Source organism: Lactuca sativa, chromosome 2 (genome assembly GCF_002870075.4).
Source record: "Lactuca sativa cultivar Salinas chromosome 2, Lsat_Salinas_v11, whole genome shotgun sequence".
In the NCBI taxonomy this organism is placed as follows: Eukaryota; Viridiplantae; Streptophyta; class Magnoliopsida; order Asterales; family Asteraceae; genus Lactuca; species Lactuca sativa.
In genome coordinates, this window is record NC_056624.2 from 211,059,876 (window position 1) to 211,131,964 (window position 72,089).

The 72,089-nt window shown below is 35.4% G+C and overlaps 4 protein-coding genes across 6 annotated transcripts; 1 reads left to right on the top strand and 3 right to left on the bottom strand.

Moving 5' to 3' along the window:
- The first annotated feature begins 27,059 nt into the window (after positions 1-27,059).
- On the top strand, positions 27,060-28,072 carry LOC111888262 (uncharacterized). The gene is made up of 3 exons (XM_023884401.3): positions 27,060-27,304; positions 27,446-27,788; positions 27,876-28,072. The coding sequence occupies exons 1-3, from the start codon at positions 27,159-27,161 to the stop codon at positions 27,942-27,944; spliced, it is 558 nt and encodes a 185-aa protein (XP_023740169.1). The 5' UTR covers positions 27,060-27,158; the 3' UTR covers positions 27,945-28,072.
- Positions 27,924-30,232, bottom strand: LOC111888261 (vacuolar protein sorting-associated protein 9A). The gene is made up of 2 exons (XM_023884400.3): positions 30,057-30,232; positions 27,924-29,275 (listed from the first exon to the last, which is right to left on the bottom strand). The coding sequence occupies exon 2, from the start codon at positions 29,218-29,220 to the stop codon at positions 28,066-28,068; it is 1,155 nt and encodes a 384-aa protein (XP_023740168.1). The 5' UTR covers positions 29,221-29,275; positions 30,057-30,232; the 3' UTR covers positions 27,924-28,065.
- Positions 30,233-39,531: 9,299 nt separating this feature from the next.
- On the bottom strand, positions 39,532-40,306 carry LOC111888294 (salt stress-induced hydrophobic peptide ESI3). The gene is made up of 2 exons (XM_023884444.3): positions 39,938-40,306; positions 39,532-39,679 (listed from the first exon to the last, which is right to left on the bottom strand). Exons 1-2 carry the CDS (start codon positions 40,016-40,018, stop codon positions 39,596-39,598), a joined length of 165 nt encoding a protein of 54 aa, XP_023740212.1. The 5' UTR covers positions 40,019-40,306; the 3' UTR covers positions 39,532-39,595.
- Positions 40,307-52,999: 12,693 nt separating this feature from the next.
- LOC111888299 (probable RNA-binding protein ARP1) lies at positions 53,000-55,200 on the bottom strand. 3 transcript variants are annotated; one of them, XM_023884456.3, is made up of 6 exons: positions 54,807-55,200; positions 54,540-54,708; positions 54,175-54,365; positions 53,744-53,978; positions 53,458-53,530; positions 53,000-53,250 (listed from the first exon to the last, which is right to left on the bottom strand). In XM_023884456.3, the coding sequence occupies exons 1-5, from the start codon at positions 54,996-54,998 to the stop codon at positions 53,496-53,498; spliced, it is 822 nt and encodes a 273-aa protein (XP_023740224.1). In that variant the 5' UTR covers positions 54,999-55,200; the 3' UTR covers positions 53,000-53,250; positions 53,458-53,495. The 3 variants fall into 3 exon arrangements, with proteins under 3 accessions (XP_023740224.1, XP_023740220.1, XP_023740225.1); XM_023884452.3 differs by lacking the exon at positions 53,458-53,530; XM_023884457.3 differs by lacking the exon at positions 53,458-53,530 and having other exon boundaries at positions 53,000-53,270; positions 54,807-55,199.
- Positions 55,201-72,089: the final 16,889 nt, after the last annotated feature.

The following is a 72,089-nucleotide window of genomic DNA, read 5'->3' on the forward strand; positions in this document are numbered from 1 at the left end:
TATGAAGCTTTTTATGAGGAGAATCTAAAGGAATAACATCAATTAGGTGTTGACGAAGACGTCTAACATGTCCCAAAGAAGATTGACTTTGTAACTTATAAGACTTAATCGCTTTGAAAGAACAAAATACCCCAGGGATGTTTGATGCGATGTGAATGGTTTGGTGATGATTGTGATAGAGTTGTTGTAGCATCAAATCCCAAAAACACAGACTTGGTATTTCGTTTGTCTTCCTTCCCTCGGTAAATTTCACAAAGTCTTGCCACAAGACTTTAGGTAGATCAACTACACTATTTAGGCCTGTAAAGATGCTATAAACAACATATAGACATTCTTTGCTCATAATGTTAGTACCACCACACTTTCTGGATAAACCTCGAACAATCATATGCATCAAAATCGTCCATATACCAAGAATATCAGACTTCTTGAATTCCTTAGCCTTGAAATCACCTTTGTAACTGATGTGACTGAGAAACTCTTGAAATTCTCCAGCAGTGGGTTTGACAACCTTAAAGTCGATAGGGTTTGGAGAACCCCTAATAGCACACAGAAAAATCTCTTTGGAGATCGAAACAAATTGATCATCAGAGATTTTGCAATAAAGAACACCTTCATTGATCTTCATAATCTCAAGGGCTTCAAAAAGTAACCGAAGTGGGAAACTGGGGTTAGGGATTTTGGTGAGAGGGGTGATGATGGGATGATGAGAGATGAACTCAACCATAACTCGAACAAATTCATCATAATCAGAAGGATCAAATGAAAAAAGTTGTGTATATTCTCTGAGAATGGGTTCAGTGGATGAAGATGAAGTTGATCCTTTGGAAGATTTGATCTTTTATGAAGTTTAAGAAATCTTGGAAGCCATTGATAAATGCTTGAAGAACACCAAGAATGGAGTACAGAGAAAAAATTTCTAAGGAAGAAGACAAAGAGAAGCGTAAAGGGGGAAAAGTATGGTTCAACACCCTTATATGGGATGGTGTTCCAAGTCGGGTCGAAGAGTGCAATGATCACACACAACACGGAAATGGGTTTGCATTAAATGCATAGGCTATGAAGAGCCTTCCTATATGTCATCTAGAAATCCGAGACAAGATGTTTGATAGCATAAAAAGGAAACTGTCGATATATATCTTGAACAACACTCAATGCTTTACTGAAATTTATGCCAAATTGGATTAAGGAAAAAGTAACTGTTGGATGACTATATTGATGTTTCGGAAAATAGTTAGTCAAAACCTTAAAAACACATTTATTGTTTTTACTGAAAAGAGACCTCAGAACAAAGAAAATTTTTTAGATGATTTTCTTTTTGTGGAAGGAGTCTTGGAATAAGAAAAACTCTAAGATAACATGACATAAGATACTTCTTTAAGAATTTAAAAAACATCCACTAATGTTTGATATTGATTCAAGAAGTGGCATAACTTCAAGAATCAAAGACAAAAGTTTGCATGGGAGATTTTACTCAAGTTAAAAAAGAGTTGGAAAATTCAGAGATCTAAAGGATTAGAACTTAGAAAGCAAAAGAAATGAATTGAATTCTAAGAAAATGAATTCTCTTGATAGATTGCAATGCATGAGGTAACTTGAAGTCGAATGGAATCTTGAAAACACTTGTGATGACCAGATTCACTTATGATTGAGTGAACATTCTCCAACTGGTTGTGAATCATCAGAGTTGAACAATAACTTTTGGAGCACTTGAGGTGGATCGCAACGAGTTGCAATAATATTGAGACAAAATGCAGAGTTATGATAGACTGCGAACAATCACAACAGATTGCACTCAGTCGCAATGAGAAGCAACTAATTTGGGAACTGGAGGGATTACAACAAGTTGCGAACGATAGCAATGGATTGCAACAAATTGCAATTAGTTCAAATTAACTAGAAGTAAACAGCAGTAATGCAATCAACTTCGACAGATCGCAATGGGTCTCATTTTCTTTTAAAGCACATTGACAACTTGTGATGAACTACGATCGATCGCAACGGATCGCACTCCATTTCATTTTTCTCTAATGTCAACTTTTCAACTTACGATGGCTTGTGATCGATCATAATGATCGCAACTGGGTGTTTTGACTTGAATGACTATGATGGCTTGCGATCGATCGCAACGGATCGCAATCAATCGCAACAAACTTTTAAGCAAAAAGGTAACCAATCAACCTAAAAACTCAAAAGAAAGGTTAGAAAAAAAAGACATTAAATTATATTTTATTTTCTGAGAAGAAAAAATTTCGATGTAAAAAAATTGTTCGGAATTTTTTTGACTTTCTAATGTTTCCATCAGAGAGTACAAACTTCTTGAAGAATTGAGGATCAGGCATCATCATTCCCATTTTTTGAGAAATCATTGAATTTGGTTTCGTTTAATGCCTTAGTAAAGACATCAGCAACTTCATCATCAGATGGAACAAAAATGAGTTCGATATTACCTTTGAGAACATGATATTTTACAAAATGGTATCGAATATCAATGTACTTGGTCAAGGAGTGTTGAATTGAATTGTGAGAAATCGCAATTGCAGTTTAAGAATCACAATAGATGGGAATTTGTTGAAAACGGTAACCAGAGTCCAAATGTTGAGACTCCATCCATAGAGCTTGATAGGTACAACTTGTAATAGCATTGTATTCTGCTTCCGCTATAGAGAGAGCTATGGATTTCTGTTTCTTGGATGACCAACTAACCAATCTTCCACCCAAAAATTGACAACCACCAGACGTGCTTATCCGATCATGTTGAATTCCACCATAATTAGAGTCTGAAAAAGATTGCAATAGGAAACTCTCATTTGTTGGGTACCAAATTCCGAGACTCTTAGTCCCTTTGATATATCTAAAGATTTGCTTTACAACTAAGAGAAGTGACACCTTAGGATTAACTTGGTATAGGGCACAAAGACATATTGTGAACATGATGTCAGGATGACTTGCTTTAAAGAAGAGTAGAGTTCCAGTCATTCCCTTATACTTCTTCTGATCAACAGCTTCACCAGATGGGTCCGAGAAGATCTTGAGTCTGAAACCCATTGGAACCTTTGCAGATGCACATGTATCCATTGAAAATTTCTTCAGAAGTTTTGAAATGTACTTTTCTTGATGAATAAAGTTACCTTTGTTGGTCTATTTAACTTGCAAACCTAGGAAGAATCTTAATTCATAATTCATACTCATTTGAAATTTACTAACCATCAATTTGGCAAAGTCAGCAACCATCATCGGATCGGTTGATCCAAAGATGATGTCATCGACATATATTTGCACTAACATGAGATGTTTTCCATTTTATATTTGCAATAACATTAGATCAATAATTCCCCTTTGAAACGTAAACGCTTGAGATAACAAGTGAGAGTGTCTTACCATGCATGTGGAGCTTGTTTGAGGCCATACACAACTTTCTAAAGTTTATAACAATAATTAAGATAGACGAGATTTACAAACCATGAGGTTGTTGGGGATAGACTTTACTATCAAGTTTACCATTAAGAAAGACACTCTTGATGCCCATTTGGTAAATTTTGAAGGCCTTGTGAGCAGCATAAGGGAGAAAATTTGGATAGCTTCAAGATAGGCAATAGGAGCAAATGTATCGTCATAGTTAAGACCCTAAATCTAAGTAAATCCTTTAGCCACCAATCTTGCCTAGTTGCGAATGATAACTCCAGCATCGTCTAGCTTGTTTCGGAAAACCCATTGAGTTAAAACTATAAGGTGATCCTGAGGAGGAGGGACAAGAGTCTACACTTGATTTAGTTTAAATTTTGATAACTCTTGTTGTATGGTTGTAATCCAATCTTAATGTTCTAAATCTTATTTGATGGATTTGGGTTCAACCATTTATATAAATGTCGAAAAGTGACACTCATTTTTAATGTTGGTAGTAGAGCGAGTTTGAACATCAACGTTGAGATGTCCAATAACTTGATTTAGAGGATTATCCTTAGTCCAAACATGAAATCTCGGAAGTTCTTGAGAAACAGATGATCTGACATCAACAATGGGGTTGTGTTTCTCCCCCTGGACTGTTTGAATTTGAGGATGATGCTCCCACTGTACTTATGAACTTGATATATCGGCATCGTCTTCGTTCGGAAATTCAAAAAAGTGGACATCGTCTTCAATGTTGTATATAATGGGATCAATTTCAACAAATTGATCTATTACATCTTGGAATCCATCAACATTTGATTCAAGGGTCGGATTGCTTTGTTTACCTTGGAAGCACATGTATTCTCCCCCTCAACCGGAGATAGGAATACTTCGAAATCAAATGGAGGAAATGTGGGGGTCTGACCAGAGATGTTTTGAGAAACATGAGTGGGAGTTGAAGATGGTCTTAATCGAGATTTTGAATCAATAGCAATTTCTATTGGTCCGAACAAGCTTTCAAAATCAGCTTCATAGATTAAGAGGTTTTAAGCATAACAAACAATCCTATGTGTGCATGCAACCCAAAATAAATTTGATGTATGTTTTCTCTAATTGAACATACAAAATGAACAACAAAGTAGAAACCCTAGAACACTAATATATAATCTAAATTACACAAATTAGGGTTAGGAATTTTTACCTTGATTGCTATTGTTGTAAATAACAATGAACACCATCTTTAGAACTCTTGGAAGCAAGCGCCACAAGTGTCGCGTCTCTAATGGTTCACAACCAAAACTAGCAAGCAAGGAAGACAATTGAGAGAGAGAGAGAGAGAGAAAAGACTCACAATTTTGGTTGGAACTTTTGAAGAAGAAGTGGCCGAAATTCATAAGGTTTATGCCCTATATATAGTGCAGTCAAGAAACCCTAGATAAGCCCAAATCCAAAATTAGCTTAAACCAGGCAGTTATCCACTTTCATGTTTATCTACCAAAGACTATTCTAGAATCTCTTACCTAAGAAGAAACTGTCCAACCCTTCATGGAGGATTCTATATTACCTCTTGCTCAACTGTTGAACAATTACAATTCAGTCCATACACTTTTGATTAATTCTTTTAATCACAAAATTAATGCCAAATAATTTCTAATTAAATATTAATATGATTCCTAATTAATATATTATTTTCATAGTACATTAAGAAATCATTTATTTCAATTTATTAATCACTTAATAAATTCAATCTCTCTCCCCAGAATATCATCATGTCCAATTGCTAGGTTTAAGGGCAACCCAAAAGGACTGCGCTACTATCAATTTAAGGATATACCAATTATAGTTATGGGCTTAGACACATAATCCAACAGTATCCCATTCAGATAAGTCTAATAAGTATAGTTGTCAGTATAGCTTCAAAAACTGATTATCAATTGTAGCTTCCAAAAGTTGTCATCGAACTCTGACCCAGTCAATTACGTGTCTTAAGAAAAGTGATCATATATTCCTCTGTTCTACAAGATATCATATGGACATGAGACATGGATTATAATCAATCTCTCTGTCCATGATTTGTTTCCCGATTTCTGATTTATGATGACTGAAATCAGACTACCAATTGAACACATCAATTCAGTCCAGTCTTGGCTAAGCACTTCAGATGCCATAATCAAATCATCGAGGGGCCTACAAATATCACTTTTCCCATTAGGAAAAATGAACGGATAAACTTCGACTTATATGCTTGCACCATTCACTCATCAAATCACACACAACAATATGTTTTATAACATCAATTTACTGATGTGTTTATGTATTATCAATGCACAACTGACTCGTAAACAACAACTCATATATCTCAGTTTCAAGAATATAAGATATTATCATCTCAAAATTACTTGTGATAAAATCCATGAAGTAATTCTATGAGTGTGGGTTAATCGAATACTCAAAATCCCTATTTTCCAAGTACTCATGAACATTGTAGCAAAACTATTGCTATGTCTAAAACTCTTCAGACAATCTACAATCTAGTTCATGACAGTCTTAATTCGCTACTTACTTCCAAAAGTACGAGCGACTGTGGATGTTTGAATAATCCAATTATTCGGGAAGTAAAACATGCAAAGTGAAACACAATAATAACCTAATTAACTATGTTCTCAAAACTATTGAATATAAATAAAAGTCTTATTATTTAATCACCATATTATTTACACTTTATTCATTGTATAATGTTTCGAGTAATCAACTAAACATTTGAATTAAACATCAGTCATGCCATGTTATAAACATTGCATACTATGTCTCTCTATGGTCTTTCCGTTATGAACAGGTCAATTGGACACTAATCCAATGATACTCATTTCATAATTTCAAATTCTCGTTACTACTAAATGTGTTAGAGTTCCAACTTTAAATGCATTGTCCTTCTTGATGTCAAAGCTTTAAAGTCATAAAGACTCAGCCAATGATATTACAGAATGTTCCATTGGAGCTTTGGTACCAAAAACAATTCCAAAGTAATGAAGTTTCAAATTCAAGATACACTCCTTGAACATATGATTCCTTGAATTAAAGTTTCTAACACATATGTAGATGCTAATAATCAACTCCTACTTATGGAAACATTTCCATATTCCCATATGACCATCAATTTTGATCAAGAATCATCCCAATCAAAAACATGTCACTAACTAATACTATACTTCCAACTATCCACAAGCAACCAATCTTTAGTAAACATCAAACTGTTCTTGACAGTTGTTTAACAACTTTAGTCACACAAATTTCTAGTCCTTTTTCCCTCTCAATGCCTAAAGCATTTGGAAAAATCAGAACAAGTGAATATTATGGCATACGAAAACGATTCTATATCTTAAACATATAGGACTCGATTCATTATCTCTTACACAAAGACTATAATATTTCTATATCTCAAATTTCCTATGTTCAACTATTTCAACACGACATTCATATACGTCCAAGACTAAATCTTCCAATCTAAACTTTTAGATCTGAAACGAAGTACAAGTGCCCTCTCCCCTAAATCTTTCTATTGCGAAACAATTTCCAAATTTAGCAACTTGCAAATTTATAAACTTTGTTTCCAACAAAGAGTATTGTCATCTTGCAACACAAAGCATAACATTTATCCTTCCACTAGCTTAACAATTATGCTCCCACTAGCTTTGACATGTATCCAGAAATCAACTGACTTCTAGTAATCAATACTTTTTTACTTCCTTACTAAAGTGTAGATTTTTGATATGTGATGCTTTGATAAGTCTTCATCTAGACTTCTCAAGCTTATACACCTTCATTAGATAGCATATATGTGCGTTTAAACCCTTTTAAAACTTATAGCTATAAGTCCCGAACGTTCAAATTGTTCCTTTCCATTTCTCACAATTCAAACTATGAAAAGGGATGTCGTAATCATATTGCGAATTTGAGAATGCAACTATCACAACCACTAACCATAATGATATTTATCAAATCTTTAAAATCTACTAGCGAGAGTATTTCCTTATTATCATTTTCATGAACTAGAGAAAACCCTTTTGCCACCTAGATTTCATGGTGTATGTGTTCTCATCCATGTGAGTCTATCATTACCAACCTACAATCATAAGGTAAGGTTTATGACAAATTCTAATTCTAATGGACTGAACTTTGATTGTTCTTAATTTCTTGCCTTCTGGTAGCACAAGGGCCTACTAGCACTTCCATGTTGTTTAAGCAGCTCACTTCCATTGACCAATGTACCATCACCGACCAACGCGCTCTACTTTTAGCAGTCAAATGAGAACCATAGAACTCATAAGTAGCCCTGTCGAAAATACCCGATACCCGAATTACCCGTCCGATTTTTTTGGATAGCGGGTAAATCGGGTATCGGGTAAATTTTTCTGGGTAATCGGGTTACCCGATTTTTTCGGGTCGGATAAAGGGTAAATTTTTTGGGTTTCGGGTATACCCGAATTACCCAAATTATTTTAAAAATTACTTTTTTTTGTAGCGCTTGTACTATATAGCAGATATTTGATCATGCTTAAACTAACTATCATTATTGTAAAACATAAATATATTTATTATGACAATACGACACTAACAATATTAAAAGTAATTTTTATATATCATCACGTTCTTTAAAACTTAACTGTTTTCTAGATTATAGTTTTTATTGCAACTAACAAACTCATTGTCTTGACGAAACTTCAGAACATGGCAAAACTTATGGTTACATTTATCTTAAACATTTTAAACTTTTAAATTAAGATCTTTAGGTATTTGTTTTTTTAACATCTTATTAGATTGGATTAAGTTGTTACAAAATTACTTGATATCTCATGTATTATTAACTAAAAAATCTCAATGTTCAAAACTTGAGTAACTTCGTTTATGTCTCGTTTGTTTATATAAACAAGACTAATAAAGCACAACGTATTTATTTCATTAAATTTATTTTCAGGTGAAGTTCAAAAAAAAAATTATATATTTCGGGTAATACCCGAATTACCCAAACCCGACCCGATACCCGAATTACCCAAACCCGAATTTAGTTTGGGTAGGGTAACGGGTAATTTTTCTAACATGAAAAACCCGAATTACCCGACCCGAATTACCCGAAACCCGAAAAAATTACCCGTTCAACACCCCTACTCATAAGCATTGCCAACTCAACTAGAAGATGCACATCAACAAGAATGTGTCAACTTAACACGATATGTAATCAACCTCAGGTCGTGTGCTAGTGATAACTAAATGGTTTATTCTTGATTAACTCCTGAACTCTTCAAGGTCAATAAGACTCCCACTGACTTCTTACCATATAATTTTTTCTTTCAAGGAACAATCCTTGATGAGAAAAAACAAATATTCAAAAGTTAGTGTGGATTCCTGACAAAAAACACTTCATGAATTAGTCTTAGTTTATCCTTTGTTTTGACCAAAACATCACAACTTCCAATTCCTAATATTCTATAGTAAGAAAACATTATTACTCCACATTTTATAAGGTGTCATAAACCTACTTAGTATGAAATAAGTTTTCAAAATACGACTCGAGGTTACTAGAGTCTAAAACTTAATTGGAAATGAAGTGTGCCTCATCCTTTTGATTTGAACCATTTCAACAATATTTGATTCCCCTTCTTAGTCAACCAATTGTACTAAGATGTTCTACGAGGATCAGTTGAGATATACTTCCAAAATCATTAAGATGATCATAAAACATGATACTAAAGTACTCTCCTTTCCTTTCAAATTGGAGAAACTTTTATCTTTCCGCCTAATAGATTCTTCATATTCGTTTTGCTACTCTTTGAACTTTTCAAAATATCAAAATTATGCTTAATCTCATAAAAACAACCATATTTACCGAAAGCATCAGTAAATCATGACGAATAAATTTATCATCCTTTGTGGCGGATCTAAATAGTCCACACCAATGTGTACTAGATCCATTAGTCCTTTACTTTGACTCACATAAACATGTGATCAACAAATCAATTATAATCTTCCAACGATCAAGATTCTCATGCATCACAGATCACACTATACAAATTGCATGACTCTAAGCTTCTATCCAATTGAAACTTGGGTGATGAGGATGATGGGTTTGAACCAAAAGAACATCATATGTGCTCATGCAAACCCTAATGCTTGGATCTAGGTTTCTCTATTGTACATGCAATTCATCAAAGACTTATAAATCCTAGATCTAGCATGCATATTTCGAAATTAACATATGAAAACAGATCTAGATGATTACCTCTTCTTCAATGGCTTGAATCTTCTTGTCTTAGAGCTTAGAGTCACAAGTGTCACTCCTCTAATGGCTTACAAACACCACAATCAAGAGGATGTTAATTGAGAGAAAGGGTATGGCACAATTTCGGCTATGAAGACTCCTAGGGTTTCAAGTGGCCGGAAATTGGATGCCCTAGGGTCTTATTTATACTGGTGTTGCTAGGGTTTCAATCAAAACCCTAATGGACAACTTAGGCCTTAAGCAATCCAAGAAAGCTTCTGGAATAGGGCCCTTATGGCCGAAATTAGGATGGACACATCCTTAATTTCGTCTATGCCTAGTCCATAAGGCTTCCCAGCCCAATGTTCAACTATCACACATTTGACAGTTTAAGTCCCCTTCATTTAATTAATGTCTTTTGCCACATAATTAATTCTTAATTAATTATTGTCTAATATTAATTAAACTATATCATTTCTCCTTTAATATATTATTCATATAATATATTAATAAACCATAATAACCTCTCTATTCATAAAACATCCTATCATGCTGCTTTGGTGAAGGCAATTCAAAAGGACCATGCAGAACCGGGTCAAGTACATACCAAATATAGTTACGGGCTTAGACACCAATCCAATAGAGGATTCCTTAATCACTTGGTTAATTATGACAATACCAAAAGCGATATAACAAGAATCAAATCCACAATTAATATTGCTCATAATAGAAATGTAAACAACACTTTTATAAATGCCATTGCAAGGAAATATAAAGTAAACCAACCAAAATTTCACTTTTATTAATAGTAAACGAAAATTTTGGAACTTGTCCTTACAATGAAAAAATGAAAAACAATGTTTCTAAACGTTTCCTAAGCAATCCATTAAATTATCATAACTCCTAAGCAATAGCCTCCAAAATCTGATCATCAAACCATGCAACCGAAATCCATTTCTCACGATCAGATTCAACTCACTCTTCTTAAGCTTCCTTCTTTCTCTTAAATCCTACAAAACATCAAAATGCGATCATCACATCATGTATTAAGAATCTACAAATAGGATCTTATGAAAATAATGGAGTTAGATAATGGATGTACCTGAAGAGGAGTCATACGACTTGACTTTAGCATCTCTAAGATCTTTCAGGTAGTCAGGGCAGCTTCGCAACCAATGTCCCTTCAATTGGCAATAGAAACATAAGGACTCCTTGGGGTTGGAACATGGAACTATCTTAGAACTAGCCTTTCTCTTCACTACATGGTCAAACGGTTTGACCTTGGCCAATCCTTTTCCATTAGGAAGAGAAACCTTTTCTGTACTACCATTGTTTCCATTGTCAATGTCCATGGAAATTTGGGACAAATATCCTTCAAACACTTTTTCTTGACTTGTGTTCTTAAGCATTTCTACTTCAGCAACAATCAACATATCTGTTAGATCAACTAGGGTCACATCATGATCCTTCATATATTAGTCTTTAATAAACTGACTATATGATTCAGGAAGCGAAAGTAGAACCAAGTCAATGGCTAGCTCCCTTAGGAAAGCGACACCCAACATACCAATCTATAAATGTGCGATTTCATTTTCAGAACATGCACACACACAGACTTTCCATCTTGATGTTTACATGCCAATAGGGCTTGAGTAACTTTGTACTTTTTAATTTGAAGAAATCATGACTTAGGGAGAGTCTCTGGAGGAGGAGGAAGAATAGTTGAAGAAGCATGACTTCCAGTTCCACCATTTCTTGAAGAAGGGAACATTCTTTCACCTTGATCAATATGTGGAAGATCATCTTCAGATAGAGGAAAAACATTTCCAGAAGAACGAAGAAGACCATTGTTGCTAAACTTGTCATCTATAATAGGAGAAAAGAAAATTCAAGTTAGTTGATTTTATTCCTTAATTATTAACCCATAAATTTAAATCAAGGCTAGGACCCATATTTTCGATTTGAACTTTGAAGATAGGTGCCGTAATCAAATTCGAATCTATTTTAGGTAGGTAAAGCTTTTACCAATTTCATTCTCATGAAATTTCTAGATCTTTTGAGATTCATTGAACTATTCAATGGCATGTATAATCTTGATTATGCTCTCACTTTATGACTGAGATGCCGAGGATCACAAACGTGATGTGAATAACCATGCAAATTAGCTTAGTACTCTTGATGTCATTTATCATCACTTTTTAATGTGACGGTTAACCACACATGCTCCATTAATCAACGATAATTTTTTAGACACCCATTACAAAATTTATTAGTCCCACATTAGTGTGTCGGTTAACCACACACGTTCCAATAACTACTTATAAAGTGTAATGTGCAATTTTGTGGATGATCATACAAATTCACATTTTCCTAAAGTAACTAAGAGTGAGATTTAAAATAGTTTAGTTACTTTACTTTATGTCATTATACTTTTAATGAGATTAATTTGTCTTATCAAACCCATTCGGCTAACGACCATCCACCAATCAAGAGAGCGGTGGGTACGAGTGGATACACAATGGGGGTCATTTTATATTTTGTTTCCTTAAACTCCCCTTATAGACCGGCTTCGTGAAAGAGACGTACCAGCGGTTCGACTGACTTGTCTTATATATATATAGTAATAGTAAACTTTTAATGTTACATATAATATATAAGGGTGTATTTTAAAACATTTTAAAATAGCAAAGGTTTAATCTTTTAATTAATTGAACTTTTAATTTAATTAAATTTAAACCAATTATGGATTTATTAATTATCTTTTAATTAATCATATAACTAAATTATTAGTAACATCCATAAGGATGTATTTTAAAATTTTCAAAATACTAGGGCTATATTTAAAATTTTCAAAATTAATATTCAATTAATTTAAATTAAAAATATAACCAGTTATCAGTTTTAGACAAGGATATCAAATTACAATTTAAAATATTCAGATTTACACAATTAAACAATATTATAAAAGGTAATTATCCTAATCAATTTTAAACCAAATCAAAAATCCAATTTCTAGGATCTAACAGCTCAACACGTCGTGTTATATGAGCAGCACGCCGTGTTCGAAGAACACCACGACGTGTTTAAAGAACAAAATGACGATTATGTTTACTTCACCTTGTTCAAGTTCACCATTGTATCAATTTGATAGAAAACTAAATCTACACTCTAATACCACTGATGGATTTTGTGTGCATGCAACCCTAAATAAATTTGATCTATGTTTTCTATAAATGAACATACAAATTGAACAACAAAGTAGAAACCCTAAAACACTAGTATATGATCAAAATTACGCAAATTAGGTTTAGGAATGTTTACCTTGATTGTTATTGTTATAAATAATAATGAACACCTTCTTTAGAACTTTTGGAAGCAAGCGCCACAAGTGTCGCGCCTCTAATGGTTCACACCCAACACTAGCAAGCAAGGAAGACAATTGAGAGAGAGAGAGAGAGAGAAAAAGACTCAACGGCTGGAACTCTTTAAGAAGAAGTGGCCAAAATTCATAGGGTTTATACCCTATATATAGTCTAGTCTGGAAACCCTAGATAAGCCCAAATCCAAAATTAGCTTAAACCATATAGTTATCCACTTTCCTGTTTATCTACCAAAGACGATTCTAGAATCCCTTACCCAAGAAGAAATTGTCCAACCCTTCATGGAGGATTCTAGATTGCCTTTTGCTCAACTATTGAACAATTACAATTCAGTCCCTGCACTTTTAATTAATTCTTTTAATCACGAAATTAATACCAATTAATTTCTTATTAAATATTAATATGATTCCTAATTAATATATTATTTTCATAGTACATTAATAAATCATTTATTTTAATTTATTAATCAATTAATAAATTCAATCTCTCTTTCCAAAATATTATCCTGTCTAATTGCTAGGTTGAGGGCAACCCAAAAGGACTGTGCTACTATCAATTTAAGTATATATCAATTATAGTTATGGGCTTAGACACCTAATTAAACATAGATAACTTGAGGATTGGGAGAACCAGGAGGTGGAGCATTGGACTCCATGATTTGCGTCATAACGTGAGTTGGTTCTGAGTTGCGAACAAAGTTATCATCAAAAGTGATACCAAAGCTTTCTTCAATTACACGAGTACAACGATTAAGAACCCGGTAAGCTTTTGATTTAGCTGAGTATCTTAGGAAGATAACTTCATCAAAATTCGGTTGAAACTTAGTGAGTTGATAACTATTGTTTTTTATGAAACATCTGCATCCAAAGATGTATAAGAACAAGATACTCAGCTTGCGACCATTCATTGCTTCATATGGAGTCTTTTTGAGATGAAGGTTGATGATATTTCAGTTTTGAGTAAAGAAAGATGTTGAGACTGCTTCAACCCAAAGATAAAAAGGAAGGTTTTTGAAATTCAGCATTGATCGAGTGGCTTCAACTAAGGTGCGATTTCTTCTTTCAACAACTCCATTTTGGTATGGGGTGTAAGGAGTAGAAAAGTTGTGTTCAATGCCTTTGCCGGTAAGAAAATTTTCAATTGTGGCATTAGTAAATTTAGAACCATTTTCACTACAAATACTTCGATCGAGCAGCTTGGTGAGAACTTCAATTCCCGTACTGAAATTGATGTGCTCGAAAGCGATTTGCGATTTCAATCTCAGAAAAAAAAAACCCCAAGTGAATACTGTGTAGTTATCAACAATCACAAGAATGTACTTTTTGTGATGCAAACATTCCACAGCAAACGACTTACGAAGATCAATGTGAAGAAGCTCGAGGGGTTCCGAAATTGACTTCTTAATAAGAACAGGATGAACTTTCTTGGATTGCTTCCCACACTTGCAGGCATCACAAATATGATCATTTTCAAACTTGAGGAGTGGCAAACCATGGGTCATTTCACCAGAAACCAGATCATTCATGTATCAGAAGTTTAGATGAGCAAGCCTCCGGTTTGGAAGCCAACTTACGCCACGAACAACTTTTGAAAAGAGACACAATTGAGGCTTCTCGGTGATCATGTTGATATCTAGAGGATACATATTCTTGTAGCGATCTGACTTTATGAGGAATTCTTTTCTATCTTTCATCATAACATAGTTATTCTTCTTATAAAGCTCAACCCTCCGATTAGCATCAGTGATTTGGGTAAGACTGATCAAATTGTGATTGAGACGAGCAACATAAACCACATTAGAGACAGACAAGTTTATGTTGGTTAGGATTCCATAACCTTGAATTTGAGAGTTTGAATTGTTACCGTATGTAACATAACCACCATCTAGAGTAAGCTTTAAATCACGCATAAAGTCTTTTTGCCTAGTCATGTGCATGGAACAAACACTATTAATATATCATATTGTATCTTTTTCTGACGTACAAAAGGCCTGCAAAATCAGTGATTGGTGGAGTTTCTCTACTTAAGGACTTTTCCATGGGCTTTGGACTTTGTTTTAGGTTTTTAAACAAGTGGTGTCTTGGAGTGATCTTTCCAAGACTCTTTTTGAAAAATACAAAATGACATTGTCTTTTCATTGATCCAAATATCATACTCAACACTTGGTTGTTTGAAAACTACTTTTCTCGGAGGAACAATATTCCAAGGTGGTTCAGAATGAACCAAATTTCGAGATGGTTTACAGCGAACCAAATTTCGAGGTTCATTCTTTGGAACAACAGTTTTTCCTTTTACAATCCATTCAAATTTAGGATTTGAACCTTTGGAAGGTTTCTTATTAGTGAGATTTCGAGTATCTTTTTGTTTGTTCATTTCCTTGTCTGGCACACTAGATTTTTGAACCTTTGAAACTTGTTTTAGTTTGAAAATTGTGCCATTAGAGGTAGCAATGAACACTGAAGAAGAAACTTTCTGAATTGAATTATTTTTCATTTGAGGATTTACATCATCAACATAGAATGAGTGTTTGATCTAACAGGAATAAATGGTCTCTTAAGAATCTTAACAAGCATGAACGTGTTGTTATTCCTAGCAGTTAGATTGGAAACTTTTTGAGGCAATTTTTTATTGGACTTTTCAAGGAACCTAGAGTTTTGTCTAGTCCTAGTTTCTTTCATAAGAGCTTTCCTAGCCTCTGTCTTTGAATGAACAATGTCTTTTTTGTTCAGCCACGGTTTCTTCATAGAATTAGATGTTGACTTAGAATATTGTCCTACAAATGGATTTGTGAAACACGGCTTGATAGGAACTAAAGTACTCTTAGAAAAAACTTTTGAGTTTGACACAATGGAATTAGATGTCGAGTCAACATCACACCTAATTTCTTCATCAACATCAATATCAAAGGAAGCCCAAAATGAGTTAGTTTGGTCTGAGTCATGTCCACGTGTCTCAGGAATGATTTCCTCAATAACACAATTATTTAGAGGACCATAGTTCAGAATGTAAACTCCAATTTGTAACATCTCGACTCCCAGGTATAATACTTATTTATTTATTTATTTATTTATGACATGATTGAGCAACTCGACGAATTGGAAGCCCCAACTCGTCGAGTAGAGATGGATTGGCCACGTAGGTTTTATGACCAACTCGATGAGTCAGAGGGGTCAACTCGGCGGGTTGGCGCTGTGAGAGGAAACCCTAAATCTCTGGGGTAGGGTCCTATTTAAAGGACCTTAAGCCCTCATTTCCGCCTCACCAGCCACCTTACTCCCCTGTGTGAAACCTAATCGTCCATATTCATATGAGAGAGAAAGAGAGCTAATCTTTGGGCATTTTTGTACACTTTTGGAAGAGAAGAGAAGAGTACCAAAGCAAGGAATGAGAAGAGACTGTTGGATCCGGTGTTATTTCATCTAGAGCTTCTGTTGAAGGTAAAAGGTCTCCACCTTGCTCATTAGTTTGATTAGATCTCATTTTATGGAGGTTTAGGGCTTATTCCATCTTTCTTTGAGGCTTTGAGTGTGTTGAGCTTACCAAGAGATTGAGACTTCAGATCTGGACCTTGTGAGGTCCCTAGAGTCCAAAGGTCCCAGATTTATCCAGCTAATAGAAGAGCTTTCATGATTAAGACCCTAAATGGAAGTTGTTTTGGCATTTCAAGCCCTAAGTTCCATGCATGGACGTAAAGCTTGCAGCTTTACATGGTATCTCATCCTTGGGAGGCTAGATCTAGATTTTGGGGTTATAAATCTACCTTAAAATGTCTAAATGAGAAAAGGGTCTGGAGGGACTCGACGAGTCGGCTAGGGTTTTCCCCGACGAGTCTGGACATGACTAACACGACGAGTTAATGAGACAACTCAACGAGTTATCTTGGGTTTTCGCGACATTTTTGAAGGAACGAGGGGACTCGACGATTCACATAGTTGCACTCGACGAGTCGGGTCAACATGGACTGTTGACTCGAGGGTTGACTTTTGTTGACTTTAGGGTTTGGTCAAGACAGGGGTTATGGAGACCATGGAGGGGTAGAATAGTCTTTTACCCATTCCAAGAGATTAGAGAGAGAAAATAACTTGGTTTATTTGGATTTGTGATTTAAGTGTTAATTAGAGATAATTATCGTATGTGTTAAGTGGAGGCTAGATCGGTGATTCGTGTACGAGGTCTATTTGCTTACTTACTAGGTGAGTTCTCACTATACTTACCTTGAGTGGTGATTTTGTGTGACCGTAGGGTCTTATGTGCTTATATTGAGTATTGTGATATCCTACATTATGTCTTTTTTAGTTATGTTGTGTATTATGCTGAGCTTTACTGAGTTAGGATCGGAGGCTCCACCCAAGGTGTGGGACTGGAGGGTTCCACTGAGACACATCGACTAGAGGGTCTTACTTGAGATATAGCCATGAGAAGCTAATGAGATATGTGTGGTATTTTGAGGAACTCACTAAGCTTTGAGCTTACTGTGTTATGTGTTATGTGTTTCAGGTACTTCTCAGAATCACGGGAAGGCTCCAGCTTGATTCTACACATGGGATAAAGTTTATGTTTTGAGGATCCTGGATTTCATAAAACACTTTATGAATTTGTGTTATTGACAAACTGAAAATGGTGGTTTTTGGAATGTGATATTGAGAATTTTGTGGTTTTGAAAATGAAAATTTTGTTTGAAAATTTACGGTGTTACAAGTTGGTATCAGATCCTTGGTTTAAGGGATTCGGATGTACCTTCGGGTGTGTCTTGACTCAAACTGAGGATTTGAGGAAAATTTTCAAAAGAAATGATTTTTCCAAAATAAGAAAGAGTTTTAAGAGAAAAACGAGTTGGAGCAGTATGTACAATCAGCCAGAGCCCGAACGGTGATTTCCCAAAATACCCTTAGTTATTTGTGTTATGAGATATTCATGAGATATTAGGGATGCATGCTAGAGGATAGGCTAGGTATTTCATATTTTAGGGCTAGAGTTGCCTGATTTGTGATGCCTTAGTTTAGGAATTGTCGTTATCTGTTATTTTCCTTGAGTATATGCTGAGTAGGAGTATCTAGTAGGAATCACTTAGAAAGAGTTATGAGTTGAGGGATAATCTAGGAGAGGTACCTAGATGAGCATATGAGGGGTCTATAGAGAGAGTAGTTTGTTATTCATGAGAGATAGAGTACGTGTGAATTAGGATTCTAGGAGGAGGACTTAGGGTGACTACAAGTTGGTGTGGAAGGTAGTATTGGGCCCGTACTACTGAAAACACCGGATATATAGGCAGCCCGAGTAAGAATCCTTATGGTACTAAGGAGCATGTAGGGGCGGCAAATCGAGTGTGAGTATGCTCGAGCGAGTCTCTGACGATTTTTGTGATGTGTTTCAGAGACATCATGGTGGGTACACGCCACAACCCCGAGGGCGATAGTGCCAGTGACGAGGAGATCCGCAGGATCATTCAGGAGGAGGTGGCCGCAACTATCCGAGAGGCGATACCGGAGATGTTTGGGTCTATTAAGACCACACTGATTGAGACGTTCGATGAGCATTATGATGTTGTTACTGAGACTGTTGTTGCTGAAGCTACCGCAACCGTAGCCGCTGCTAGGCCACAGGGAGCTGACTCATTGTTGTTCTGGGAGTTCAGCAACACGAAGCCACCAGAGTTTGATAGGACTCATGATCCGATTGTTGCTATGAGATGGATCTCCGAAATTGAGGGATGTTTATACACGTGTTCATGCCCCGATCATTTGAGAGTTTGGTTTACGCTGAACCAACTTCTCTTGGGAGCAAACGACTGGTGGAAGTTTGTGACAGCCAGCTTTACTCCTGTAGATCATGCTGCGGTGACTTGGGAGAGATTTACGTAGTTGTTCCAAGACAAGTATGTTACCCCGGTGGAGAGGAATGGTTAGCCCAGGAATTTCTGTCTCTCAAGCAGAAGACAGAAACTGTGACTGAGACTTCAAGGATGTTCCATGAGAGGGCGTTGTTTTGCCCTGAGCACGTGTCTATTGAGTAGGCACGTGTGAGCCGATATCTGAGCATACTGAGGAGGGATATATAGGAGTTCGTGATGAACTCGTCATACCATACATTGGCTAAGCTTCAGACCAATGCCAGAAGGAGGGAGATTGAGCTTAAGTTGCAGACCAGAGAGGAGGAGGAGTCCCGGGGTAAAGACAAGAGACTGATATAGTCGCGGTCGGCGACGAAGTGGGAAAGCCTGCTGATGCGAGAGATGGGGGCCAAAAGGGCCGCACTTGTGGCAAGTGCGGCAAGAGTCACGAGGGATCATGTCGGGCATGGATTTGCTACAAATGTGACAAAGAGGGGCACATGGCGAAGGATTGCCCCAAGGGGTTTGCAATTTGCTTCCACTGCAACTAGACCGGCCATCGGAAGGCCGAGTGCCCTCAGCTCATGCAGGGATCAGCCCAGGGTTCCACTCCTGCTGCTTTACGTGCTACTAATAGTCGGTCGGTGAAGGGCGAGGCTTCGAGGGCTTGTGGGAGAGCTTTTCAGCTGACAGCGGAGGAGGTCCGTGCAGCACTTGATGTCGTGGCTGGTACGTATTTCCTTATTTATATTATTTTGAGATTTGTTGTGCTTATTCTATGTTGTATATAGGTACTTTTCTTGTGATTTATGTACCTGCTTTGGTGTTATTTGACTCGGGTGCGAGTCGATCCTTCGTGTCTTTAGCTTTTAGTTGTCACATCAGTATCCGACGTGAGGCGTTGAGTCGACCTCTGAGGGTTTCTATAGCCAACGAGCATGCAGTTTTTGCTACTGATGTATTCTGGAGATGTATACTGGATATCTTTGGTGTTGAGTTCCCGATAGTCCTGGTACCGATCATAATGGGTGATGTATGTGTCATAGTGGCCATGGATTGGTTGAGTCGGTTTAGAGCTATGATCGACTGTGAGCGTCAGATGGTGACTATACGAGACCTTAGTGGGGGAGTGCTTACGGTGTATGGTGAGGCTACCAGATCTGGATCAGCCTTCTGCTCTGCTGCCAGAGCGAGACAAAGTCTACAACAGGGTTGTATGGGCTTTTTGGCATACATGATGGATACGCGGGTTGCTGCAGAGAGGTCGAGTTCTATCGTCGAGGTTCCGATAGTGTATGAGTTTCCGGATGCTTTTCCCAAGGAGTTGTCGGGTGTGCCTCCCGAGAGGTAGGTGGAGCTCCGGATTGATTTGGTTCCGGGTGCGGCGCCTATTGCCAAGGCACCTTATCGCCTTGCGCCGCTTGAGATGCAGGAGTTATCCTCACAGCTCCAGGAGATGCTGGGGAAGGGTTTTATTAGACCAAGTAGCTCACCGTGGGGAGCACCTGACATTTTTGTTAAGAAAAAGGATGGTTCACACCGGATGTGCATCAATTACCGGGAGTTGAACAAGCTGACGGTCAAGAATCGTTATCCACTACTGAGGATCGACGATTTATTTGATCAGTTGCAGGGGGAATCTTGGTTTTCCAAGATTGATTTGAGATTTGGGTATCATCAGATGAGAGTTTGCGAGGAGGATATCCAGAAGACGACCTTTAAGACTCGTTATGGGCACTACGAGTTTATGGTGATGCCTTTTGGACTCACCAACGCACCGGCAGCGTTCATAGATCTCATGAACCGGGTGTGCATGCCCATGTTGGATCGATCGGTGATCGTGTTCATCAATGATATTCTGGTATACTCGAGGTCCAGAGAGCAGCACGAGGAGCATCTTCGGGAGGTTCTTGGAGTATTGAGGGCGGAGAGGCTTTACACCAAATTCTCCAAGTGTGACGTTTGGTTACGAGAGGTCCAGTTCCTAAGGCACCTCGTTAATCAAAATGGGATTTTGGTCGACCCGGCCAAGATTGAGGCATTTTTGCGGTGGGAGGTGCCGAGATCCCCGTTCGAGATCAGGAGTATTCTGGGTTTGGCCGGCTACTATCGGAGATTTATAAGATATTTCTCCTAGATTGTTGTTCCTCTTACCAGATTGACCCGAAAGGGTGTTACTTTTTCCTGGGGGCCCCAGTAGCAGGCCTTGTTCGAGACTCTTCGCCTGAGATTGTGTTAAGCTCTAATGTTAGCCCTTCCTGAGGGAGTGGAGGACTTTGTAGTTTACTGTGATGCATCTATATCAGGGATTGGTGCGGTGTTGATGCAGATGAGGCATGTGATATCATATGCATCGAGGCAGTTGAAGCCTCATGAGACGAGGTATCCCACCCACGATTTGAAGATGGGGGTGGTGGTGTTCGCCCTCAAGATCTGGCGCCACTATCTGTATGGAGTCTGGTGCACCCTATTCACGGACCATAAGAGTCTGGAGTACCTCATGGATCAACCCAACCTAAATATGAGACAGAGGAGGTGGTCGGATGTAGTGAAAGACTATGACTGCGAGATGTTATATCACCCATGTAAGGCTAATATGGTAATCGATGCCTTGAGCCGTAGAGCAGAGAGTGCTCCAATTTGATACATGTGTATGAGGATGACGGTGATGACTCCAATCCTAGATATCATCCGAGAGGCTCAGGTGGAGGTTGTGATGCCAAGGAACCTCAAGAGGGAGCAATTGATCAGACAGGTTTCCGAGTTTGAGACGGATAGTCAGGGCTTATGACTTTCCGCGGGCGGATTTGGGTGCCTTATATAGGTGGAACGTAGTGCATACTGATGGAGGAGGCACATAGATTGAGATTCTCGATCCATTCAGGAGCCACTAAGATGTATTTGGATTTGAAGGGGGATTACTGGTGGCCCTGTATGAAGAGAGATGTGGCATGGGTAGTCGAGAGGTGCTTGACTTGTTGTCAGGTTAAGGCGGAGCACCAGCGTCCACATGGCCCGTTGCGGTCTCTAGAGACTCCCCAATGGAAGTGGGAACAAATTTCCATGGATTTTATCACCAAATTACCGAGAACCGCGCGAGGTGTCGACGCGATATGGGTAATTATGGACCGGTTAACGAAGAGTTCTCACTTTTTGGCTATCAGTGAGAACTCTTCTGTAGAGAAATTAGCCGAGATTTTTATGAGAGAGGTGGTAGCTCGGCATGTAGTGCCGACATCGATAGTGTCGGATCGAGATGTGCGCTTTACTTCCAGGTTTTGGAAGAAGTTTCATGAGGAGTTGGGTACTCGGTTGCACTTCAGTACCACATACCATCCACAGACAGACGGACAGAATGAGCGGACGATTGAGATGTTTGTGGACATGTTGCTTGCATGTGTTATGGACTTCGGAGGAAGTTGGGACACTTATTTGCCCTTGGCTGAGTTTTCGTACAACAACAGCCACCATTCCAGTATTGGTATGCCTCCCTTTGAGCTCTTATATAGGAGGAGGTGTCAGACTCCCATCTGTTGGGGAGAGGTAGGGCAGAGAGTGATGGGTGGCACTAAGATAGTGCTCAAGACGACTGAATAGATTCAACAATTCAGACAATGGTTACTAGTGGCCCAGAGTCTCCAGAAGAGTTACATAGACCGGCGACGATCCGAGCTAGAGTTCCAAGTTGGAGATTTTGTCCTCCTGAAGGCATCCCCGTGGAAAGAGGTGATTCGATTCAGGAAGTAGGGAAAGTTGGGTCCTACATATATTGGTCCTTTCAGAGTGACTGCCAGAGTGGGGAAGGTAGCTTATCGGTTGGAGCTACCTGCAGAGTTGAGCCAGATTCATAACACCTTTCACGTGTCTCAGTTGAGGAAGTGTGTAGCCGATGAGACGACACTGGTACCCTTAGAGGACATTCAGGTAGATGCGAGCTTGAATTACATTGAGAGACCGACAACGATTTTGGATAGAAAAGTTAAGACCCTGCAAAATAAGGAGGTGAGGCTGGTTAAGGTGCAGTGGGAGCACCGCAGGGCACCCGAGTGGACTTGGGAGCCAGAGTCTGAGATTCGCGAGCAATACCCATAGTTGTTTCCGGAGCATGACTTCAAGGGCGAAGTCTGATTCTAGTGGGGGAGAATTGTAACATCCCGACTCCCAGGGATAATATTTAGTTATTTAATTATGAGATGATTGAGCAACTCGACAAATTGGATGCCCCAACTCGTCGAGTAGAGACGAATTAGCCACATGGGTTTTATGACCAACTCGACAAGTCGGAGGGACCAACTCGGCGAGTTGGCGCTGTGAGAGGAAACCCTAAATCCCCAGGGTATGGTCCTATTTAAAGGACCTTAAGCCCTCATTTCCTCCTCACCAACCACCTTACTTCCTTGTTTGAAACCCTAATCGTCCATATTGATCTAAGTGAGAAAGAGAGCTAGTCTTTGTGCATTTTAGTACAGTTTTGGAAGAGAAGAGAAGAGTATCAAAGAAAGGAATGAGAAGAGACTGTTGGATCTGGTGTTATTTCATCTAGATCTTCCATTGAAGGTAAAAAGTCTCCACCTTGCTCATTAGTTTGATTAGATCTCATTTTATGGGGTTTTAGGGATTATTCCATCTTTCCTTAAGGCTTTCATTATGTTGAGCTTACCAAGAGATTAAGACTTCGGATCTGGACCTTGTGAGGTCCCTAAAGTCTAAAGGTCCCAACTTTATCCAGCTAATAGAAGATCTTTCATGATTAAGACCCTGAATGGAAGTTGTTTTGGCATTTCAAGCCCTAAGTGCCATACATGGACGTAAAGCTTGCAGCTTTACATGGTATCTCAGCCTTGGGAGTCTAGATCTAGAGTTTGGGGTTCTAAATCTACCTTAAAATTTCTGAATGAGAAAAGGGTCTAGAGGGACTCGACGAGTCAATGAGCTGACTCGACGAGTCAGCTAGGGTTTTCCCCGACGAGTCTGGACATGAGTAACTCGACGAGTTGATGAGACAACCCGAGGAGTTAAGTTGGGTTTTCGCGACATTTCTGAAGGAACGAGGGGACTCGACGAGTCACATAGTTGAACTCGACGAGTCGGGTCAACATGGACTATTGACTCGAGTGTTGACTTATGTTAACTTTAGTGTTTGGTCAAGATAGGGGTTATGGAAACCATGGAAGGGTAGAATAGTCTTTTACCCATTCCAAGAGATTAGAGAGAGAAAATAACTTGGTTTATTTGGATTTGTGATTTAAGTGTTAATTAGAGATAATTATCGTATGTGTTAGGTGGAGGCTAGATCGGTGATTCGTGTACGAGGTCTATTTGCTTACTTACTAAGTGAGTTTTCTCACTATACTTACCTTGAGTGGTAATTTTGTATGACCAGAGGGTCTTGTGTGCTTATATTGAGTTTTGTGATATCCTGCATTATGTCTTTGTGATTTATGATATGTATTATGTTGAGCTTTATTGAGTTAGGATCGGAGGGTCCACTCGAGTTATGGGACCGAAGGGTTCCACTGAGACACATCGACCAGAGGGTCTTACTTGAGATATAGTCATGAGTGGCTAATGAGATATGTGTGGTATTTTGGGGAACTCACTAAGCTTCGTGCTTACCATGTTATGTGTTATGTGTTTCAGGTACTTCTCAGGATCATGGGAAGGTGTCGGCTTGATTGTACACACGAGATAGAGTTTATGTTTTGAGGATCCTGGATTTTATCAAACACTTTATGAATTTTTGTTATTGACAAATTGACAATGATGGTTTTTGGAATGTGATATTGAGAATTTTGTGGTTTTGAAAATGAAAAGTTTGTTTGAAAATTTACAGTGTTACACAATACCACATGTGCTATATGGAAGTTCTAAAGATTGATTCGGGTCCAGGGATATCTAAGGTGGAAATTTCGTGGAATCGGGACATGTAATAGTGATTGGTTTGAAGTCAGGAATCAAATATTGATATTTGTCTGAGGTCTCATGAAGGGACGACAATGGTGAGACGGGGGTATCCGAATAAGTGTGATTCAGAATGTCTCTCATAAACGTTAAATTTTGAAGTTCCGTCATGAAACGAGCAACTGGTTTCGGAAGTTCACTTCCTAGACCAAGTGATTTAGACCAAGGATGACGAGAGTTGTGAGTCATTTTTTCATTAGCTTCGAGAACGTCTAAAGAGTTATGCAACCTATCGATTTTAGCATTAAAATGTTTTTTATCACAAACCAAAAGATTTATTTCACTAATCGATACTTCACATTTTTCATTAAAAATAATACATTCATCTTTGGCCATTACAAGTTCTCGTTCTAACGATTCAATCTTAAGCTACGGTCTTCAAATTGTAGTTTAAGTCAGCTCAACTCACTATCCAACTTCTAACTAACTTTTAAGGAAGATTCATCTCCCTATACTAATAAAGGAATAGTTTTTTGGCCATGTGTAACCATGTTAGGCATTGTAATTAATATCATGACACTTGTCAATCTATTGGCACTTGTAATTAATATCATGACACTTGTCAATCTAATAATTCTCCATTTCAAATTTCAAATTTCAAAATTTAAATCACATTTTAATTACATAAAATTAATAATATTAGAATAAAAATAAAATAAAATTTATACCAATTATAATAAAATATAATTTATACAAATTATAAGATAATATATTTTACGTATTTATTTGAATCAACGATTATAATTTTATATATAACTAAAAAAATATCTTTTAATTAATAAGTTATTTAAAATTATTAATTAATAGTTTTGAGTTTTTACTTAAAAAATTTAATTAATTTTTTAACTGTGGTTCCCACGAGTTATAAACTAGTATGCTTTATAAATAACTGTCATATCTAATTGTATTTGAGTTAGATAAGATTCACATACAGATAAATCAAAGTTATTGTTAGTGGACATAGATCTTACCTGTTGGATATTGCTTCACCCAGGTGGATTGTTAGATGTCATGTAGTAGTAATGTGGTTCATCATCTTCCGAACTCGACAACCAATAACCTTTATCACACTCAGTTGTTTGTCTATCCACCATAAACAAGTTTCTCCCTGTATTTCCTTCATCCTCATCACCTGATAACGAATAGCCATCAACATTTCGCGAAACAGTGGTGAAAAAAAGCTTTTCGCTCTCTGCTAGTTCATGATCGCGTTGAGCATAATAAGCAGTGTCTTTCACCTTTGGTTTTGGAGGTTCATCAGCCAAGCAGTCCTTTGCAAGACCACATTTGTGACATACAATCTTTGGTTTGGTTGGTTCTGGAACTTCTTGAGGTTCCGACATTCAATTCAGAATGTTGGGTCGATAGGCAGTTGGGTTTTCAGTTGGCTTAGGATAAGGTTGAGGGTTACTTTTGTGAGGAGTTTGATAGCGGTTGTGGTATGGTTTTTTATTGGGATTCCATAGTCGTTTATATTTCATTGAGAGAAATGCGAACTCTTGTTAGAAACGAAGTTCAAAAACAGCGGCTTCTGGATCAATGTTATCTTTACAATCTGTCAAATGTCATTTGATGGTTATTTTGAATTTTTTTTTTTCACATGTCATTTTATGAGTTTTTCTATTTTATTAAATTTCATATAATATTTAATATAATACTTATAAATATAGTAATAAATTAATATCAATTTCATTAATGAACTTAGGTTTTAATTTCAAAATTCTCAAAATTAAAGCTTATTAGTTTCTTTTATTTATTTAAATTAGTATTTGTTTAAATTTAAAACATAAAAAACATTTCTATTATAATAACTCAAAATTTTTCTTATTTTCTTATAAATTTAAAATTCTCAAATATTTTGACATTTTAATTTAACTTTTTTTTAAATCAACCAATATAATAGATAGATTTTACAACTAGTGTACTAATATTTTCGAACTTTTTCTTAAAAGTTACTAAAAGATGTGTGTCAAACATAGCGATAAACTTTGCTTACAGAGCGTTTACATCCAAATTTAGATTTCTTTTGTTATAAAATCATATAAGATATAACTTAGCGATGTTTCCTTCTTTGTATTAAGTGGAGAAGATGTTGTTCAGACAATTATGTTTAAAATTAAGTCATGTCGTCGTTTGTTAAGTCAAAGAATTGAATTAACTACTACTGCAGTACATATGCAAACGTCTTAGAGTTACTCCCCTGACTCTAAAAAACGAGAGGTTTAAATTAGAACGAATACTAGGGACTAATCCAAAATAAATAATTATATCAAGAGTACTCCTCGAAATATCGACGTTCACCGTTGAATTATCAACATCACTGGAACAGTTTGCGGGTGCAATGGAGCCGGCGGTGGTGAAATTGAAGGCTATTGAAGCAACACCGGAGACATTCAAAGATTTCGGACAAGTGATTCAGGCGTCGCCGGACGGCGACGAGTTCGGTCCTCACGATGCTCAACTCGACCTCTCCCAAGGCACTCCTAGGTACACATCTCTTCTCTCTGCCAATTCTAGGGTTTTCTTTCCATTTCGAACATCGATCAGTAGTACTACGTGATTCCTTCCTTCCTTACTAGAATTTGAATTTGCTTTTCCGATTTATAAAACTAGAAATTAAATTTACAGGTTCTACATCATGAACCTTGAAGCTCGGCCCCTAAAATTCTCGACAATAACACATCATGCTAGTGTGACCCAGTGCTTGGGTTCAATCGGCGGTGGTGTTTGGTATCTCGGAGTTGCAAAGTCATCCATAGTCGATCCAAATGTTGAATTACACAACAAGAGTCCAAACGTTTTGCAATCACGAAGTGGTCACTTCTTTGTACCTCCCGCCGTTGACGGTGTTCACGTCTTCAAAATCACCGGTCCAAAATTCCTGAAGCTTCACCGGGGAACTTGGCATGCCGGTCCTTTGTTTAAGCCGGATTCCATGGATTTCTACAATCTTGAACTCACCAATACTAATGTAAGTATATATGCAACTACTTCTTGACTTTTATCTATGTGAAATCACAAATTTTAATTCGCATTCGTGTGATTGTGTTTTGTGCAGGTGGTGGATCATACAACCCATGATTTCAAGAAGGAAAACGCAACTGTATTTGTGATAGATGATGAGTAGACAATTTGATTTGATTTGTATGAAATATGTATGAATACTCGGCTTTTCTTAAAGCAAACAGTATAACAAAATAAGAATGAAAACAAAACATACAAATTTATAATGAAACAAATCCTAGTTTTTACTTATCTTCACTCGAAACACCACCTACACCCACCCCTTTCGCAAGACTAACATACTTCAACACAAGTTCCTTATAACCATCTAACAAATCCTCCACGTCACCAATTGTCAAATCACCCGCTTCCGAATACAAATACGGAAAATTCCGAAACTCTTCGATTCCATTTCCATCTTTTACAATCATATCAGCCCCTTTATTCTCCAAATCTGAAACCGATAAGTTCTTTTTCACCGATGATACTTCCTTTTCTTTTTCATTTTCCTTTTCGGTTGTCGATTCGCTATTCTCAGATGACATACTTTGACCAATGTTTTGACTGGTAGTGTAATCGGTGGATAGGCCATGAATAAGTGCTTGAGCGGATTCCATATTCTTCTGAAACTCAGTTTCATCCATGGAAAGCGCTTTGGCATCTATGTTTGTAACAAAGGCTTCAGCAGACAACATGTTTGTAAAGAAATAAGCCGCTTCTCCAACTAGTCTGGATTCACGTCTGAATCGTTGAATATACAACAAATTGGAATGCAATTGAGGAGGGTTTGCTTTTATGGTAACATAGATTAAAACCGGGAGAAACTCATCCGCTCCAGGAGGGTTTTCATTAGCAGCAACCGAAGCATTAAGCAGCAAGTTGCTAATAACTTTACAGCAACTAAGTATGCAAACAAGTTTATCTCGTGGAGCTTTATAGATATTGATTTTTTGAAGCTCCTTTTGAGCGAGGATCCACGAGGTTTCGTTTTGGTATGTTGGTTGGATATCTAAGTGTTCGGGTTTGATGAATTGTTGGAGAAGAGATAATTTTTGGTGGAGATTTTCATCTTGTTTGATGTCGTGTTGGTGTGAGGCGAAGACACGGGGGAATAATTTTGTCATGATGTATTTTTCAAGGCCTTCGCCTGCGCTGTCTAGTTCTTCTTCTGACCCGGTTGACCACAGCGGGTGGGCCCGGAAAGAGGCTTCCATGTTGGCGAGGAATTGTTGTACGGATGTGCTGTCGGTTTCGGGATCTGGAGGTGTGTTTGAGATTGATACGATGAAGGTTTTGATGGCTCTTACAAATTCGGCGGCTGATGGGTGTCGCATGCGTTCCAGGAAGTCGTGCCATGTCAGCGGTGCTGTTGAGGAACTGAATGGTTCGCTGTTCTCCATGGATTTGGTCTGTACACCTTAAGACCTTTGGGATTTTTTTTTTCTGTGGCTTCTCCTGAAACCAGAATAGCAACCTCATAATTAACTATCTGATTATCATTACACAAGCTTTACTGTTTTAGTAACCTATTCTGCTTTAGAGAACATACTTCTAAAGAAAACTTTTATTTTAGACCAAATAGTGTTACTGGTTCATATAGGTAAACTAACAAATCTGACCATGAGTATGTCCTTGTACTACAAAACTTTAGAAAGTCTTATATAGTTCTTTAATATCATAAAACTACAAAACAATTATCAAAAATACTAAAACCTGTAGAGAGCAAATTGTCTTAAGATCCTAGGAGACACAATCAAATTCTGCTAGTTACTGCTTAACAACCAAAGGAACGATGAGATTGAAACCTATACTACTATTAAGTACCAAATCCCAAACAGAGAAAGAGACACACTATCTCTTGCGAGGCCAGATGGATCGTCTTTAAATTGATTAACATGAATATTTAGAATTCCAAAAAAACACTTTAATTACCTGAAAAATAGCTAACCTGACTACAATTCGTATAAATTTAATTGCATTAGCTTTAGCATATCAAAACATTAACACAGTTCAGATCAATGTAATTTTGGCTCACTTTCCTCGGAAAGTCAGAGAGTAACGATATGGATATTACAGCCAGCACCTACAATATAACTACGCATACGACGAATTACAGTAAATGTATGGGCAATCTCTGAATCTCGAACAACAGTGTGGTATCATACGAAGTATACATCTAATCGTGCAACAAAATTTTATCAAAAGCAAATTACTGATGATGCAATAGTCAAAATACCTGGTGATTAGCGACTGAAGACGCTCTGAGACATAAGCAGGATTTAGATCCCAATTCCAAAACCCTAACAAGCGTTCAGAGTCAAGAAGGAAAACATCAAACCCAAGTAGGATCCATCGAATCGCAGATGTTGATGAATGTATATTTTCAAGATAGCCCCTCTCCTTCAAATCTTTTCATTAGTGTCCGCGTTTTATGCATTGTAAATCTTTTTTTTTTTTTTCTATAGTGTATGAGAGTGATTCTTAAATTCATTTATTGTTTTTTTTTAACTTAATAAGCTAAAATGATGTTTATGTTGTTTAAAAATCATTTCCAAATGACTTTTTAGCTGGGCAAAAAATGGAAGTTAAAAAGTCACAAAAATTTGGTTTTTCGGTTGTTTAATGACTTTTTGATCAATTTACCTCTATACAAAACTAAGTCAAACACTTTTTAAAACTATTTTGTAGCAGTGTTCGTTTGGATGGATCGGTTTGATCCGATCCAATTAAGTAATCCAAATTGATTTCGGTTTTCAAAATATGGATCCGAATTATCCAAACTATATTCAAATCTAATCCGATCCAATCCAATTACAATTCGGTTGGATCGGTTTTGTACTTCGGTTTTCAAAAGTCAGGAAAATTTAAAACAACATATAATTATAATATTATCCTATTTTTAATGAAGAAGCAAAAATAAATTATTTAATTGTGATTTAAAATTTATAAACAACTAGTAAGAAAGTATATTATAATTTAGTATTTAATAGATAAAAAACTTTTGAGAGAAAATGCATATTAAATTGTTTACTATGTGAAACTTTTTGAACTTTTTTGAAAAAAAAATAATTATAAAAATAATAAATAATTATAGATATAATAAAAATAAATAAATAATAAACTATTATTCGGTTTTTTTGGAATATTCGGTTCTTATTTCATAAACTAAAACCAATCCGAAATCCAAAATAATAATTCGGTTTTGGTGAAATCCAATCCAAAAATCCGAATATCCGAACCAAATAGTTCAATCCAAATTGTCCAATTGGACAATTTGATTTTATCCACATAATGAACAACCCTACTAATTTGATGATTTTTTTAGTTTTTCCCACCACAAAAATTATTTCAACCACTTTTTAAAAACTTCTTTTCTAAAAAGTGATAAGGCAATAAAAACTTTTCTCAAAATCACTTTTAAGATTAAAAAACACTCCCAAACAACGACAACATATATGTATAAAATATAAGGAAAATTTGTTAAATAACCAAAATATGAAATGGGTTTAAAAAATATGACCAGCAAAAATTGATTTTCATAAATGACTAAGGTTTTCGCAAAGACAAGTTCTACGGAACTCGTTTATGCTCTGTAGAACTCGTTTATGCTCTGTGGAAGCTTAAGTTCTCTGAAAGGGCAAGGGTATAATCATAAAACTACATAGATAAAATTTAAAAAAGAAAGGGATTTCCACAGAGAATTATTAATTCCGCAGAGGTCGTACCTATTTCCGCAGAGACCTTTGCGGATCTGTTAGACGTCATAAATGCTTCTTAACCACTCCAGCTACCATTTCCACAGAGAATTAATAATTCTACAGAGACCTGCTTTGCGGACCGGTTCCGTCAGACGTTAGATTTTTGTCTTTTTGCACACGTGTCCAATTGTACGAAACAAAAAACTATTTCCGTAGAGGTGGAGTAGTTCCGCAGAGCCCGTCTCTACAGAAATCTTGGACATTTTATGAAAATCAGTTTTTGTTGGTCATATTTTTCAAATGCATTTCATATTTTGATTATTTGACAAATTTTCCCTAAAATATTTAAATATTTCCATTTAATTTTATTTTAATAGAATTTGCTAAATTTTAGAAAAAGTTTAGGCTACATTAAAAAACAATAAACATTAATTTAACGCTGTAGAGTGTTGAAAAACATGTTTTTTTTAATTAGAAAAAAAAAATCAATTGACTTTAAATAAACATAAATTTTGCAATTTAGAATTCATTTATTCATTTATGTAATATTTAACAAAGTGATTCTTGAAGCACATAGAGATGTATCGTGCATTCGTAGTTATTGTGAATGAGATATTGAGTTTTCAATTAAGGTATCCGGATCGGATGGTGGAACTTAAAATGAAAAATTAAGTTGTCTCATAAAGGATCTCTTTTAATCTAATTGAATGGTAAAGGTTCATATGCGATCGAGCACCACACATTCATGTGTGTGGCCATGGTTGGGGACCCACATTATGTATATGTGAGTGTTGTATGTAGATGCCCTCTGATAAGGAGTGAAGTATGGACGCCATTATATCAACCATTGTAAGACCTGATGTCCAGCCCGTGTGATAGTGCAAGTAGCCAAACGTTTCAACGGATTTGGCGGTTCTGCGTGATCTATTTCCAGTCCTTTGGGAAGAGTGACATTTACATGGCTATTTCCTACCGCTTTCTTTAGGAGGGAAACATGAAAAACTGGATGAATTTTGGCCTCGGGAGAGGTTGAAGCTTGTAAGCCACCTGTCCGATTATGTGGGTGATAAGGAAAGGCCCATAAAAACATGGTGCAAGCTTCTGATTGATTCTTCTAACTACTGATTGTTGTTTGTGGGGGCGAAGCTTTAGGAAAACCCAATCGCCCACATATAATTCTTCATCCCTACGGTGTTTGTCTGCCGGTTTTTTTCATCCACTCCTGGACTCGAGTGAGATGATACTTAAGTTGCTTAAGTGCTTTGTCCCTATCAATGAGTTCTCGTGCCACTGCCTCGCATTCGATCTCACCCGGAACAAATTGGAAGATAGTAGGAGGGGGTCTTCCATACACAATCTCAAAAGGGGTGGTCTTTGTAGAGACATGGAAAGTGGTGTAGTGCCAATACTCGGCCCATGACAGCCAGAAGGACCATATTTTGGGCTGCTCAGAGGCAAAACAACGAAGATATGTCTCAAGACTTTGGTTAACAACCTCTGTTTGGCCATCGGTCTCGGGGTGGTAAGCCGAGCTAAGTTTGAGTTTACTCCCTTGTAGTGAGAAAATCTCTTTCCAGAAGGTTCTTAGAAAAAGAGGATCCCGGTCACTAAGAACAGTTTTTGGAAGATCGTGGAGTCGGATAATTTCTCGTAAAAACACCTCAACAAGAGTCCGAACACAAAAAGGGAAGTTCCAAGGGAATGAAATGACAGTATTTGGAAAGGCAGTCAACGACTACAAGGATAACCTTATAGCCCTTGGACTTAGGCAGGCCCGTGATGAAATCAAGTGATATGTCCTCCCAAACACGATTAGGAATAGGAAGAGGTTGGAGTAGACCGTTAGGGTATAAAGTAGAGGACTTGTATCTTTGGCAAGTGTCACACGAGCGGATAAATTGTTTGATTGACTTGGTCATTCCACACCAATATAGTTGTGAAGCTATTCGGCGATAAGTCCTGTAAAATCCTGAATGGCCTCTAATCAGGGTGTTATGGAATTCTTCTAGCAGTTTTGAGATCCACGGGGAGTGAGCGGAGATGACCAAACGGTTTTTGTGAAGCAATTTACCATTGATAAGGGCAAAATCGGCTTTGAGGAAGGGTCCTTGTGAAGAGCCTGAATAATTTTTTGAAGTTTTTGGTCCATTTCGATACCCTCAAGAAGGTTGTTTCCATCAAGCCATTTGGGGGAAGAGATCATGGTGTGAAACTCACCTTCAGGGATTCGAGAGAGGGCATCAGCAGGCCGATGTTCTTTCCCTGGTTTATAGTTAATTGAAAATTCATAACCGAGTAATTTGGTGATCCAATTTTGTTGGTCAGTTGTAGGTATCCTTTGATCTAAGAGAATTTTAAGGCTCTTCTGATATGTAGATATCGTGAATGGTCTCCCTAACAAGTACGGCCTCCAGTGTTGAATGGCTAGAACAAGAGCCATGATATCCTTATCATATGCTGATTTTCTTAGATTCTTGTCGGACAGGGCCTTACTATGCAATGGGTCATCTCGATTGCATAAGGACCACTCCAAGTCCTCGTCTAGAAGCGTCATATTCTATCTCAAAGGGTAGGGTGAAATTAGGTAATGCAAGGACTGGTGCAAAGACCATTGCTTTCTTAAGGCTTTCAAAAGCCTCTTGAGCCGATTGTCCCCAAACGAAGTTATCTTTCTTGGTGAGATCATTGAAGGGTCTAGCTATCTTGCCATAACCTTCTATGAATTTTCGGTAGTAACCGGTTAGGCCTAAGAATCCACGGACAACCTTGACTGGTGGATCCACCGCCGGAGGAGGGATGTGACCCGGAGAACTCAACATCCAAGTTGATTGGTGGTTGTGGAGTGGGTTCCTTTGTTTGAGATTGGATCATTTTTTCCATTCGTTCCATGGATTTTGGTATTTTGTCCAGTAAGAGCTTCATCCCATTGACTTGGGAAGTAAGTTGCTCAAGCTTTTCTTCTTGAGCATCAGCTCTTGCTTGTAATCTGGTGGTAATTGTAGCTTCCGGTATCATCATTGTTGTGTAAACCTGACAATGGAACCAATTGATAAGGAGTGAACCAAATGAAAGGAACAATATGATGACTGAATATACTCTTGCTTAATGATTCAAATAAACCAAAGAAATCAGACAAACGATTCCCTCAAGAATGTTTGTTGCCCAAGCTAAAAGCCGATAGAACAATCTCAAAACATAAAAATGAACATGAAAAGATAAAAGGAGATTCCCTCCACTAAATAGTAACAAACGACATTCTCTTTCTTCAGTCCATAACACCACTAGAGCCTGTAGCCAATCAGGTGCCTTTATTGTGATTTCTCCCCTTGTAAACTCTCCAAATTGGGGGCTTGTTAGGAGCATCTGCATTGAGTATGTCATGGGTTTGGGCCTAGACTAGTGTTATCATGATTCTTATCACCCTCTATACATACATAACTAACTGGACTACTTGGTAGTTTGAGTTAACTTTTAAAGTTGTTTGGTAGCTCGAATTGTCTGTGCTAACTTGTTGAAACTACTTTGTCAAGTTTACCCATATCTGATGTTAAATTTGTCCAATTTAGTTACCACCATGAATTAATTTTATTTTTCAAGTATATTTTTAAGTTTGTTAAATCTCAATTTTAGTTTGTTTTAATTAGGTTAAAAAAACATTTACTTTCGAAACTAGCAATGACAGATTCATGTTGACTTCTTTACTATAAAGTGGGAGTTATTCTCATTGCAGTAGATATATTATAAAAGATAGACAATAGACTGTAGACATGTTAGAATGTATATACCCTAGACAAGTTAGAATGTATAAAAACAAAGAACAAACCCACAACACATAAACAATCAAAGAACATGTTCATATTCAAGTGATATGTTAATACAAGTTTGTTCCAAATATGGTAGTACTCTAGGAAACAAATGTAAACAAATGTAATGTAGCAAATATGTTTCAAAGGAATCATTCTCCAACATAAGTCTAATCCATTATTGTTTCATTCTCATTCTATGTTTTCTCTTTCCTTTGTAATTAATAGTTTTTCTTTTTACTTTGGAAGATGTGTAACGAATTAAAGAATAGTTTTCTAAAAAGATTAAAAACATATTTAATACTTTTTAAACAATTTCGTCTATGTTTTTATAACGCATACTATCTTTGCGCTTCTTTGTCTTACCCGCCAAAGCCATGTGTAACTTCGGTGATTTTAATAAAATTTTCATTGCATCCTCCATAAGAAAAATCATTCTTCATATTAAACTTCTCTAATTTGTACTTCCCAACTTTAACCGTTCCACTTGTAGATGTCATTTACCTATTTGTTTCAAAATTTGCCTCTCTTAGGACTCTTATCAAACACCTTGTGTGCAGACCACAAAATACCACCTAAATACCTCAAATATGTGCTCTACCACCCAAATTTGATATTAAGGTCTGATACCAATTGTATTCTAGCAGAAAACATAGAATTGACAACAACTAACCTGGTTTAGTAAGATTTCCGTTTTTTCCCTTTGACCCAAAAAAACAAACAATAACAATACCCAAGCAAGATTTATGTGTTTCAGCAAGCTTGCCTACATCCACAACAGAAGAGAGAGCCTTTTGTACTAGGTTAAGAGATTAACCTCACTTTTCCCTCTACAATACGTAATAATTTTTTTAACCTTATCTCTCTTCATTGAGAATTACACAACAAAGGATACATATGCCTTTTAACTTGGGTCAGTAACTTAAATTACTGAACTGACTCAAGCTTACTCAAGCTCAAGCTTATCAAGCAGACCACTTGGGTTGATCACTTGAGTTGACTACTAACATCACTCTTCTTCTCCCCCACTTGCTAACAATTTACTAGTGAAACACCATTTCCAAAGATAGGTGAGAACTTAGGTATTGGCAGGGCCGACCCAATAGGGTGGGCAAGTTAGGTGACGGCCCCGGGCCTCACAACGATTTGGGGCCCTAAAATTAATTTATTTCCATATATATATATATATATATATATATATATATATATATATATATATATATATATATATATATTTTATAAACTTATTTACAAAGGTTTCAGTTGTTGAGATGGTTATGAGCCTGTTGTTTAGGCGCTTCACATTCAATTGGTGTTGGTTCGAATTTGTTAAATCAACTTTTTTTAATCTGATCCTATGCATTTTCTCTATTTCTTACATTTTTTATTATTCAATTGGGCCCCTTTTTTTATAATAATCAGAGAGTATTTTTATAATTCTTTTTTATGTATTTTTTAACACTTTTAAGAGGGATATATACAGTAAAGTCCCAATATTTTCATCGATTTGACAAGAAAGTCCTAAACTTTATTTTTTTGACAATAAAGTCCAAATTACCGGCAGTTTTTGACACTTTTACCATTTTTTCCCGGTTAGCCGGTAATTAGGACTTTTTTGTCAACAAAATAAAAAGAATAGGACTTTCTTGTCAAATCGTCAATTAGGACTTTACTGTCAAAAAAATAAAGTTTAGGACTTTTTTGTCAAATCGTTGAAAATATTGGGACTTTAGTGTATATATAATTTTTTTGGTTAGAAATTTAATGGTATGATACTCTTTAAGCATAAGAGTTATTGAAACCTTCTCTAATCAGCTAGATCCTATTGAAATCCTTTACGTTTGCTTCTTGATAAATCGTTTTTTTAATCTCAACAAACAGACATTGAAAAAAATTGAGATAATCAAGAAAGAAAGAAAGAACCAGGGTTGTGTTGGTTTTTTGCAGTCTCAAAAATGGAGAAATTAGAAACCTAAAAAAACGAAATTGCCCTGGATTTATACAAACACAAACAACACATGTCTAGTCAAAAGGGTGTGAATGTGGAGAAAGGAAAGAATGGCAATTTCGTTTTTTTTTTTTTGGTTTCTTATTTCTCCATTTTTTGAGTTGCAAAAAGTCAACACTACCCTGATTCTTTCTTTCTTTCTTTCTTGATTATCTCAATTTTTTTCAATGTCGGTTTCTTGAGATTAAAAAAACGATTTAACAAGAAGCAAAACGTTAAGGATTTCAATACGATCTAGCAGATTAGTGAAGGTTTCAATAACTCTTATGCTTAAAGAGTATCATACCATTAAATTTCTAACCAAAAAAAGTTATATATACACTAAAGTCCCAATATTTTCAACGATTTGACAAAAAAGTCCTAAACTTTATTTTTTTGACAGTAAAGTCCTAATTGACGATTTGACAAGAAAGTCCTAAACTTTATTTTTTTTGACAAAAAAATCCTAATTACCGGATAACCGAGAAAAAAGGGTAAAAGTGTCAAAAACTGCCGGTAATTTGGACTTTACTGTCAAAAAAATAAAGTTTAGGACTTTCTTGTCAAATCGATGAAAATATTAGACTTTACTGTATATATCCCCTTTTAAGAACTTAATACTTCATTTGATTTTAATGAATTGAAATCCAAATTGTAATATGACCCTTATATTTTTTGGTATTATAAATAAAACAACCAAAAATTATAGAAATACTCTTTTTAACTCTTCTTGATAGTGACAAAACAACCCAAACATATATTTCATTTAAATCTTTGGTATTTTTAGGCCAATTATCAATCATGACTTTTATATATGCAATATTTTATTTTGCTTTTCATATATAATAACTATAGGTTTGTTAACAAAAATCATAATAACCTACTGGTAAGACGGGTTATTCTTCAAATTTAATTCTTTTTTATAGTTTTCATCAATATAAGAAATTCTTTTTGTTTTTTTTTTCAAATACTCCTTTTTGTTTGTTTCCAGGTAACCGTTTTTCAAAATGGTTCCGTTAGATTGTTTGGTTTTTTTAACTCATATTCTTTAAACACATCTGTTTTTTTTACTTTTATATATATATATATATATATATATATATATATATATATATATATATATATATATATATATATATATATATATATATATATATATATAACAAATCCTCCGATACCGGTCTCCATAAACATCATTGTAATATCGTTTGTGATAACTAATTTTTGAAATGACATATTTTTTGTTTTTGCCCCGGACCTCAAATCGTCTTGAAACGACCCTGGGTATTGGCTGATGCGGCCATATCTTATGCGTAACAGTTAAGTTGCAAAACATTTTCCGGTCAATACAAGAGCTTAATTTGTATTTCTTCTTGGGTTAATTGGCTTCAAAACCATTATTAGCTATTTCTTTGTAATTTCTAGCTTTTTGCTAGTTTCGTGTTTAATAAGCTGGTCAAAAAAATTTATTTTTTCTCGGTGTTCATTTCACTTAGAGTTGCTGTTTGCTACTGTTTCTTGACTCAACAGGAACATAATTGTTACCAACCGGTACATCTTCAAAGATCAATACAAAGTGGGGTGATGCCTTTGACACAGAAGGATCGACTTGGTCTTCGATGTGGATGATGCTAATTTCAAACATTTCAAGATTTAATGAAACGAGATCAATCAATTTGTGTTGCCCTTGATGATAGGCAAAGAAGTATTATTAAGAATGAGTGTCAAATTCGATTAAGTGCTTCAATCGATGCTGCGAGATATATTTAAAATGTGCATTACTTTTTTTGGTCACAATGAGTATGAAATGTCGATTTATAAATGAAACTTGTTGGAAATTTTAGGCGTGATACAAAATCGTGGGGAGTCTATCTGAAAGGCTACGTTACAAAATGCTCTCCAAAATCAGAAGGTGGCTCCAAGTATTCAGAAAGAAATTGTTCAGAATTACTAAAGTGACAAACCTCAAAAGAAACAAATTAAATGGCAGTACTTATGCAATACGTTACACATGGAATTGTTAAAGAAAGATTTGTAGGTCTTGTTGATTTGTATGAGAAGACTTCGTTATCTCTTAAATCTGCCATTGAGACTTCATTAACGTACAAATCTATAGTCAAAGGAATACTACAAACTATACAAAACCATCATCTGGATTAATCTTATGATTAAGATTTGCCATGCATAATATACGGAAATTAAAACAATGAAAACGAACAACGATGAACAAAAGTCGAATCCTTCAATAACTATTCATGTTCAAAGCACAAAATTCAAAGAAAAAACACTACACCACCAAAACATAAATTGCATATATAATCCCCGGAAGGTAGCCCAATATCGTCAGCAATAAACAAATCCAGAACTCGATCTGCATATTCAACAATTAAACTCCATTTAATATCAAAACATCATCATCATCGTTTAATTTTTAGATTCTTCTGTAAAACATTCGAAATTCTGAGATGATCGGTAAACAAACTCATAAGATGTTAACATGTAAGGCGAGATCTTGAGCCTCCGATTATGGTGAAATACAATAATTTGGAGACACGAATCATCTCAGAAATTGGAAAATGGAAATTGGAGATTGGAGATGAAAACAAGAGTAATAATTAAGATCACTTACACCACAACCATATCGAAGAAAAACGCCAATAGGAGGCAAGATGATGGCGAGTATAATCTCTACAAACGTTTCAGCCCCCATTTCTTTAATTTGTGATTGATCCTGTTTTTTTATTTTTTGAATTTTGCAGGGAAGCGAAACGAGAGAGATGGAGGGAGGGAGACAGAAATGTAGGTTTTTGAGTTAGATCCAACGGATTTGAAAAAATCAAACAAGTGTGTGTTAGAAACGAAAACAAACTCTCCAATACGTGTCAGCTAAGAATGTTATGAGGTTGCCACGTGGATCACAGTTGTTTTACACGTGGACTTTCACGGGACAGTTGGACATCCTCCGTTTGACCCGCTCGGACGGACATTCGTTGTCGACTTGTCGTTGTCTTACGTTCTTTAACAAGAGATTTACAATTTTGTTTTGAGTAAGTTACAAGAATGGTCCCTATGGTTTAGGTTAATTTGCATGTTTGATTCCTAACTTATTTTTTTAACTCGGAAGGTCTCTATAGTTTGTTTTTGTTATACGTTTGGTCCCTTTCTTACTAAAAGACTATTTTGTCATTGATTTTAAATTTATTTAAATAAACACACCCCCAACTCCATTCCCCTCACCTTACCTTACCTATCTCACTATTTTTCTCTATTTAAATAATAGTCTTTTTAGGTAAAGATAGGGACCAAGCGCGTAACAAAAACAAATACTATGGACCAAACACGTAACAAAAACAAACAGTAAGAACTTTCCGAGTTAAAAAAAAATAGTTAGGGACCAAACGCTTAAATTACCCCAAACCATAGAGACGGTTCATGTAATCTACTCTTTTGTTTTACATCGTTAAGTAAAAATTTGATTGACTTGATTTTTTTCTTAAAAATTAAGTCTGACAATTGGGTTGGGTTTGGATTGACGTATTTGAATACATTGATCAAATCCAACCCATAAAATATATGGGTTGGCGGATTGAAAACTTCAATACGACCCATATAATCCGTTTAAATATATGAGTTCATGAATCAATGGGTCGATTTCAGGTCATAGAGTCGACATGTCATTTTTGGATAATTTTTCACAAGTTAAAGTATACATGCCTCTAAATTAATTAACAATTAGCATCTTACATTGACTAGAATGATTGAGAAATAGAATTCGAATGGACCGAAAACTATATTTGGATTTGAGGTTAGAACGTTAGGCATAACGGATAGTGTGTATTCCATTCATTCATAAATAAAACTTTATTTTTTTAAAATATAATATATATAGTCAGGCATGGTTGTCAAAATCGTGATCCTGATCGTAGGATCGCACGATCCTACGATCCTAGGTATGAAAAACGATCCGGATCGTAAAATGATCGTATTTGTGGTAGGATCGCAGGTAGGATCGTAAGATCGTAGGATCGAGATCCGTTCCGATCCTACCATCCTTTGATTTTTTTTTTTTCGCAAATGAATTTTTTTACCATTTTATGTCTTTTACCCTTTACCAATCTACCGTTTATCATTTTTTATTGTGACTTATGACTAGTATTTTGAAGTTTTTATAACTTTTGAACGAAAAATTAAATGTTTGAAATATTTTTCATGATTAAATATTATAAATTAAAATTATATTCTATTTTATGAGATCTTAGGATCTCGATCCCGATCTTACGATTCCGATCTTGCAAACCCAAAAACGATCCAAGGTAGAATCCCGATCTTGACAACCTTGTAGTCAGGTTGATAGGTTAATCCGCGAACTCAAATATATAACCCAACTCAACCTATGATATAAATGGGTTGGTCAGTCAGAAATCTAAACCCAAACCGAGTTTATTTTCATGTCGGGTTTGTTTCATGTTATGAGTTGGATCAAGAATTGTCTTTCCAACTAAGAATGTTACCTTGTTGTTAACGGTTTATTTTAGTTTAATCTATATTACATTGTATAAATTTAAATGAATACAACATATACAACCCAATGTATTTTTGGTATCGGGGATATATTCTATTATATTGTTAGAAATCATATTTTCTGTGTAATAACAAGATTCTTCTAATATCCATATCAATGGAAGTTTAATAACATGGAAAATTATTTAAAAGGGTAATAAAATGTTAAAATAATACCAAAAATTGTCATTGATTTTTTTTGTACGTGTTACTATCCAACTAAAGTGTTTTTACACGTATGACCATTAAATTTTTGTATTTTGTTCAAAAAATACAATTGTGTTATATGTAAAGTAGCATGCCATGTGGATCTTATGTAGATTTTACTATTTATTATACACATTATACTATGAAACTTTTTTTACATGTTTTACTATTAATTTTTTGTATATATGTTACCATTAATCTTATATAATTTGTTCAAAAAAATCATTTCAAAAAGACATATTATTATATAAAAATGGGTTTCTACTGCCCATTGCAGCTCCATGATATCACGAGTTTGGAGAAAAGGTTCGCCTTTGACGATGATATTAAGCAGCCCCTTTCAGGATTGTGTCACATATCTTTCTCTTTGTCATCCCTTGACTGAAATCCTTCAGATTTGAACTTGAGACTTTCTCTTATGGGTGCCTAAGCATTATCTGGTAAGCCACCAATGTGATGGTTAATATTAGACAAAATCACACGATTGGTTAATATTACAGAATGATATTGTTAATGATATATGATCATATTGGATCACACTTTATAGCAAGTTACTACAAGTTGATTATTTATTATAATAATTTGATTGTTAATAAATATAATCAACACATGTATTTAACAGGAAAATTATTATTTTATAAAAATAATATTTTACTAACATATTGAGAATTATTATTTCTAGGAAATAATAATAAAAGAGAAATAAATTTGTTTAATATCATATGGTATGAATATTAATGTTATGTATAACATTTTGGTCACTTTGAATAACCATTAAGTTGTCATCTAACTAGCTAGTTATATATAAAGTAATGAACAATTCAACTTAGTCCCCTTTCTCATGATGGTGCAAGGATTACTTTTGCACTGTTTATTACTTCACCTTTGCATATAGGAAATGTTTTTATCTTTATGATTTATAGTCTTGATGTGACAATCCGAAATTTTCTATCCTGTTCAATCAAATACTTCATTGAAAATCAAACTCATTCCTGTTATCATTTAGCACAATTTGGAGTCTGTTTGAGAGTTTTGAGCCTTGTACCCTTAAGGAATAAGTGTTGGAAAGTAACTGCTAAAGCCTCAGCACTGAAATTTATGCCCTAAACTCCATAAGATGGAGTTTACGACCGTAAACATGGAGTTTATGGTCGTAAACTCAAGAGGGTCGTGAACTCCCCCACACACACACATACACACACACACACACACACACACACATATATATATATATATATATATATATATATATATATATATATATATATATATGAATTTTGATCACTCTAGCCATTTTCTCACTTCTCAAACCCAAGAACTTCAGTTTTCTCTCAAGTATCATCGGGATCTTCATCCCCGATCTTCAAAACTCGTAAGTTTATTGTCCTAACTAGTTGATATCTTACATGAACTGGTGAGCTTACATGATTTCATCCGTGAAATCATTCCATTTTGTAGATCTTCAAGTTTCACCAAGAACACACACTAGTGTTCTTGGCCAAAACCGACCATTCAAGCTCCTAGATCGTAAGTGCTCTTGTTATAACTCGTTGTATAGTAGGTTTAACATGTTTAGGCCTTAGAAAACACCAAGAAACACTTAATCAAATGTGTTTACGGCCAAGGGATGTTCTTGGGCCGTAAACCCTTTTAAGTGAGGTTAAATGCACCCTAGTCCCTTACCAAACATTGGATACTAGTCTAGATCATATCCTTGATGTACTTAGGACCTTAAAACATCAAAAGACCATGAATTATTAGAGTTTAAGGTCGTAATCACATGGAGAAATGGTCCATGGGCCGTAAACTCCACAAAGGAGTGAGATGAGGCCACAATCACTTAGGACGGCTAGCTCGCTTTATTTCCTTTTTCCCGTTGGGATGTGGCCTTCGGGCATCGGTTATTCATCCGATTGTCGTCTAAATATTATTTATATATCATGTATACATATATAGGCATAAAAGTTCCATTAGTCAGTTCAGTACCTTTGGGTAGCAAAGACATACTTGGGTTATACACGTAAATTACTAGTAGCTATTATAGGTATAGTTAGGAGATACTACTTACTATTCCAAGTACAAGGAATCACACACGAGTCAGTTCATTTATGAGTCTATACTAATACAATACTTACTATATGAAGAGATACAATTACAGAAGTACAATTACAAGAATACTAATACATTACATACGATATGAAGAGATACAATACACAATAACAGAACAAACATAATAAGGTGTTATAACATGGAACAAGTACAGGATCTAACTATACCAATGAATCACTAACGCATTGTTCTAAACAAAAGGTGATAGTTGTATTAGGTATACATGATCATATAATCATAATGTGGATGTTTACGACTTGCAATCATTGCAGGGGTCGCGTTTGGTTCCCATAATCTTTTGACAAGGAGAGCGTTTAGTATGGGATCTAGCCATCACATTATACCTTAATATTCATTTTAAGGCAATTAGTACAATAGTAGTCACTTATTACAAAGAATACAGTACTTACACTTTACATACGACAAATACAAAAGAATACAATTCCAGTTATTATATTACTATTACCTTTACTTTGTTTCACATTCACATAATCGATGAGGTAGATTAGATTTGAATAATAATAGTTGTACAAGGAAAAACCTTCACTTAAGTAGAGGTTCAAACTTTCAAAACAGTTGGGTCTTGTTAGAAGGCTACTTTCAAAACAGTTGGGTCTTGGTAAGAGGCTATTTTCAAAATAGTCGGGTCTTGGTAGAAAGCTACTTTCAAAACAGTCGGGTCTTGTTAGAAGGCTACTTTCAAAACAGTCGGGTCTTAGTAGAAGGCTACTGTGACATCCCCATTTTCATGGCCAGAAAAGAACGATTTTGTTTATGCTTTATAAAAATCAGAGTACTTCTTTTCATAAAAATGTTGCGGAATTTGTTCCCAGAAAAACACGATAAATACGTTATCAATTTTTTTTTTTGAAGAAACGTATTTTATTCATTTTAAAACGTTTGGGATGTCATTGTCAATACAGAAACATAAGCATAAACAAAACTTATTTTTATTTACACTAGTGATCTACATCTCTTTAATCTCTCAATGTAATGTGACTTCATAACAACACCTGTGACATAAATAAGCTGGAGTGGGTCAGGTTGGGAAACCTGGTGAGTACATAGAGTTTTCAACCCACAATAATATAATTATTATGTTTAATCATCAAACAATTAACCCAATTACCCATCCCCATTATCTTCTTTATTCCTAAGTACTCTCCCTAAGGATTTATCCTAAGGGTCGTCTCCTACATCATATTTACCTCTCATCTCCTTACATCGTGTCTCTTTATATGTTTGTTCCTAAGGACTATCCCTAAGGATCATCGCCTACATCGCCTGGACAGTATTGATTCAGGGATTACTCCCTCAATACGTGCCCACCAAGGGTTAGGGTATCATCGCATGAATACGTAGTTACAACATCGCCTGAACTCGTAATTCATAGTAAGGGTGTTAGAGTATCATCGCATGAATACATAGTTACAACATTGCCTGAACTCGTAATTCATAGTAAGGGTGTTAGAGTATCATCGCATGAATACTTAGTTACAACATCGCCTGAACTCGTAATTCATCACCTACAGGTTATGAGCCTGCTGGTGTTTCCATGGGGTTGTCTATAATAGTCCGTGGTTGCCATCTATACTCTGGTAGATGACTACATCTCCAAATTGTCGGACAAGGTTGTAGTATCCTACATCACTGATTCATCATCACCCATCTATCATCACCTAATTATCATCACCTATTTCTCATTATTTTATTTCATCACACACCAACTATTTCATCTATCCATGTTTTATCCCAACATATTTGTAGATATAAAATAAATATACAGTTTAAATCATTTAAAACATGTATAAAATCATTCATCCAACATAGACAACAAGTATTCAGATAATATGCACACATAGCACGTAATTTATGTAAAATACTTCATATCTATGTGTAAGATGAAAGTAACTATGCACTCACCTGAGTAAGTGGTGACTCGGTTCTCGGACAGTACTTCGTGACTCTTAAAACAATTTTCCTCGACATAACCTAGGATCAATACCACTAGGGTTTAGTCTAACGTTAACCACGACTAATTAATAGTCTAGCTATTATTATAATTATATAAGCGTTAAACAACACAATATAACTCATAATAATAGCCCAAATAATTATTTTAAGGTCCTAATAATGTTACTATAATTAATTAGAAGCTATATTAAAAATAGCGTAAGCGTAGCTCACTTACAGCGGGTTTTTTTTTGCAAAACCGGGCTTCGCTGGAGCAGCGTTCCCGAGCCGAAAGGCTCTTTTCTCGGAACTCCGGGAGCCTCGGGGCTCCCTTCGGGTGCTAGGGGCTTTACCTAGGCTTTAGGGGGCTTAAGGGGGGCTAGAGAGAGAGAGTTTAGAGAGAGAAAGTGGAAGAGGAAAGGTGTGAGAATGAATGGAACCCGACACATTTATTTATAGTGTGAAATCCTGATGGACTCGCCAAGTAGGAGAACCTACTTGCGGAGTTGGTGCCACGTGTCATCATCTGATGGCTTTCCTTGGAGAGAAAGCAATGGTTGTGATCGCGTCACGTCACCCAATATCGCGTATCAGCCTCCTGACTTAGAAAAATCATAACTCTCGCATACGAGCTCCGTTTTCGACGTTCTTTATATCCACGCGTAGGTAAAATCAAGATCTACAACTTTCATTTTAACAGTAGGAGGAGATTAGACTGTTAAATGATCGCGAAGAATTCGTAACTTCTTCATATGGAATCCATTTTCATCTATCTTTTTACCGTTGAGTTCCTATTAATGAAATCTTCAACTCTCATTTAGGTCATGTAAGCCAAAAACCGCTCGAACTAAAATTCGAGTTTCGGACTGTGCACTGCTAAGCCAAATCTTAGAAAAATCATAACTTCCTCATACAGAGTCAAATTTGGACGTTCTTTTTATGGATGTTCTCGGTTTAACGTATACTACAACTTTGGTTTAGATCACTAAGGCTAAAAAGTCCTATATCTTAAATTCACTATTTACGTCTCCTGGTGTCGTGCCGGTTTTGCCGTAAAACTTCGACGGGCCATAACTTCTTCATTATAACTTGGATTTTGGCGTTCTTTATATGTACGGAAACCTTGTGACATATTCTACAACTTGGTTAAGATGATTTATTCTAAATAATATTTTGTCGAATAGTCATTTTCGACCCCTATTGCCTCTAAATTGACTAGCCCGAATCTGCGAGCGTTACAGCTACTTTCAAAATAGTTGGGTCTTAATAGAAGACTATTTTTTATACTAGTAGGAAATATGAGATTTTCTAGGGTTTTCAAACGTTTACAATTACTTACAAACATTTTCATACTTATACAAACTTTCCTTCAAACAATTACAAGTCTTTTCTTTACAGTTTTACAAATCAAAGACATATAAATACTTATGAATGCACCAGCTTTATTGCTGATACTCGCTTTCAAAATAACTTGTATTCTCAGGTCACAAATAAACAGGTACGACGATCAGGTTTTGTGAAGACGGAGCGGTTAAGACTCGTCTTTTATTTTGAATATTCATTACGTTGTTTTATACTTTGAGAGAATACACCTGCATTTAAAATTATACTATTAATGCAATGGATGATGTTGTTGCTTGTTTCCTACTTTCCATTGTTGTGATACTTTACATGAAGTCCTCCGCCCCAGAACGTTTCCGCCGTTCTCGGTTTTGGGGTGTGACACTTGACTTTATGCATACTTTGTAAATAAACAAGCATGAAGAGCTAGTTTTTTGGATGATTTTTTCTTTCTTATTTTGGTCAGAAATTTTGTGTTTCTCTCTCCCTCCCATCTCCTGCTTTGTTTTGTGAGTTAGTATTAGATTAAAGGCTCTTAGTTGCTTCTCATTTAAAGATATTTGGTATATACTTATAAGGCTTAAAAACAACTAATATACATGTCAAAACTAGCATCTTGAAGTGATTTTATTATTGCTATGATGAATACATTATAGAGAGCTTCCTCTTTGATCAACTAGGAACAACTAATATTTGGTATACTTTTTATTTTGGTTATGTTTTAATCTTTCCAAGTCTTGCAAAATGATCATTGGTGGGTTAAAATAGTTTTAGTTTATTCAAATTATAAAATGATTTTGTTGCTAATTAGGTCGAATTTGTCATTATAATTAGACTATTTTTGAATAAAACCCAACAAATAATACTATATCTAATAAAAAATTAACATACTTTAGCAATCCTATAACATTATTACTATAATTAAATCCTAAATCAAAGAGATCATCATGCAGTTTCCAATTTTGGCTTTCAAACTTTAAATTTGACATCTAGGACTATTTCTCACTTATGATTTACAATTAGTATAGATATACCTAACTCTAGAGTACAATTATACCTTATCAACATAATTCAATCAATACCTAATGAATTCATTGGTGATTAAACAAGTTTTAACCCCAAAACTCCATTAAACATCTTAAACCCATATTTAACATAATTAAAGATTTCAACACTATATTTGGACTTTGTATCAGTAAACTTACATCTAAATCATAACATAGAGTTGACTAAATTCTTAAAATTGAATTCCATAAGGTCCATGAGTTATTGAGTTAACTAAATTCTAAGAATCAAATTCTATAAGGACTATGAATTATTTCATTAAGCTAAGGTTTAAAAACCACCATTAGAGTTTCATGAACTCATTTCCAACCATGAAGATGGACCTACACCGCTATATTATTGTTAGAAACATATAAATCAACACTATAGTAATCTAAAAGTCCGATGCGGCATCGAATTTAAGATATTTCTCAATCATTGGAGGCTTAAAAGACAATGAGATAACTAAATCAATTATTTTATGAACTTTGTTTGATGAACTAATTGTTTGAAGACCAATAGTACTTCAAATTTGCTTATGATATTCCAATTTCCTCCCAAAAATTAGATTCCTTTTCCTCCCCAAACCCTAATGCTTTGAATGAAGAGAAATATGAGTTCTTACTTCTAATCTTTCCTTACTAGGCAACATTGTTTCTTTAACTTTCAAAATTTTAGTTTACTATTCAAACTCTCTAATCTAATAACCTTTATTTTTAACCAAGGTTATAAAAAAAACGTTTGATGTTAGCTAGTCAGTGAACTAGAGTTAAGGGATTAATTGGCTAGACGGAGATTAATAGACCCTAAATCGTTAATTCATTGAATTTTAAAAAATTAAATATGGCTAATATCATAAGAAAGTTCGTAAATACCATTAATATCATAACAAAATAAATTAAGATTAATACAACACTAATCATTCATCAAATAGTTTCTATTGAGATGGAACTTCTTCAAAGTATTAAAATTTTATTGTTTGCTACTGATTCGCTCATTGTGTAGATATATATATATATATATATATATATATATATATATATATATATTATTTTTATTTAGTTGCTTTAAATTAACTTAATTTGGATCTTTTATAAAGTATTACTGCTAAATATTAATTTAAAATTAATTTTTTAATTAAAAGTACATTTAAACATTATTTTGCTTAGCCTCCAAATTGTGGGTGTTATAGTTTCTTCAATAATAATATCGACATTTTCACGTTGTTCCTGAGTTTATAAAAAAAATGGGAAAGAAAATAAACAGAAAAAATAAGATAAAAGAAAGTAAAAGAAAATTGTATATTATATTCACGGTTTAGAGAGAAGCAAAAGAGAAAGTAAACATTTTGTTCATTTCTCTCAAAAAATTTCCAAATTTAAAGGAAAGTTGGATGGAAAAAATTCATTTCAGTTTTCTTTCATTAAAAACTCATAAACACCCATTTTTTTTTTACTTTCTTCTTATTTCATTCAATTTCTTTTCTTTTCCCTCATTAAATTAAACTCGAAAACACGGTATTAATGTTATCAACATTTCAAATCTTTTATTTCACTTCAACCTCTAGATTGTGAGTTACCTATTCTATTTTCAAGAGGATACAAAATATCCCCGTTAATACATGCACCTATAGTTATTTGTGTTGTATAACTTGCAACCTTCTCTAGCATTTTGTTAATTTTAATAGTGTTTTCAAAGTCCAAAAAATGTTCATCACTTAATGTAATGCTTAGGCTATGTTTGATAGGTATAAGTTAGCTTTATTTTGTTGAGCTTATTTCAAGTATTTAACGAGATAAAAGCACTTGATATAACTTATTATTAAGTTAAATTATAAGCTAAACAAATTTTGAGAAAACAACTTTACTAACTTATCTCGAATTCTCCGATGTTTTCACGTTGCTTCAGGTCTTAAACTGAATTTCCACATGTCGAGGGTCTTCGAGATTGGGGTCCTTGATAACAAAATTGTGAATTGCGTTGCTATTCTAAGTTGAGAGGCTGGGTTTTTTCCGTTCACTTATCTAGGTGTCAGTGTCGGCTCAAATATGAACCTAAAAAGGAACTTGAAGGCAAGTATTGGTCATGTTCATAACAGACTCTCATCTTGGGAATCCAAGTCTTTGTCTTTCGGGGGGTGGTTAACCCTTGTCAAATCTGTTTTAAGGAGCTTGCCATATTATTATTTCTCTTTATTTAAGGTTCGTATGTGTGTCATCAATGACATTGAGCGCATTCACATATGCTTTCTGTGGGGAGGTAACAACGAGAAGTCGAAGATTTGTTGGGTCAATTGGCAGACGGTTCTTACTAGCAAAGAAATTAGGGGCATAGGTGTTGGTTCTTTGAAAAGCATTGACCTTGCTTTACTTTTTAAATGGATTTGGTGATTTAAATATGAGAATTATGGATTATGGCATAAGGTGATTTGCAATATTCACAATCTCACTAGGAAGACGGTGAATAAACTTGCCAAAGTTTCGTTTCCTAGTATTTATAGTAAATTCTGGAGATTCATGGGCTTGACATACCATTTAGTCAAAATTTGAAAGGCAAAGTAGGTTATGGTTCTAATATTTTGTTTTGACCAATGTTTTAAAAACTGGTTTTTTTAGTTGAATCGGCATGATGACCGATTCACGGTTCAACCGGTTCGACCGTCGCATAAACCGGTTTCTATATTTTCATTTTTTCCTTTTCTTCTACACATGCATATATAAATCATGAATTTGATGTTTACAAGTTAAAACATTATAAATACACATAAAAATAAGTTGTTGATGAATCCAAACATATTAAAAATAACACATAACCGTAAGTTTTAGTGTTTTATATAAATCAATATATATCAAAAAGAAAATATAGTATAGTACTGAAATAAAATATAGTTTTAGATGAATAAAAATACATCAAAAAACTATATAACATTTACTATATATTTTTATTTAGAGAAAACTAATTAGATTTGAAATAAAAATCACCAATGTTTATTATGTAAATGATTCTTTTTTCATGTGTTTTTATTCGGTTTAACTGGTTCAACCGGTTTATTTTGACCGGTTCAACTGAGTTTTTCAAAAAACCGGCCGGTTAAATCTGGTTCAGAAATCGACATAAAACCGGTGATAGTTTAACTGCTCCCTCCCTCGGTTTCAGGTCTAACCGTTTCGATCATCCGGTTCAAACCGGTTTTTAAAACATTGGTTTTGGCTTGATGAATGCCTTGATGGAAGTTCTCTGGCGTCCGGATTCCCTCACCTCCATTCTCATGATTCCAAAAAGTCTTGCCTCATCTTAAAGCGTTATTCAAGCTCATGTCCTATGTGGAAATGGAAAAGAGCTCCCCGTCATCCTATCGAACTGCATGAGCTTAATCCCCTTAATACTCTTCTTGGGAATTTCAGCCTCTACAGTTTCAAGGACGTTTGGATTTCTAATCTCTCCACTAATGGAAACTTCTATGTCAATAATCTCAGGTTTATCATCGACTCTAAACTCACTCGCGGGGCGGACAACCCAACTAGCCGGACGAATTTGGTTCCCCTCAAAGTGACCTGTTTCATTTGGAGAGTTTGTCTGGATCGCATCCCGTCTGCCGCTGTCCTTACCCGACGTGGTGTCTTGATCTCGTCAACCTCCTGCCACCTCCGTGTCATTCTAGTTAGCACATCCCCCTTTGTTGCCTTTATGTCCAGGAGGTGATGTTTTGGATCTTTAGAGGGTGTGACATTCCTTCTCAGAGCTTCAATTATTTTAAGGTCATCGCCTTTGTGGCTAACCGGGGGCGTTGCCCAAATAAGAGAAAAGTTCTTGTTGCGATCATGTATAGTCTTTTTTTGGTGCGTTTGGAAATCGATGAATGACAAGGTTTATAACGTGTTTACTACCCCTACAAAACCAGCAAATCCAACAATTTCTTTAGTTTATAATTGGGTTAAATGGAGGGGTAATTTCGGTTTATATAATTAGTCGGATTGGATTTCTAACCTTGTTTTTTTTATAAAATCTTTGTTTCCAAAGAAAAAAAAACTAGTATCCCAAATATTGCTCGCTCATTATCATGACGCTAATGCCGCTAATCATTTACATTTTATTTAATTAAAAGTCATGCTATGTTATGATGTTTGAAAATGTGAAAACTTAATGTCATGGGCACATATTAATCTAAGACTCTTCCATAAAACAAAGATTCCTTTAAATCATTGTTTTGCTTCTAGGGTTAAGGATCAATTAACCATTAGTAATGTGTAATAATAAATAGCATTTTGCGAATAATGATTTTGCTATCGATTATATTCTTCAATCAATAATGAAATACATTTGAATTATATTTGATTTACGGGATGTATTCTTCTTGTATACAGAAAATTTAATGAACTTCAAAACAGTAAACATAACAATGCCCCATATAAAAAAAAATACGATAAAGTTTTAATTGGTTTACCATTACAATAAGTTAGATGGAGATTAAAAGAGATGACGAACGAATGAATCTAATTAGATATGCCTAATGAGAAGTGAATTAATATTAATAATAATATAAAAATTAAATATAAAAAATCATGTAAATTAGAGGAAATAAAAAAGGGAAAGAAAGAAGAAGCAGTCATTGCATTGCAGATCAAATAAAATAAGGTTGTTCTGACAAGCCACTCCACCCCTCCTTTTTTGTTATTTGCCACTTTTAGCCAACTTTCCCAAAGCTTCCTTTTCTTCCCCCAACTGTACCTATTCAACAGCCAAACAAACTGTACTTGTATCATTAGTTCCCATAGTACAACCATCAAAGCATGTCGTACAAACCACTTTAATGGTAAAGGATAAAAAGAAGATCTTTTATGAATTACAAGGACTAAAGTTGCATGCTTTATGAAAATGGAGGGACCAGTGATGGGTTATTAAAAAAAAAAAAAAAGATGAGAAGCATGAACCAACTTGTTTTATGTTTGACAGGTTGGACCAAATAAGTATTCTCATCTTTCAACCATGTGATCCTGCCACATCCCAACTGTCAAAATGGTCTAAAAACATTATGTCCAAAAGGAGCATATTTACATGTGTGACACCTTAATTTAATACTAAAAAAATTAAACAAAAATGTATATTTTTTTCTTTTTGTTTTATAGATATTCCAATCACTTAGTCTAACATTTTTAATCATATGTATATTATAGAATTTAAAGAAAATTTATTGATCGATATTAAATTATTAAATATATACCTGGAGTTGGTGTGGGCTTTGAAAGAATAGCAGGAACAGCAGTGATTGGGCCAGTGGATGTCGGGGCACAAAAGAATTGGGCCGGTAGGCCCATTGCCTGTGATTGATGATGGTATTGATACATACTCATAGGGTACATTGGCATCAATGTGTGCGCACCCACCGTAGCCTGACTGGGATACACATGCGAGTAGTGCCCTCCATTCATGTAGGCCCCACCTGTATACCCTAATTTCTGTGTAATTACAAAATATCCATATTTAGAAGAATTATTATGCGAATAATTAACAAATTAATGATGAAAATTTTGAATTGCCATATTTATTTTGTTATCAAATTTAGGTTGATTACGATTATAATAATAAGAATATAGTTGTGCGTATTCATGGGAATAAATGCAGGTGAGTTGCAGCTGATCTGGATCCACTTACATGATTGTAACTGACATCAGTTGTAGCGACGTATGTCGCCGGAGCATATCCGTAATAAGGAACGGCGGCCTGGTGGTGGTGGTGGTGGTACGGAGATGCCGGTGTTGGCGTTGGTGGATAGTACCACTGCACGTGGCTCGGAGGTGGTGTGATCGCCCCGGCAGATCTTGGTCCCACAATTATATTAGGCCCTACAATGACGTAAATCCAAAACGATTCACCATTCCAATTAGACCAAGCACACGCTTAAATTGTTTCTGTAAGGTAGCACTGATAATTGATAAACGTAATGTTGAATCTTACTTCCATTATAATAAACCCTAATTATTTGATTGGGAAAAAGAGGCAAAAATAAAATAAAATACCGGTTTGCTGCTGCGGCTGTGGTGGTGGTGGCGGCGGTGGCACCACGGTTAGCGATCTCGGGCGGCGTGCGCCGAGGGAAGCGAGGTTACAGTTCGCACGGCGGCCGTTAATCACCGGCGTCGGATCCTCGCAAGCTTTCTTAGCGGATTCCGGTTCCTTAAATGTCACCTGATGCGCAGGATAACAGAAACAGAATTAAAAAAGTCAGTTGAGAAGGAATCATCAGACGGCAGAGAGAGGGGTGCATGATAAGAAGAGATACATACGAAGCCATAGCCTTTGGATCGGCCGGTTGTTTTGTCGGAGATAATGACAGCTTCGAGAATGTCGCCATATTTGTCGAAGTGCTCTCTCATGGCCTCCTTGGGAGTCTCCCATGCTAATCCTCCGACGAAGACTTTGGTCAACGTCGTGTCGCCAAAGGGCCCTACTCCTCCGGCATTGGTCATCATTGTCATTGGTTTCTCCGACGATTTCTGGCTGCTACCAGAAAAAAAAAACAGGCGATCGTTGATGTAAAAGTTACTGTAATCAATCGGAATTTGAAGAAGCGATCAGAGGAGTGAATTGAAAGATAAATATATAAAGGAAGAGAATTGTGTGTGTTTAGTGTGTGAGAGAGAAGACAGCTAGACTATAAAGATGGCGTTAAGGTTGAAAGAGAGGAGAAAAATAATATGAAGTGATTATACTTTGCTGTTTATTTTCTTAAATAAGAGATTATTGTTATCAGCTAATTATCCGAAAAAATAGAATAAAATTAATAATTTATTTATTTACCAAAACTAATATCATTAAGAAAAAAATTGTTTATTAAACTATACATGCAATCAAAGGTAAAAGGTTCCAATAATTTAAAATAATATTTCAATATCAGTTAAATATTTTTCATCAATTTATAGGAATAGAATATAACAACGATTATCCATTTGTTATTAGGAAATTATTTGTAGATAATGAAGTTTAGTCAAACTACTATTCTCCAAATTGTTAACGCTCTTTTGAAATAATATATATATATATATATATATATATATATATATATATATATATATATATATATATATATATATATATATATATATATATATATATATATATATATATGATTTTCAATTTTATTCTCTTACTATTGAGTACTTTGATAAAAAATGAAATAAATTGTTTACCATAATTATACAAGGATAATAGGATCTAATAAGTTTACAAGGATAATATGATCTACAAGAGGGATAGCCATGTTAGGTTCACGGAAAACCCAATTACAAAACTTAGTATATTTTTATCCTATATAAATTAATATCCTCTCATGTTTGTGAATAAATTAATTTATTTAAGGCTTAGATCTGGATTAAAGTTTATTTTCATGCAATGTAGATCATACATATAACAATAAGTTCAACATGTAGGTAGTTGGTACCAATTGCAACTTATAAATCTGTATGAGGATTTATATAATAACCGGTGAAATTCGTATGTTTAGTTTTAAACTTGTTTCGTGTTTATGTCTTACTAAGGCCCTACAAATAAATTGTTTTTGGAAAATATTCCCTCCGTCCCAAAATTATAATGTATCTTTCTTTTTTGGTTTGTCTCAAAATAATAGTCCACTTCTAAAAATAAATAACATTTTTACTAAAATACCCTCTCATTATTACTTAACCAACTAAGCATTTAATGAAACATTAAATGCAAAGTAAGGACAAAACTGTCATTTTATTATATAAAGTTAGTGGTAATTAATGCTTTTCTTAATCTGTATGTTTTTTGTCTGTGGACAATAATATTTTACGAAGGGAGTATGAAATTTTGTCTTACGTGTTACGAGGATGTAAAATTCATCTTTGGTTGCAATACAACTAGATCTTATTATACTCAAATACATTCAGGTTATTTTAACAATTTAAAGACAATAAAAAATTTGGTAAGCGTTTAAATTGTGCATTTTCATATTTTAAAAATTAACTTTAAAAGTGATACGAAAAATGTTAATGTAAAATAATAATAATAATAATAATAATAATAATAATAATAATAACATTTGGATCATTAGTCGTTGTATTACCATTGTTATGTCGTAGTCACGCCGTCCGTTATCAATTAGGACACTACTCATCTATGTCAATGAGGCACCCATAGGCTATCAAGGCCAACGGAAATGAGCCTTAAGTTGTTCTTGAACATGTTATCGGATTGTCGTTTGGTCCGTTAGGATTTGTTGTTTCACATTCTCTCTTATCCAAATACAAAATATAATAATTTACATAAAACTACATATAATGAAAACTTAAATTTTTGTTATAATAATAGGCTTAAAACGGCCAATAACCAAATACAATTTACTTTACACAATCAACCATAGAAATTAAATAGTCCAAAATTGTCTAGACAATGCATAAACAATTCATACATAAAGAAAAATGTCTCTATTATTTGTTTTTTTATGCATGTGAAATAAATGTAATATTCATCAATAATAAAAGCTAAATCCCAATAAGTTTTAGAAAAATTAAATACTTTTTAATTTTTATTCTTATTCATTCTACTATCACTTTTAGATGATGACAAGTATAATAAAAATCTATTATTTTTATTGAATATGACAAATGTCAATCTTAAATGTATAGGAAAAAGAATATAAGAATATTTGATTTCTCTCTAAATCTAAATAACATAATATCGTTCATAAACACCATGAACAACAATAAAAATAAATAATTAAATAGGTAATTAAAGATTTAAAACATGATATAATATTGTTGTTGGTGAAATTAATATTAATTAAAAAAACATATTCCACAAACCCATATCATTTAGATAAACATGATTCCCATGACCTTCAAAAATATGATGTTTAAATTCATTAGGTTTATTTGTAAAGTTGTAAAACATCATTTATACTATATTTGTAAATTGTAATATTAAACAATTATTATTAAATATGAAGTATAAATATATTAATTTTGATCTAAAATAATCATCATAAACATGTTGAAGATGTAAATACGATTTCCGTTGATATATAGAACGCTTGAATCTAACTTCATATGAAAAAGTTATAATTCTTAGAAATTTTGCATTCAACCTTATAAGGCAAAGTGCGTCGTAAAATATGAATCGGAAGTAGATTCCTTATTAGCCTAAGTAATCTAAATGAAAGTCGTAATAGTCATAAAAGCGAGAGCGTGTATATAGATAATGTCTAAATCTGACTTCGTATGAGAAAATTATAATTTTTAAGAGTTTTAGTGCAATAATATACGACAAAGAAATCAAAATAGAAATTAGTTGATTGTTAGTCAAAACAATCTAAATAAGAGTTGAATATCTCGTAGATACAATTTTACCGATATAAAGACAGTAGATAACGGATGATGTATGGAAGAGTTTTGTACGGGTTTTAATAGTCTAAGCCCATTAAAAATATAACTTTAAAAATAAAATGAGAATTAGCCGACGAAATCTAAATGAAAGTTGTAGATCTTGTCAATAACTACGCATGGATATAAAGAACGTCGAAAACGGAGCTTGTATGAAGAAGTTACGAAATTTACAAAATTTCACGTTTTGCGTCACGCGTGCATATGCGCAACACACGATTCTAGAAGGGATTCGCGTTGATCCGCTGCAACCATGCCACATGTCACAGAGAGAAAGGCCTAACAGAGCCAGGGCGTGACACGCTCCTGGTCTGGGCATGGCGTGCCTCCTCGATTTTCGCCCTATAAATAGATCAGCTCCATGACTGTAACACCCAGAATTAGGAAGACCAGGAAAGGAAAGAAAAGCCCTAAGTCAAAGGAGTAAACTCGTCGAGTCCAAGGAGGAACTCGACGAGTCGGAGCGTGATCCGTGTCGCGGATTAAGTGACCAACTCGGCGAGTCGGGGAGACCGACTCGGCAAGTCTGGTCTGGGTTGGGAAACCCTAATTTCCGGACTTGGTACCCTATTTAAGCATCATTTCAGGCCTTCACCCCAGCCTCCATCACTCCCTTTACCTACTCTCGAAACCCTAAGCCTTCATTGTAGTGCTCTCAAGCTTTCTTTTCCATTTTTGGGTGCTTTGAAGTTAGAATGAAGAAAGGAACCTTTGGTGATTCAAGAATTGGCAGTAGATTCTGAGTTGGTGTGATATTTTTGATAATTTGAAGGTATGAAGCTCATACCTTGGCTGTTACTCATTTAGATCCCCTTTCCTAGTTAGATTTTATCATTTTTGGGGCCATTACCAAGTCCAATTCGTGTATTGTGCCTTGGTGAGCAAAGAGAAATTCATATATAGGTTTGTCTTGGCCCAGAAACCCATCAAGTATCAGTCTTTGGTGTATTGGTGAAGCATGTTTGTCTCAAACCCTAGCCCTAGAGTGTTTCAAGCCTATAAATCCTTGGTTTCACGTACAGTTTGCAACTTTACGTGAAGGGTGGGTCTTAGAAGAGTGGATCTACAGTTTGGAGCCCCTGCATGGCTCGAAAAGCCACTGTATGGATTAAGATTTGAAGCGACTTGGCGAGTCGCATTGGTGGACTCGGCGAGTTGTATGAAGATGGGCAGGAATTCAACGAGTTGGAAGAACAACTCGGCGAGTCTGTTGAAGATTGCCTTGGACTCGGAGAGTTTGTTCTTGGACTCGGCGAGTCAGGTCGCAGAACCCCAACCTCTTTTGGTTAAGCTTTGGATCTGTGAGTCGGTTGGCGACTCAATGAGTTGGTCAAGACGGAATTCTGAGATCGTTCAACTCGACGAGTCCTGGGGCGACTCGGCGAGTTGAGTCGTGTTATGGGAGTTTTTTTAGTATAAGAACTCGATGAGTCGACGGGTGGACTCGGCGAATAGGGTCAATCAGGAAGTTTGACTTTGACCAGGACTTTGACCGAAGTTGACTTAATTGACCACGGGAAGACAATTTAGTCTAAGTGTTGTTATTGGTATTGGTTGCTCAGGGAGCTAGAGGAGTAGCATTTCGGAGAGTTGTCGGTTAGCAGTCGGAGGGCTATCGGCCGAGTTCAACAGTTCAGGTGAGTTTTCCTTCCAGTAGGAACGGGTCTACGGCTACAATGCCGACCCGTCTAGTTAGCAGTAGTTTCCAGACTTCGGTCCGATACAGTAGTTCAGTGTGCTTTATGTCTTTGTGATTCAAGCATGCTTTGTGTTATGTGTTCCGGACTTCGGTCCGATGCAGTTAGCCGGACTTCGATCTGATGCAGGGGGCAAGGCCCCAGTTAGTCCGGGATTCAGCGCGATGTAGTTTATGGACTTCGGTCCGATGTAGGGGGCAAGGCCCCGGTTAGTCCAGACTTTGGTTCGATGTAGTGTGCAAGGCCCAGTATGTTCTTTATATGTTATTGTATGGTATGTGGTAGTTGGGGGAGCTCACTAAGCTTTGTGCTTACAGTTTCAGTTTTGGTTTTATGTACTTCCACAAGCAAGGGGAAGAGCTCGGATTGATGGCATGGCACACACCACACTTGCAGTTTATTCCTGGGAATTTTATTTAGATATTTTGTAGAAGCAAAATTGTAAAAGTCGAATAGTGTGTTTGTTTAGTTTCACATCTTTATGTTATTTTACTAAGTCAATTTTGTGCGAAGTGTAATGTTTAGACTTAGTATATTTTTTGTACACTCATGTTCCCTATAAATAGGGACTGAGGATAGAAGTAGATGATAACTTTTCTGAAACTCAAATATCCTTTCTGCTTATTCTGTAATCAGTTTTCATCAATATAAGATCTGATTAATATTTACTCTTCGTGTTCTAACTTTTCAATCACTCAAATCATATTTGCTTTCGTAAATCTCGATAACAATTCTCTTCAATTGGTATCAGAGCAGGATTCAAACTGCATCGATCTGATTTTCGTGTTAGAATCATTTTCTTTTTGAGTTGCAACTTTACTCAAAATTTTCCGCACATTTTGGTTTTGAAAATCAAATTTGATCTTCAGATTTGAATTGATTCTGTCTTTAAATTGCTTAGTCGAGTAATCGATCAGTGATTTGTGATCAATTCAATTGATCAATTCTTAATTTCATCAAGTTTTTCAAGCTTTCTGAAAATTTATGTGTTCATCAATGGCGAACTTCAACATGAATACAATGACTTCCTTCTCTCACTTGCTTGGTTCCTCAACCAAAATTCCGATGTTAATTCCAAAATACTATGATCAGTGGGCTGATAGAATGGAAGATTACTTAAATGGAATCGATGAAGAACTTTGGAATTGTATCGATGGAACAGTGCAAGCTCCTGCTAATGTTCAACCAATTGGACCATCTACTGCATCTGCTGAAGTTGCTGATCAACAAAAACGGTTGAAGAATAATGAAAAGAGGTGCATGAGGGAACTAAGAGGTGCTCTTCCTCCTGTGGTTTATAATTACATTCATAGTTGTAAAACAGCAAAGGAGATCTGGAACATTGTAAAAGAGAAGTATCAAGGTAGCGAAAAGACGAAGATCAATTCTATGAAGCAATGTCTAGTTGAACTGAAAGAATTTAGACAAAAGGATGCTGAAACTCTTGAAAATTACTATGATCGTCTGAATGAGCTTATGTTTCGCTGCAATAGGTATGGAATCACTAGGTCTCTCATGGAGTTCGATTTAACTTTCATTATGGGCCTTCGCAAAGAATGGCGAAGTGTAAGCATGATGATTAAGAATCAACAGAGTTTTGAAACAACTCATTTGAATGATCTCTACAATCAGCTGAAAACACATGAAAGTGAAGTTTCAGAAATGTATGAAGAATCAAAACAAAGTATTGGAGGTCCTTTGGCTCTTGTTTCAAAGGTATCATAAGTTGATGTTAATGAAAAAGATGATTCAGATGATGAAGGATTTTTGATGAACTCTGATGATGAAGCTGTGGCATTCTAATCAAACAACAGAATTAAGAAGTTTTTCAAAAAGCCTTTTAATCCAAAAGGAAAGTCTAGTGATGCAAAGAGTGGAGTCACAAAAACTGGAGAAGAGGAGAGGAAGAAAATGGAGAAAGCTGATGAGAAACAAAAAGATGTGAAAGAAGTGAAAAAGCTGAAAGGTGACTCAGGAATCTATTGTCACTACTGCAATGGTGTGAATCACTTCGCAACCGATTGCATGTTGCGAAAGAAAGAAGAAAAGAAAGAAAAAGTTAAAGATGAAGCATACTATTCTGAAAAGATTGAAGAGTTACGCGCTAAGACAAAAGGAGTGTCTCTAGTTGCGAAGGGTGAATCTGCTGATGAAGAGAGTGGAACATATCATATCTGGTCATCAGGATCTGATGATGAAGAAATGAGGCATCCCACACATGGAGCCATGTTCGCAAGTTTTGAAGATTACGAAGAGGACATTTCAGGGAGATGTTTTGTATCCAAATCCACAGACAAATCACCCATGACCACCAAGGTACGTGTAATACTTGCATCTTTTAATATTCCTTTATCTGCTTATGATGCTGAAATCATTTCATTTGATGATACTGTGGCTTATTTTGATTCTGTTATTGTGTCTGCTAGTACTGAAGCTTAAAAATTAAATATGCAACTAGATGAGACACGAAGAGAATTAGAAATAAAAAGGAGCAGAGTAGAAAAACTTGAAATGCAGATAAAAAATGTAGATTGTGATAGGAATAATCTTACAAATGATGTTAGGTTGTTGCTAGCACAAAGGAACATATATTGTAATTCTGCCAAACGATTGTATGCAAAATTAAATGCTTTACATCATTCTTCTGACATTAGCAAAGAACAACATATGAAACTTTTACCTTTTCTTGAGTATGAACGTGAAAAAGTTGATGTTGTTTCTTATGATTGTGAAAGTACAATTGCTCAATTTGACAAAATACCTGATGATAGATATCCATATGGTATTGTCAAAATTGATGAATTTCTGAATGCTGATGAGTTGGTTAACATTGTCAATGAAAGTTTGACAAAGAGTGAACAAGTGAAAATCTTAAAGAAAACAGAAACTTCAACTCTTGCCTCTCAATTCAATTATGATGATATTGATGACAATTCAGATAATGTGAGTGAAATCAGTGAGATAGAAGAGGAAGAAGAGGTTGATTGTTGTCAATTGTCAATCATTAATATCACATCTAAGATCAAAGGTAAAGAAATTATAGTTGATTCGATAGTAGAGGATGAAATTAATAAACCTTCAACTTCGCAACATGGTAAGTTTGATAATGTGGAAGTTGAAAGCTGGAAATCTGATGATAATGATGAAAACAAAGAAGAAGTGAAAGATTCACATGAAATACTTCCACGAGTTGTGGTTGATCAAGTGTTTGAGAATACAAAAGAATTTTAAAAAATTTTAAATGACAAAGGCGCACATTATTTGGAAACCAACACTGTGGTATATCCAAATTTTGTATGCACTGATAAAACCATTTTTCCAAATCAAGTTTTTGTCACTACAGGAAATGCTGAGAAAATTCATCCTGAATTCAACAAAATGATTGAAAAAGATAATCTAAGGTCAACTACTGAAGGTTTTTTCGCAAATCAAAACACTGAAGAAAACAATTTAACTCAAAATCCTTATGTATTTCATAAACAAAAGTCATTACAAAAGTGGGTGGTTAAAGGTGAAAAAGCAAACCAAGATTTTGAAAAAGTTGAAAAACCAAAGGCTGAAGTAAAATTGAATTCTCATGAATTCAAATTGATGGTTGGAAATTATTCAACGGAAAATAATGTTTCAAAAAGAAAAGCAAGAAAAACAATTTTCTGGCAAGTTGTGTCTAATGAAAAACCAAGAGCTGCAAAAGAACAAATTTCAAAAACAACATCATCAAAATTTCAAAGCAAAAATAAACAAACAGATTCAAGTTTTCATAAACCAATAAATTATGTTGACAAAATTCCATATGTTCGCAAATATGACAACAATCGAAAATTTGAGAATTCACAAAAATTTGTAAATAATCAAAAGTTTCAAAATGTTGGCAGATTCATGAATACTTCATCAAGTTTGAAAAATTCAACTCAAGAAAAAGTGAAATTTTCACCAAAACAACCAAATTTTCCAAATCCTTCAGTCTCAAAACTGACCAAAGTTTCAAATACAAAAGGAAAATCTGATGTAAGTACAATCAATCGTTGGTTTGAAGGGAAAGGAAGAATATATCAAAGTGGGAAGTTTTCAGAGCAACAAATCAAGAATACATTTGACAAGTTCGCAAATAACTCTTCCACTGCTAGTTCATCATCTCATCATTCGCAAGTTCCGGTTCAAAAATGGAAACCAGTTATCAAAAATGCGAATGTTGTGAAGGATAAGATTACAATCAATGGAAATCCAAAACTATTAAACGACTATATTTCAATATCTAGATCTGATGATGTTGATATAATGGATTCTGTCACAAACAAAGTGAAAACATGGTTTTTAAATTCAAAGAATTTGTTTCATTCTACTAATGATGGACCCAACAAGTCTTGGGTTCCTAAATTTTTCCAATAAATGCAGGTGATGTGTGACGAGCAATATGATACGAAATGGTATATTGATAGTGGTTGCTCTCGTCATATGACTGGAAGAAAGGAAAACTTGCGAGATTATAGAAGCTTGGAAAATGCAGGAGTAGTCAAATTTGGGAATAATCACAAGTGTCAAGTGAAAGGCTATGGGAAAGTCACAAATGGACAATTCACTGTCAACAGAGTTGCTTATGTTGAAGGACTTCAACATAATTTGATAAGTGTGTCACAACTTGTTGTTGGTACTAGAAACCAAGTTGTATTTAATGAAGAAGGAAGTATCATTTCAAATGCGAAGTCAAATGAAGTACTTCTCAAATCCAAAAGATATGGTGATATGTTTACACTGGACATCAAACCAATTGTGGGAAAACCTGCTGTGTGTTTACTATCGAAAGCATCTAATGATGTCAGCTGGCTTTGGCATAGAAGATTGTCACACTTGAACTTTCGCAATATTAACAAACTTGTCACTAAAGATTTAGTTCGAGGGTTACCTGTACTAAAATTTGACAATGATTCTCTGTGTGCAGCTTGCGAACAAGGAAAACAACATAGAAAAGGTCATCCAATTGTGATCGATTCAAAAATCGTAGAACCACTGGAACTTCTTCACATTGAATTATGTGGACCGTCGACTGTTGCTACAATCAATAAAAAGCGGTACATTTTAGTTATTGTAGATGATTTTTCTCGATTCACATGGATATTTTTTCTCAGGTTAAAATCTGAAGTTGCTCAGACGATGATTGATTTTATCAAAAAGATTGAGCTTAGTCTGAAAAGGAATGTTCGCAAAATTAAAAGTGATAATGGTTCTGAGTTTAAAAATCAAACTCTTGATTCTTTTCTCACAAGCAAAGGCATTTCGCATAATTTCTCATCACCATATACTCCGCAACAAAATGGTGTTGTTGAAAGAAGAAATCGATCTCTATGCGAAGCAGCAAGAACCATGTTAACATATGCGAATCTACCTCAATATCTTTGGGCTGAAGCAGTTTCCACTGCATGTTTTACTCAGAAACGATCATTCATTCATCGAAGATTCAATGTTACTCCATATGAAATAATCAATAATAGGAAACCTAATGTCAAATTCTTTCATGTTTTTGGTTGCAGGTGTTTTATCATGAATCTCAAAGATAATTTGTCCAAGTTCCAAGCTAAAGCTGATGAAGGCATATTCTTAGGCTATTTGCACAATTCAGTTGCATACAGAGTGCTCAACAAAAGAACCACAAAAGTTGAAGAAACTTTCAATTTAACATTTGATGATTACTATCTTAAACAAACGGATAGTAAATTTGAAAATAAATCAATACTTGTTGATTCAAATACTCAAATTGATAATTCTGAAATAAATGATTTCGATTATGACTTAATTTTTGGAATTCCTGACAGGGCAATTGATGCGGAAAATAATGCTCCTGATAATCAAACCTCAGAATCCTCAACACATACTGATGATTCAACAATTACTACAAGGTCAATATCTTGAGAAAGTGTGCCTGATGTTCGTATGGAGGGGGAGCATACGATCAACAATGCAGACAATCAGCCAACTTTCGAGGGGGAGAATGAAAATATGAATCATCAAGTTGAGGGGGAGCATTCACAAAATCAACAGGAATATCGTTTTGAGGGGGAGCATCAAGATGAATATCATGTTGAAGGGGAGCATGATGAAACAGAGACAATTAATCTTGATGAAAATGATGAGTTTCATGAACTAAATGATAATTTTTTTGTTGCAGGATCTGAAAATGAAGATATGTATGAAGCTGCACCATTGGAATTTGATCCTAATTTTCCACCACTTGAGAAATGGACAAGAAATCATCCACAAGATCAGGTAATTGGTAATCCACAAGATGGTGTGTTGACAAGAGCTCAAATTCGTGCGAAAAATGAGGTACTGAATGCGAACCAAGAACTATGTATGTTTAATGTCTTTATTTCGAAAATAGAGCCAAAGACAGTAAAGGATGCTATGGAACACTCAGATTGGGTTGTTGCTATGCAATCTGAACTGGCTGAATTTGAACGAAACAAGGTTTGGAGATTAATTTCTAAACCTTCTGATGTTTCAATTGTCGGATTAAAATGGATTTTTAAAAATAAAACTGATAAAGATGGCAATATTATTCGTAATAAAGCTAGACTAGTAGTTAAAGGTTATTCACAACAAGAAGGAATAGACTATGAAGAAACATTTGCACCTGTTGCAAGACTTGAAGCAGTTCGCATATTTTTAGCTTATGCAGCTCACAAAGACTTTGATGTTTATCAAATGGATGTTAAGTGTGCATTCTTAAATGGAGAACTAGAACAAACAGTGTATGTTGAACAACCACCAGGGTTTATAAACGATGAACATCCTGATCATGTTTACATCCTAGATAAGGCTGTATATGGATTAAAACAAGCACCAAGAGCCTGGTACGCAACACTTACAAATTTCTTGAAACAATCTAAATTTAAACAAGGATCAGTAGACCCCACATTATTTCATAAGAAAGTTGGGAATCATCTAATGCTTGTTCAAATTTATGTTGATGATATTATTTTTGGCTCGACTGACCCAGCATTGTCAATTGAATTTGAAAATCTAATGAATAGTCAGTTTGAAATGAGCATGATGGGAAAAATTAATAATTTTCTTGGTTTTAATATAAGACAGAACATGGATGGAATCTTAATCAATCAAGAAAAATATACGAAGAATTTGCTTGAAAAGTTTGGAATGACTAATAGCACGAAACTAAGAGTACCAATGGCAGTAGGAACAAGACTAACTCCTTCGTTAGATGTTCCTGCTGTTGATTTAACACTTTATCGAAGCATGATAGGTTCTTTATTGTATTTAACTGCAAGTAGACCTGATATTATGTTTTCGGTTTGCAATTGTGCTAGATATCAAGCTAATCCCAGAGAACCTCATTTGACTGCAGTGAAAAATATTTTTCGCTATCTTAAGGGAACAGTTTCGTTAGGACTTTGGTATCCTTCGAAAATGGGGTTTTTCATTCAAGCTTTTTCAGATTCTGATTTAGGAGGATGTACTTTGGATAGGAAAAGTACGAGCAGTGGATGTCAACTATTGGATGGGAAGTTGGTGAGTTGGCAATCGAAGAAACAAACTTGTGTGGCTATATTAACTGCTGAGGCCGAATACATTGTTGTTGCTGCTTGCACATCGCAAATTATTTGGATTCAGAGTCAACTTCGTGACTATGCAATAAACATGAAAAAGATTCCCTTGTATTGTGATTCGCAAAGTGCAATTCGCATTTGTCATAATCCAGTACAACATTCAAAGACAAAACACATTGCTCTTCGATATCACTTTATCAAAGATCATGTGGAAGATGGGAATATTGAAATTCATTTTGTTAAAACAACTGAACAACTTGCTGATATTTTTACAAAACCTCTTGATGAAAAATCATTTTTTTAGAATTTTAGCAGGTTTGGGGATGATTGATGTGAATTCAATTCCAAAAACTCAAGCATGAAAGTTTCGTTCAGTAGTTATGAGTCAAACTTGTTCAGATGTTACTGTTCATCCAGAGGCTTCGCATGGCTTCGCATCCACATCGTTTCGCATTTGCGATCATATCAACTAAGGTTAGGTTTACGATTCATTTTGTAGTTTTTAATTTTTGAAAAATCAAAAATCCAAAAAGATTTTATGTTTATTCATTTTTGTTGTTGAAAAATTAAAAATTCAAAAAGATTTTATTTTGTTAGGTTTTTAATTTTGAAAAATTCAAAAATCACAAAAATATTTTTGTTTTCTTTGTTCTTTAAACATTGTGTGCTGTGAGTTTAGTACAGGGCTTAATGTGAAAAGGTCAAGCTTATATGTTTCTATGGGAAGGTATCAAATTTTTTTAAAACTAGTTAGGATGTCCCTAGAAGCATACTGCTGTATGTAGACCAAAAGTCTCAACAAGACTCTATGTGTGAGAAAAGAAAGCCTTAATGAAATTACACATGAAAATTTCTTCCCAAAAGGCTTATATTCGCATAAGTCAAAAGAGCTACCTTACTCTTCTCATATGAGTTAAGAGTTTTCTGTTTTGTCCATTATAACAGAGGTACACTTCGATTCTTAACCAATCTTTTTATACCAAACAATTCTTTCAATCTAAATTTTCAAAGAGATTTGTCCTTGAGGTCTTTGATCAAACCAATCAAAACCTAGACAAATCACAAGTCTGTGTTTATGATCTAACATCATGAGACCGTGATGGAAGTCAAACCCAAACATCATAAACCTTAAGGAATTGACGGGGAACATTGTTCCAGATTTTAACGAAACCTTTGTTTCAGTACCAAATTTTCGAAACTCCAAATCATATTCAATTCGCATGTGTGGTCTTGATCAAATATTTGCAACCCACGATGTTTGTTACCCAACAAGATCCAGTTGAAATTTTTTTTATGAATATGATTTCTGTGTGAGTTTTATTCGCAAATCCTAGTCATGATAAATATTTTCAAAAGCCAACTTGTCACTGACTACACTGGTGAAACAAGTAATTTCATTTACAATTTCTCACCTTATGTTAAGGCTGATATGTAATGAAATTTGAAACCAACCCAAAATATCTTTTAAAAGAAGCCTTTCGATACTTTTCTAAAAGTATTCGATTGTAATTCATGGGAAACTACACAAGTTGTTGATTATCTCTCTTGATGATTAACGAAGCAACCTTTGCCTGGGGTTTAACTGCGTTCATGTCAAATTGAATTTTTAACATCACATAATTCCAAAAAAAAATTGTTTCTCATCTTATTCTGTTGACACAATGCACACACGAAATCCTTGAGGTTCTGAGTAAAACCAACTCAGGCTGATGATTTCGCAAATCTGGCATATGACTTCACTTTACATCCCAAAAGTGAAAGAGCCTTGCCTCCATGCGAAGGGTTTTAATGGTTCAGATTCTATAACGGGTAACTTGACAGACTGTGTACTCAAGATGGTTGGTATTCTATCCGGTTTTTAAGGAGATGTGACAGTTACTTTTAGAAGCATGGTTATCTTTTGCAGTCCTGATCCGATTTTCAAGGTGCCACATCGGATAACATTAAATGTATCCCGCTTTAATTTCAAATCAAATTGGGGAAACTATAAAAGGGAGATCAAGATCATTGTATACGGTTACGCAAACAGAACTCTCACAAACCTAAAAAGATTTAAACTTGTTCAACTTCATCTCTTTCAAACCCTAACAATGGCTTCCACTCAATCCAACACTGATGAAGTTCTTTCTCAATCTCTGATGAAAATCCAAAGCACCAATTATCAAGTTGATCCGAATGTCTCTTCTTATCCTGAAGGATTGAAGATGCTCATCGTTGCCCTAAAACGATCATCCCTGTCCACTGCCATTCTTAGTTCCTTCTCTGTTCCGATGACATGGTTATCCTTAGCAGCTTCAACGGCATCATACAACCATACTACTGACGTGATAACATTCAACTTGATGAACAACAAATGGGTAAAACTTTCCAAGAAGATGTTTGTTGAATTCTTGTAGATTCCGAACAATCCTCCATTTTTCAAACCTGTTAATTCTCAAGTCATCCACATGTTCAATGAAATGGGCCATCAACCCACTCTGGAGAAGATCAGTGACTTTAGAAAGTCAGGTTTACCGTGCATATGGAATTTTCTGTTTGGCATTTTTCTCATATGCTTAACAGGACGCACAGTTGGGCTAGATAGGGGGTGTATGGAGGTTTATGCCATGGTGATGGGCTTGTATTATGACATCAGTGTCGACTATGCAACTCAGTTATGGAAGGAATTTGTTAAGAGTCTGGAAAACACAAATTCGGAAAAAGGCATATCTTGTGCAAGGTATTGGAGCTTGATTCTTGAAAAGGTATATGAAAAGGAGGGAATTTCAGTACCAGAGGATGTGGAGGTTGTAGAATTTTCTCTATATCAATTTCCAAAAGTGGTTGAAGATGATGAGGAAATATTTACCCATGTTGCTCGTATTCCAGATGTGATGCTTAAAAAGGTTTCTCCAACTCGCAAAGTGTTGGTGCGATACATGAAGACTTTCGATCCAAATGTGGAGACATGTATTTTGTTAAGCGTTGCAACCAAACCCTCAAAGAAGAAGAAGGCGATCAAGAATGTTGCAACTGATCAATCTGCGAAACAGGGTCAAGATGAGGAGATTCAGATAGTGGAAACCTCACCAAAATCAAAGAAGGATACAATACCCTCAAAATCGGGGGTATTAAAAAAGATTCGCAAGACAGAGGTGAGCAGTAAAGGGGTTACTGTTCGCAATATTCCAGCTCCGGTCTCTCCAGGACCTAAGAGACAACGTGCTCAAGATGTTGCGAAACAGATGCCACAAACATTGTTGAAAAAGCGAAAGCTTATTATTCACAATGAATCCTCAGATGAAGAAGTGGTTCCTGACACCCCACTAATCTCTACACCAGTAACAGTTCATGATCCACCTGTTTCAAATTTTCAAGTTTCGCAAGTTTCCTCACAACCACTCGAAATAGTCGCTACCAAATCAGTTTCTGAGGAGGTACCTATTTCTGATACGGTTGTCAACGTATCTGATACGGTTGTCAACGTATCTGATACGGGGACACCTATCACGAGTGTTGAAACCACTTTACCAATCACCTTACCCATTTCTTTACCACTTGTTTCATTTCCATCTACAACTCTATCCATAACCTCATCAATTTTTGATCATCCACTTCAAAACCCATTTACAACCCTTTTTCCCTCACAATCACCAGAAACTCCTCAACCTTCGCAACCTTTATCTGATAATGAAACTGAAGGAGGAGCCTTTGGAGGAGTACTTGAAGACATTCATTTTGATTCAGAGGAGGAGGATATTCCTGATCATATGCTTATGGCAGGAAAGCAATTTAAAATCCTGAATCATAAGTTGAATGCCATTATTCAGTCGCAAGCTGATTCTGGCAGGATGTCTTCTATCTCAACAATGGAGGTTGATATAATGCTTAAGGGTGCTGAGAAGTGTATAATGGAGAAGGTTGATCAGTCTGATAAAAATAGTGAGTTTCGCATTAAAGCTCAAGGGAGTAATTTTTCTTCGGTGGTCCAGGACTTAAAAACTGTTGCAAAAGAACGCCATGTTCTCTTTGTACAGGATGTGAAGAAAGTTCGAGAGGATATCAACTTTAAGCTTGAAGAGTTGAAAACTGAACTTGAGAAGGAGCTCAAGGATATTACTTCTCAACATGTTGAAGTTCAAAAGAAGATTGATGTGGTTGCTATAGAAGTGCACAAGGTTGTTGCTGCCCCTATCCTTGAAGCTAATCACAAAGAAACCAGGAGAAGTTTGATCAGCTGATCAAGTTGGTGACTGAGCTGAAAACTGTGGTTTCGCAATCTTCATCTCATCAAATTCCCACTCCTGAGTTCTTGTCTCTAAAGGTTAATACTTTAGAACAAGCAATTCAGAAAGCTCTTGCACCAATCACAAATTTTACCTCTTTACTACCAAAGAGTGCCCCACCTGCTTTCACAGGGGTGCAAGGGGGAGAGAAGAATTCAAGTAAAGAGGAGGATGTGAAGACAGTGGGAAAAGTTATATCTACCCAGCTTAAATCTACTCTTCCAATAATTACTATGCCTATTTCCTCAACTACAATAACCACAAGACATATTGCCCAAGGAATTTCGATTGGGGAAAAAGAAGGAGGTTCGAGTTCAAAACCTCAAACAGATGTTGTGGGAAAAGGAAAAGGAATATTGTATGCAAAATCGAAGGAGGAGAAGAAAGCTGAGGCTGAGGCAGAGTTGGAAAGGATGAGGCAAGTGCAAAGCATTATGAGGCAAAGGGCAAGTGATCCTCCCACGATGAACAAAGGAGATCCTGCAAAGCTGTACTCTTACGAAACCATAGAGTCAAAAGTTATGGGGAGGGAAATGTATGAATTCGAGAAGAAGCCAAAGACATGTTATGATATTGCGAATTTAGACAATTGTCAGCTAGATTTTCCAATCAAGGAAATGCTCTTCCTTACTGCTCAGTACAAGA

Excerpts from the sequence above, each read along its gene's own strand:
- LOC111888299 (XM_023884452.3), bottom strand. The coding sequence starts at position 54,998 with ATGACAATGATGACCAATGCCGGAGGAGTAGGGCCCTTTGGCGACACG. Across the intron at positions 54,366-54,539 it reads ACAGCCGCAGCAGCAAACCG|GGCCTAATATAATTGTGGGA; the intron begins GTATTTTATTTT and ends ACGTCATTGTAG. Across the intron at positions 53,979-54,174 it reads CTGATGTCAGTTACAATCAT|AAATTAGGGTATACAGGTGG; the intron begins GTAAGTGGATCC and ends GTAATTACACAG.
- LOC111888294 (XM_023884444.3), bottom strand. The coding sequence starts at position 40,018 with ATGGGGGCTGAAACGTTTGTAGAGATTATACTCGCCATCATCTTGCCT. Across the intron at positions 39,680-39,937 it reads TTCTTCGATATGGTTGTGGT|ATCGAGTTCTGGATTTGTTT; the intron begins GTAAGTGATCTT and ends TTGAATATGCAG.
- LOC111888262 (XM_023884401.3), top strand. The coding sequence starts at position 27,159 with ATGGAGCCGGCGGTGGTGAAATTGAAGGCTATTGAAGCAACACCGGAG. Across the intron at positions 27,305-27,445 it reads CTCTCCCAAGGCACTCCTAG|GTTCTACATCATGAACCTTG; the intron begins GTACACATCTCT and ends TTAAATTTACAG. Across the intron at positions 27,789-27,875 it reads TTGAACTCACCAATACTAAT|GTGGTGGATCATACAACCCA; the intron begins GTAAGTATATAT and ends TGTTTTGTGCAG.
- LOC111888261 (XM_023884400.3), bottom strand. The coding sequence starts at position 29,220 with ATGGAGAACAGCGAACCATTCAGTTCCTCAACAGCACCGCTGACATGG.